This window comes from Setaria viridis, chromosome 1 (genome assembly GCF_005286985.2).
Source record: "Setaria viridis chromosome 1, Setaria_viridis_v4.0, whole genome shotgun sequence".
Lineage (NCBI taxonomy): Eukaryota > Viridiplantae > Streptophyta > Magnoliopsida > Poales > Poaceae > Setaria > Setaria viridis.
The window spans coordinates 12320628-12392716 of record NC_048263.2 but is presented as its reverse complement, the minus strand read 5'-3'; the positions used below and the strand labels follow the sequence as shown (position 1 = coordinate 12392716).

Below are 72089 nucleotides of genomic sequence, written 5' to 3'. Positions count from 1 at the left end.
TTCCGGAAATTTCCAAAGTTCCAGAATTTTCCAAAGGTTTTTCCAGAAATTTTCGAAAGTCCGGAATTTTTCGATGGTTTTTCCGGAATTTTCCGAGCTTAGGTGTTGGTTTTCAAAGTTCTTCTTCCGACACTTGGTTGGACTCTTTCTTGCTTCTGCTAGTCTCAAATTGGGTTCCTAGCATCATTCCTAGGTCCATTAGCTCGTGCATAGCTATGTGGATTTGATTTTGCTAGAAAAGAGATTTGTAGATTAGTTTGGGATTTTAGCCTAGGTTCGTTGAGAAAATTTGAATCAGCTCCGATTCAGCCCTCCTCTGGTCGTCTTTTCGGTCCTTCAATTGGTATCAGAGCTTGGTTGAGGATCACACAACCTTAATCGGCTTTGTGATCCACGGGATGATAAGGTAAAGGGCATTTCTTCTTGCGGATTTGGTTTTTAAGAATTGAGCTTGCTTTCAGCTAATCCTAACCGGTGCTTTGAGCTGTGGCATCAAGCTCTTCTTCTTGTGTTTCATTGTCCTCAGGTAGGAGGAGTTCAGAGATTGAGTTGGAACCAGAAGTGGAGGCGGTGATGGATCTCCTCGAGAACTACCAGGATGGTGATCTCATGAAGGGTGAGTTCTACTGCGAGCTAAGAGACATCAGCCAAGGCACCCTTGCAAAATGCATCATAGTTCTATGTAATCGTGTTGATGATTGTGAAGATGAGAATGAGAGAAACATAGAGCTTTCCGATGCTTTGCGTAGGAAGAATGAGAAGATGAAATGTTCTCTTGCTAGGTTGAAATGTGGAATTGCTCATTGGAAGTCATGTGCTTTAAATCCTTGCAATTCTTGTGATGCATTGCTTAGAAAGAATGATGAATTCAACTCTTCTCTTGATTGCTTGAAATCTGAGAAAGACATGTTGAAATCCAATACCTCTATGCCATGTAATTCATGTGTTGTTTTGAATAATGATTTTGATAAGGCTAGAGATAAAATCACTTTGTTGAAGTTAAATGCTTCTTTGCCCTGTGTTTCATGTGAGTCTTTACTTGCTGAAGTTAATGAATTAAAATTGACTCACACCACATGTGTAGATCAACTTGAGCCTGCTAGGGCTGAAATTTGTGAAATGAAGTCTATGCCTTGTAGCATGTGCTCTTTGGTTCTTGATGATGATGCTTGCCTTACTTCTTGTGATAATCATGATATCGTGCTTGATGTGAATGATGATGTTTGTTCATGTGGTATTATTTGCACATCAGGCATTAAATTAAAAAAATGAAGTTTTGGCTTTGAAGCAAATGCGCGATGATATGAATGCCAAGTTTGTTGAGTACAAGGAGATGAGTGCCAACCTTGAAAAAGAAAATGAACTCTTGCGTACCACATATGCTAAGTGCATTGAAAAGGAAATGGATAATTTGAGAAATGCTTCATGTGGTACTTGTGATCGCCTCAAATATGAAAATGAGGTTTTGGTCACAAGATGCAAGAGTATTTGTGCTAAGTCTTTTGATTCTCGCAATTCTTGTCACTCCGATGTTGGTGTTTCCAAAATTGCTTCTTCTCAATCGGAGTTGGATTCTTTTGTTGAGCGTGAGTCTTTGGATGGTAGTACTTTTGCTAGTGCTTTGGATAGCTCTTTTATAGCTACTCCTAAGCTTGTTGCTTCTTCCGGTATTGCCCAAGACAATTCAAGTGGCAAAGGGTGCTTCTCATATTTTTGGAACCCATACTCCCAAACCGAAGTTCCATTGCACCTTTTGTAAGAAAGATGGGCATACTGTTGAGTTTTGCTTTCGTCGTGTCAAGCACGAGCGACATGTGCATGCCAAAGCTTTTAGGAAGCCACGTAGCCTTTCCTACGGCACATGTGAACCTAATGTGGGCACCAGAGGCGTACAATGAAGATGCTAATAAGCTCGCCCAGCATGCTTCTTGTTATCGGCCGATTATCGGCGTTATGGCCTAGGAACTGGCAACCGATGACTAGAGAAAGGAAATCGCCGGTTACCTAAAGGACCCATCCAAAAGGGTTGATCGGCAGATACATTCTCAGGCAACAAAATACATATTGCTTGAGGACAATTTGTACTATTAGATGATTGATGGGATCTTGCTCAAGTGCCTTGGCGTTAAAGAGGCGAAAAATCTAACGGGGGAGATCTATGAAGGAGTATGTGGAGCTCATCAATCGGCCTTCGAGATGAAATGGATGATCAGAAACAATGGCTACTACTGGCTGACGATACTTGAAGACTTCTTTAAGTATTATAAAGGTTGTCAAGATTGTCAAAAATTCGGCAACATGCAACAAGCCCCAGCATCGACTATGAACCCAATAATAAAGCCGTGGCCATTCAGGGGTCAGGGAATTGATCTCATCGACAAGATTTATCCGCCGTCAAGCAAAGGCCATAAGTTTATACTTGTGACCATTGATTATTTCACCAAGTGGGTTGAAGCGATTCCCTTGAAGACTATGACGTCGGCCAACATGATCGAATTCATGAAGGAACACATCATCTATCAGTTCGGCATCCCTCAGACTATTACGACCGATCAGGGAACGATGTTTACCTCAGGAGAGTTTGAAGAATTCACCACTAGCATGGGGATTAAATTGTTAAATTCTTCTCCATATTAAGCTCAGGCCAATGGTCAGGCCGAGTCATCCAACAAGGGGATCATCAAACTGATTAAAAGGAAGATTGAGGAACAACCAAAACGGTGGCATACGACACTAAATGAGTCCTTGTGGGCTTATCGGATGGCTTGTCATGGTGCCACCAAGGTGTCCCCTTACCAGTTGGTGTACGGTCATGAAGTTGTCTTACCTTGGGAGTTGAAGACTGGATCTAGACGCATGTCGCTCCAAGACCAGCTATCGGCCGATGATTATTCTACCCTGATAGGGGAGTCGGATGACTTGGCGGGTCATCGGCTAAGGGCTTTGATCAGTATTGAGGAGAATAAGAAGAGAGACGCTAGATGGTATGACAAAAAGGTCAAGGTCAAAGAGTTCTCCCAGGGAGATCTGGTCTGGAAGCTAGTCTTGCCGATCGGGTCTAGAGATCCCAAGTTTGGTAAATAGTCGCCTACTTGGGAGGGATCGTATCGGATCAGTCAATGTGCTCCAGGAAACACATACATATTGGAAACTCTTGAGAGAGAGGAATTTACAAGGGCCCTGAATGGAAAATACTTAAAGAGATACTACCCCAGTATATGGGTAGGCGCCTAGCCGATGACATGACACTTCGGACCCATATGGCTGATGTGTACAGATTCGTGCTCACACAGCCGATAGCAATAAAAGGAATCGGCTTGGAGGGTATAAAGATAACTACTCGTTTCCAAAGGATTTCTTCTGCTTGGGTTGGCACAGGCACCGTTTTCATCGGGAGGTCTTGTGGGAGCAATTTATCAGATGAAGTCTTGATGACGATTGGCTCTCCAGGGATGGCCGATTACGCGTTGGGACTAGCTACCTAAGAAGCAGAAGCGTCAAGTGAATACGGGGTATATTAAATCAAGATGGCATCCATCTCTTTACCTCGGGAGCCTATACAGCCGATGACGGCTCGAAGGGGATGGTCGATGTGTCCAGGGTGACCAGTATAAAGATCGGCCAATATTAGTAAAGTCTAAAAAGGAGGAGAAGTGCGCTCGGAAGAGGAAAAGGTGCACTAGAGAGCCGGGTGAAAAGGTGGAAGAAGATGGTGAAAAAGGGTGAATACTTATAGGATCGCTCGAAGGAAGGGTAAAAATGGGATTTTGTCTACACCGTCTGCGCGGATTTCGAATAGGGTCGTTGCCTGCAAGCGCTCTGTTCGGAGAAGGTAATCATCAGGGAGGAGATTTCGGAGGCAGAGGATATTTTGTTGCATATTCTGTTGCATCTCTTCCGGAAGAAGGAATCGGAGTTGAGGTAATTTCGGAGCAAAAGATATGTTTCACTCTGAAACTGGGGGGTATGTGTTGATGCCAATTTTTGACACGTGACGGGTCGGCGTCAAAAGGAAAGGCAAGTGGCCAATGCGATTGATAAAAGTAGCGGCTAGTGCATCGGCCGATGAGGTTGTAGTGGTGCGTCCGATCGGCTGATGAAGATAACAGGGTTCAGCCGATGGGAAGCCAAGGTGGCTTGGCCGATGTGGTAAAGTGGGCCTAAATGGGCCAAGGTGGTGGCCAGAAAGGTGGATATAGGGTTAGCCCGTAGAGGCTTGGATGGTGTCCGACTCCAGTGCGACTCGTATCTGTATGTAGATTTTTGTTTCTTTAAATTAGAGATAGAGTTGAGTCGTAATCGACTAGGAACTGTCTTGTAACAGGGTATAAAATGACGCCTCACGAGGTTTGTAAGATGGACACATCAAAATCAATACAAATCTATTTTTTCATGCAACTTTACTTTCAAGTCGGCGACTTCGCCAAGCTCTTTTCTTTTTCACGAGTTCATGCGAGTTGGCAGGACTGCCTCAACTTGATCTCCGGCCAATTTGTAAGTTTTGCATTTCGAGTAACATCTAAGCTTTGACTTCGGGCGCATCGCTATCGTCTCGCTTAGATTTATTCACCAGTTATCGAATTATTTGCTAGAATTATAGGTTTTGCCTGTTATTTTAGCTTTTATCACAAGTTATCCAGCTTGGAGCACGTCCGATCGGCTTTTACTTTGTTTTTTCATCAATTTACTGTACTATAGCCGGTTAGATCTATTTCAAGTGTTGTCCTTGTAGCATTGTTAGGTTGCTCCTGTAGTTTCCTTTATAATTCGCTACGTGATTATCGGCTGATCTTAGTCGATCGTCCTCATACTCTATCGGCCACCCCGCCGGTACATCTTTAGAGCAGATCGGAACACCAGCCGATCGACTCTCGATATCTGACACGTGTTCTTCCTTGTCAATCAAGAGGTTAGATTGACTGGCACGCCGTGTGAACTGCACCAGGGCGATAACCCGAGCAGGAGTTGAGCAGATTCACCAACTGCAAACTCCAGATACCTCCATCTGACATCTGCATAGCTCTTCTATCGGCTCTAAGCAGCCAACAAGTTCTGACGGATCTCACATACCTTATCATGAGTCTGTTGTACCCAATCCGGACCAACAAAAGATCTCTCACCAACGGCGTCCCAACACAGTGGAGAGATACACCTGCAGTTGTACAATGCTTCATATGGATCCATCTTGATGCTAGCCTAATAACTATTATTATAAGCAAACTCTACAAATGGCAAGTGATTCTCCTAACTTCCCTTCCAAGAGAGCACACAGGAACGCAATAAGTCCTCCAAGGTCTAAATGGTACGCTCTGACTGGCCGTTTGCCTGAGGGTGAAAAGCGGTGCTAAGATCCAATCCAGTATCCAAATCACTATGCAAACTCGTCCAAAAAGTAGATACAAATTTGGAATCATGATAAGAAACAATGGACTTAGGCACACCATGCAACCTCACGACTTCCTTGTTATACAATGGAATCAAATCCGAAGCAGAATTAATGGTCTTCATGGAAAGAAAATGCACAACCTTTGTGAGTCTATCAATCACAACCCAAATAGCTTCTTTACCTCTAGGGGAATGAGGTAATCCAACCACAAAATCCATGGTAATGTTCTCCCATTTCCACGTAGGGGTCTCCAATGGCTTTAGTAACCCTGCACGCATTTGATGCTCAACCTTTACTTTCTAACAAATACCACAAGAAGCCACATACTTAGCAATATCAACCTTCATCCGCTTCCACCAAAAACTCTGCTTCAAATCTTGATACATCTTTGTCTCACCTAGATGCACTATATATGGAGTACAATGAGCTTCCCATAAATCTCCATCCTTACTACAACTTTCTGTGGCACACAAAGATGACCTCTGAAATAAATAGTACCATCCTCCTCTACACTAAACTTACAAGGTTTCCCTGCCTCAGTATGCTTACGAACATCATGAAGCAAGCAATCCTGCAATTGTGCCACACGTACTCGCTCATACAATGCAACTAAATCAACAACTGAGTCTCCTCACGGCAACACTAGCATAGCACAGAGAAATACCAATGTTGTCCAATTCAACAATCAAAGGCATACAAATCTTAGGAACACCAGTTCTCCTGCTAAGCGCATCTGCAACAACATTCACCTTGCCAGGGTGATACTTAGTCAAATTATAATCCTTAATCAACTCAAGCCATCTTCTCTATCTCAAGTCAACTAATTCTGAATGAGAATACACTTCGGTTCGATTACCCACAAAGATGTCACATGATTTTTCATAGAGATAATGCCTCTAAATCTCCAATGCCAAAATCCACTACAGCGGACTCTAGATCTTGGGTAGGACAAATTTCTTTCCTATTTCTTCAAATATCATAAGGCATGGGCCATTGCTTTCCCAACTTGGATGAGCTCACAATTAAGACCAAATGAGAGGTATCTACATATGCAACAAAAGCACTTGCTACTTTGAGGAAAAACAAAAATATAGGCACTAATCACATTCAACTTTAGAGTGTGAAAATTGGACTCATGATCATCTACTTAAGAGGAACCTCCTTATTAGACTAATCTATCTATGGCTGGCATGAGCTGAAAATGTCATGCCCAGTACTATTGAAAAAGGTGGAGAACTCGATGCTATAGTTTCTAATGTAATTCTTGGTCACAAAGAACCTCCACTTGTAACTAGTTCGGTAGGCCTTGAGCACATTATTGCCAAACTTTGGTAACATCTTCTATAAGACAATTCACCACTTATAACTTTGATCACAAAAGACCAACCACCCCCAAAGAGATCAAAACTACACTGTAATAAAGCATGAGTGCAAAACATCTCCAAAACACACCAATCACTACATGCACCAAGCTCTGGGGAGATTTTCTTCAAAACCCAAGTCTTGACTTCTTGAAAAACATGGCTGAATGATCAGACTTCCTTCACACTTTTCCAAAACCGAATTCAACTACAAATCTCAAAGTACTCCACAAGATAGTATCAGAGAGATGCCAAAAGCTCATCATCAGGTTTGTAATAAGAACTAGGAATATATTCACGAGGAGAGGGAGGAGACTCTGGAGGTGTATTTGCTTGTTCAGATTTGAAAGAAGAGCTGCTTGCTTGGTTGGTTGACCGGTGGAGAAGAAGAGAGCAAGTTGCTGGCTTGCATAAGATTGGAAAGCAGCGAGAGGTATTTTGCTACAGCTGCTAGTTTGCTTGTTGTCCTCCATGGATGCTGTTCGGTGTGAATCGAAGAGGGAGGTAGCTGCAGCCACGCTGCTTTGCTCGAGTAAGGAAGGGGAGAGGGAAATCAAGTGGGAGAGAGAGGGACTTGCTTGTGCTTGGAGCGGAAGAAGCAAAAGGAGATGGATCCATGTGTTGTTGCTAGTTTCTTGTGGTGGATTCGGCCGGGGAGGAGGCAGGGACGGGGCGTGACCACACAGTACGGGTAGAGGCCAGGTGTCATTTTGCAGTGCCACAGGTGGGTTAGAGCTTGGCCGCCGCCGCAGCTCGCCACGGTGGGGCGGAGCTCAGCCTCCAACAGATTTCACCGGCAGCTGGCAATTAGCTGAGCCCGCACGTTGATTCCGTCATGGTTCGTGGAGTACAGCGAGGGGGTGCCTGACACGAATGCGCCCGGAGCGGGGAAACGCCGGAACACAGGGCTTCGCTCCCTCTCGTTATCGGCTAGGTCACGTGGATGGAGTGGTGGCTGACGTGGACGCCAACGTGGATCAAAACCACCCTGGAGTGGGATGGGGGTCGCGTATCTGGTTTGCTTACTTGCTTAGTTTAGGAGCGTTAGTTAGATGGTTTCGTAGTTTGGGGTTGAATTCTAGACTCGTTGCAGAGATGAGGAAGGTAATATGGATTTCTTCCAAACAGAAACTTAGTCCTCCTTGAACACAGAAACAAAAACTTCCATGTCTTGCACAAACCTAAATAGAACCAAACACAAGAAAGAATTTACACAGGAATGAAATCCAGCATGGTAACTCAAAGGTCAACACAACTATAGTAGATAACAAGCCGACCCCCTCCTATGGCACGAAATCGCGCTGGCACATAAGCATGGTTTAGGAACCGGATATCCCTGGTTTCGGCAAATGGACTCCGTCGAGGTAAAAAAAAACTTTAGGTTGTTCTAGCACCGGCAGGCCAGCAAGACACTTCCTTACACTTAGTTTAAGAGGTTGTCTTTAAAAATGGTTTGCAATACATATACTCGAGGGACTTCCTCATGCTGTTAGTACTGAAATCTCTTATTTGCTAATCATATTGTGATGCACAGCCCCAATGGGCGCTGACCCTAGCCCTGAGTTGCAAAGCAGACATTGGTGAAGAACTGATCTCCGATCCTTGGACAAAAGTTTCCGACGATTTTTGACCCAGAACTAAAAAGGCATTAGCCCCGGGTCCAACAGCCACAGCCAACAGGAGCTCTTTAGTCCCGATTGGTAACAACAACCGAGATAACAACCGGGACTAAAGGGCGATGGGACTAAAGAACCCCCTTTAGTCCCGATTGTAACGGTCATCATCAACCGAGGGAATCTGATGGGCATTTAGTCCTGGTTGGTACCACCGACCGAGACTAAAGATTTAGTCCCGATTGGTTGGTGTGCATTAGTCCCGGTTGGTGTTACCAACCGAGACTAAATGCCCACCCTACAAAATGCAACGTCTTCCTCCCCGAGCCCGAGCCACTCATTGATCGAGAGCTCGGGCTCTTTCTTCTTCATGGCGACCAGGCAAGCTTAGGGGAGGTGTTGCCCGATTTTTTTGCGATTTCGTGGGGGTTTCACTCATCCAAAGTTTTGTAAAGGTTAGCTACTTCATCCTCCCTTCTTTCATTGTTAATATACTTTGTTTTATGCTTTAGAGATAGAGAAATTTCAGATTTTTAGAATGAGGGAGAATGGAGAGATGTTTTATTTATATATGCATTTGAGCTACAATTTTTTTATAGTTTGCATGTTATGCTTCGTATTAGTTAAATAACTTGATCAATATTACTTAGGAAAGAAATAGAGTAAATATGTTTATAATATTTGATCCTTGCAAACATGAGATAAATAAATTATAGATCAAAGAAAAAGAATTTTGTCCTTCATAAGTTACTAATATATTATGTCAGATTTTAAAAACAAAGTGTTGTCGAATTAATATGGATACTACTGCTAGAGGGAGTGGTGATGGTGGGGTAATCCTAGTTTCTCTCGCGGCAAGGGAAAACTCCAATTGACCCTCATGACAAGCCGAAGAAGAAAGGAGCGTTGGAGAGAGCAATGTTTCGATATTTACAAAGATGTCATGAAGATGCATTGGGAAAAAAATCAGGATTAAAGATAGGAACTTTTAGTCACAGTTGAAAATTGAGCTCTTTGCGGACTAAAGTCAGGTTTTCCGGCAATGAGATGAGCGATCATTGGATGTGGATATGAAGATTGGACCGAATGTAGAGCAAGTGTGAGTGTGACAAAGATCCAAAGGTCTGTTTTTAAAAAAAAACTCGAAACCAGACTTAAGTGCTCTCGATTACGATTCACATTAGTTTAGGTTTTGTACTGTGTATAGAAAAATGACCCACTTTCTAACTTTAGATGTCATACAACTACTCGGACTAATGTGCAGCTGTGTTCTCTCTGCTACTACTGACTAGAAACGTAGAGGCTGACAACATGTTATTGCTACTGTTAGAGTATATTAGGCAACTCCGGATATAGTTATAGTTAGTTTAGGATTGATTGTAATCCTGGAATAACCTTCCTTATCTCTAGGAGAGGCTACTTTCCCAACGAGCCATGTACTCCTATATAATCATCCTAAAGGTCTCAAGCAATATATCCCACATATTATACATAATCTTTCATGGTATCACGAGTCTAGGTTACAAACCCTATGTCTCCAGTTTCCGCTGCCATCGCGCCGCCCCCGGGGAGATCAATCTCCGCCGGGGGCAGCGCCCTCGTAGGATGCGTGGCCGATTCCTCTGATCCGCCGTGCCGATCGTGGTCAAGAAGCAAGCAGATCTAGGCCACGACAGCCCCCGGCGGCAACCGGTGCGCCTTCAGTCTGCGCCCCCGCGGCAGCCCTCGTGGCGACGGGCGCTCCTCCAGGCCGCAGCGGGCGCCCCACTAGGCGCATCCTGGCGCCACCCCCGACCGCTCCGACCGGCGACCACCCCTGACCGCCCCGGTGGCGGTGGGCGCCCCTCCAGGCCGCAGCAGCACCCGGCGGCGGCGGGCACCCCTCCAAGCGCAACCTGGCGCCGTCCCCAGCCGCCCCGGCGGCGGCGGGCGCCTCTCCAGGCTGCAGCGTCACCTGGCGGCGGCGAGCGCCCTCCGACGAGCACCCGACCGCGCAAGCGAGCGCTCCGACTGTGACAGCGAGCACCCGACCGCAACGACGAGCGCCCGACGGCGCGGTCGAACGCCCCAACCGCGCGGGCCAGCGCCCTGACTAGTGTATCCAGCTACCCCGACCGCTCCGTCGGCACCTCCGACCAGCGCATCCAACCGCTCTGACCAGCAAGGTCCCCGACTGCCCCGGCGGCGGCGGGCGCCCCTCCAGGTCGCAGCGGCACCCGGTGGCGGCACACCCTCCGACGAGCGCCCGACCGTGACGGTGAGCGCCCGACCGCGCGGGCAAGTGCCCCGATTGGTGCATCCAGCTGCCCCGACCGCTCCCGACCGCTCCGTTGGCACCTCCGACCGGCGCATCCGACCGCTCCGACCAGCGCGGTCGGAGGTCAGACCGGTTCTCCGTGGGCCTCTTCCTGCTGCTGCTGTTTTTCTTTTTCCCGATCAGAGATCGAGTTGCGTCGCCCTGCCGTCCCGTCGCTGATTCATCGTTGATACTCCCGACGACGAGGTTGTCATTGCACCCTTCAGGCTGCAGCGGCACCGCTCGTGATCAAGCCATCCTCATCGGCGACGCCACCTTTTTTTTAAGCTGGTGGCGCCACCCATGCTGCTAGTCCTCGTCATACTGGCTCTCGGTTCAAGTCGCACCTATTGCCGCACACTCGCGGACACCGCCGCCGATGCTGCTGAAGGAAGGTGCAATTGCGCTCTTGAGCTGCATCATCTACCATCACGCTCAGCTCATCGTTCTACTGACCCTGTCGACAAGAAGCTGCTACTTTTGTGTATTCGAGCACCTTCATTGACGTTTCGGACCCGTGCCCTCTTCCATGGCTTCGATCACGTCCACCTCAACCTCGGCTACTTCGGCACTAAGGGGCTACCATCTGCTTAACAAGCATTTTCGGCTCCCATTCCGGCCACAACATCTGCGACGCATCAACGGTTGCAACTGCAGGGGGAAGTCATCTCTTCGGCTTATTCTCCAGTCTTATCATCTGCGTGCTCCCGTTGTGACTAGGGGGGGTGTTAGAGTATATTAGGCAACTCCGAATATGGTTAGTTTAGGATTGATTGTAATCCCGGGATAACTCTAGGAGAGGCTACTTGCTCTCCAAACCATGTACTCCTATATAATCAGCCCAAAAGACTCCAGCAATATATCCCACACATCATGCATAATGTTTCAGTTACATGTACACTACTCCCGGTGTTCCGGGCGCGCCAACAAGTCATCAGGCACCGCCGGGCCATGAACTGCGCGCGCGCCACATCCTTGATCTCCTTGAGGTACTGTAACGCCCGTAAAAATACACCCAGTTAAATCACTCGTTAAAAATGCTTTCCAAAATTTTTCCGACCGCCGAGCTCCGTCAAATATTTTCCCTTCCGTCGGACCCGCCGTCCTGGCCCCGGCTCATCAACTCTCTTTTTCCGCTCCCCGTAATTTTCGCCGCGTGCCCGTCAAGTCCATCACCGCGCGCAGTCGAATCCCGCAATTTTCGCCATCTTTTTCCCCTCCCTTTTCTCCCTTCTCTTCCTTCTTTCTTTTTCCTCCTCTTTCTTTCCCTTCTCCTTTTTCCTTCCCTTTCTTCCTCCTCTCCCTTCCTCTTTCTTCTCTCTCTCCTTTATTTCTCCCTGCCACTCCTCCACTTGCGCCTGGCACCTGGCGCCCCACCCACGCCGGCACGCGCGCCGAGGCGCGCACGCGCACTGGGCCGCGCCGCGTCGGGCCGCGCGCCCGCGCCGCGCCACGTCGCCCGTGCCACGCCCACTCGCGCCTTGGCATCTAGCGCTTGGCCCGGTGCATCGCGTCGTGTCGCCGGTCGCCACTCCTGTGCCCTCGTCGACCACGCCGCCACGCCGTCCACGAGCTTCACCACCCCGGCACGCCACCGGCCAAAGGTCCGGCCGCCATCATTACCTCGGCTTTCGCCCGGCCGTGCGCCGCCTATAAAAAGGGGGGAGCCAAGCCTTGCACCTCCACACCTTCACCACGAGCACCTTGCCTTCCTCCACCTCCACCACCAGAACGCTGACGGCCATCCCTTCCTCCACCTCCTGTTGTCTCCAGGAAGAAGAAAGGGGTAAATCCCTCTCCTCGCGATCCAACCCACCAGTTTCCCTGATTCGCGAACAAGTCCTCCCACCATTCCAAAAATAATTACAGACAGGCCCCTGCTCTCGCGGTTCAATCCTAAACCTCTTTTTAAAGCCCCTAATACTCCTTTAACCCGTCATTTCATGCGCCAAATTTCCTCCAATCAATCCCAAATTCGACCACGGCCTCCTCTCATATATTTCCGCCGAGGCATATCAAAATTTCATGAAAATACCCTTCCTACCTATTTTCCGTTCATATTTCCTGTTCGGAGCTCAACGGGTAAAATCTTTTTCCTTTTTATTTATTGTGTGCTCGTTTGTGTGTGCCGTAGATCGCGGAGTACCCGAGGAGGAGCGCGAGGAGGAGTTCGACCGCGAGCCCGAGCCCGAGGACCAGTACCGCGAGCAGGAGCTCCTGGAAGGCTTTGAGAACGGCAAGTCCAATCTCACCCTTTGATGCATATTTAATACCCAGTTTTTCAGACACAACCTATTGGCCTGTTTTAGAAAATGCATATTGTTTTATCGCAAGACATGGTTGGATAGCCACCCCTTGATTGTTATGATTATTCCTTGTTGTCCCATATTTATCTCTAAATATGAGTTGCTCTGTTTAGATGATAAATACTGCTAGAATGCTTAGGAACTCATTATCCAAATGCAATCATGACTACACCTGTTTATTCGGAAAATGAATGTGTGAGTATGTTTAACTGAGGAGTTGGGTTTTCGGGTGTAAAGAGAGGTGGTGGATGAGATGGATGGGTGTTTTTTGTGTGGAATGCTGGGTTGTTGGGCTCGTACCTTAGTGGTTGAGCAGAGTGGGAGGTATCCATCTTGAAATGGCTAAGGACCGAGTTGATGTGTCATCCTGCCTAATTCCATCATCGTGCAACCACTCGACCGTTGTATGGGCAACGGCTTAGCATAAACCCCACTAGCTAAACTGCTAGGCTTCAGGTGTGCTGGTGAGCAGCGGGAGCCCTTGGAAAAGGACTAAGCTCTTGGTGACTTAGGTCCCGGTTTCGGCCCCGTGGATGGGTTGCTAACCCCTTGGGTGCTTCCGTTTGACTAGTCAGTGTTGGCTAAGGTGGGTAATGGCTTTGTTAGGATCCGTACCGTCACTAAGGTGATCGCGATACGGTACCCTACTTGTGGGAAAAGTGTACAACCTCTGCAGAGTTAAAACCTATCCGGGTAGCCGTGTCCACGGCATTGGACGAGTTACGGCTCGGTCACACAACTAGTTTTTGGGGATGACTGGTATTTTACTGTGTGCGTAGGTGTGTAGAATTTTGGAAGTGTCCGGCAGTCGTGCCATGCGCTACGGCGGACGGGGAGTCCGGTAGCGATAAAACTTGGATCCTTTGTGTAGGATCAACCCCACTTGATATATCGTTTACTAAAATGTTTCCATGAAACTTCTTTGAAATGAAACCCTGCATGTGTCTAAAATTCAGCTTTACTGCAAATAAACCATAGCTTTATCCTTGATTATTCATATGCATATTCTTGTTGTATCCCCCTCCGTGGATGGGGTTGGGCTTGCTGAGTACTTTTGTACTCACCCTTGTGTTGTTACTTCAGAGGAGGATCCGGACTTCGTCGCCGAGGACTTCAAGTAGGAGGTTGCGTCTGCACCCAACGCTGCCTGCGATGTTGGCCCTTTTGCAGGATGCTTCCGCTGACGCTTAGTTCCGATTGCAGCCCGGAGTCCGACTGGACTGCAACTTGGATTTGTATTGTTATCGCTTTAGTCTTGCTTTGGGTATGGCTTGCCCACCCGCTCCTTCGGGAGTTGTACGGTTTCTGAACTATCTGTTGAATAAATGTGTTATCAGCCTCCTGGGACTGACAAATTGGATCACATTTAGTCTCTGCTTATGTGGGGATGCTTCAGGTGGTATCAGAGCCATCGTTGGCTGTAGGACGTAACCATTAGGACCGGAAAAGCCTTTTTGACCAAATTAAATGATTTACAAAATTTCTTGCTACCCCTGCTCATTTGCAAAACTCACCCCGATTCTTTCCAGATGGCTGAAGAAGGATGGACCAACAGCCACTGCCTGGAGGAGCCCGGTTTTCCCAAGTTGCTGTTCGACTACATGGACCGCCTCGGGATTTACGAGCGTCCGGAGTACTCCAGCCGGGAGTATGAAGACCGTGGGACTCTCCGGTGCGAGATGACCATCTTTGTGGGCAGGAGCAGCCGCTTCCCCGACATTCAACCTTGGAATGTGTCTGCCACTGGTTTCCGGTGGAAAGACACTTACCAGGTGGCAGCTCAGAAAGCCCTGCGTTACCTGTGCCAAATTTACGAGAGGCACATCGGACGCACACCGATGAGGTTCTACCCGCCTGTCAAGAAGAACCGCCCGGTTTGGCTGGCCCGGGTGAGGACTTTGGAAGGACGTGGACAGCACGAGGATGACCCCACCGTGCTCCATATGGCTGCCTATCTCCTCACTTTGGATGAACTCTGCGATGAGCAGGCCGCCCATCTGAAGCAGCAGATCCGCAGAGCCGAGGATGCTGAGGTTATGGTGAGGAGGCTCCAGGTGAGATTGGCAGCAGCTGAAGCCCAAGCCGCGGCCGCCCAAAGCAATGAGGCCCTCGCCATCGAGGCCCTCAAAGAGGCCGAGGACCGGCACGCACGGGCACTAAAGGAAGTCCACCACTCGAACCGCACGAGGAGGAAAATGCGGGTCGTGGAGCACGACGAGGCCCCAGTATTGGATGGAGTCCCTGTTGCCCAGGGGTCTGGAAAGCGGAAGAGCCCCGATGCCCCACCAGCACCACCGCCTTCGGAAAGGGACTCTGAGGTGGCCAATGGTGAAGCCTCGGAACCCCCTCCCGCAGGTGGGACCCTAAGAGACGAGGTGCTGGCCCTCCTTATTCCGCCAGAAGACCACTCCGCGCAGTGTGCAGATTCATCCCGCGAGTAGAGTGCCCCACCCAGAGTTGTACTCCAGAAGCTGTCCCGAATCTAGAATTGTACCCCCCCAGTGTGTTGTTGTACCGGTCGTGTAGCACGTGTTTTGGCCCTACCCCAAGTGTTGTAACCGCCCCGGCAAACTAATAAAATCATTTGTGCTTGTTGTTTGTTAGTCTGTGTGCTTGTCGACAGGAGGTGGATTTTGTCTCTTCGAAAATTCGAATTAATTAACTAAACATCACCTTAATATCCAAATCCAAGTCTCATGAAAGTTCACTCAATCTGCAGATGCCTCCCAAGCGTGCCACCAGGACCTCCCCGAGTCAGGCACGTGCCACTCCTAGTGCAGAAAGGCAGCAGGAAAGGCAGGGACCCCCACCAGTAGTGCACCATGAGGAGCAAGAGGTGAATCAGCCCGAGGGCAGGGGGAGAGTCAAGTGGGAGCATAGGAGCCACCGCCCCCACCGATCATTGATTTGGTACAAGTCATGAACAACCAGACCCTTCTGCTGGAAGCCTTGGCCAATGCCATCACTCGCCAAAGGCCCCGCGGACAGGGTATGAATGAGAAACTGACAAACTTCCTCCGCACCAAGCCACCCACTTTTGGCGGGTCCATCAACCCCCTGGACGCAGATGACTGGTTGCGGGTCATTCAGAGGAAGCTGGAGCCATTCGGCTATGAGAGCAGGGACAAGGTTCTCCTGGCTGCACATCAGCTCACTGGGACTGCTTTAGCTTGGTGGGAGAACTACTGCATAGCTGCCCAGGATGCCTCCACTATCACCTGGGATAAGTTTGTGACAGAGTTCCGCCGCTATCACATTCCTGCGGCTACCATGAAGCGCAAGGCGGATGAATTCCGTGAACTGCGCCAAGGCAACAAGTCCGTGGAAGAGTACACCTATCAGTTCATGGAGTTGGCCCGCTATGCTCCAGAAGAAGTAGACAAGGATGAGAAGAAGCAAGACATGTTCAAGAAGGGCTTGAGCGTAGAACTGAGGACCCTGCTTCCTCCTCAGATCTACCCTGACTTCAACACCCTGATGAACATGGCCATTCTGACTGAGAGAGCCAAGGCAGATGAAAGGAGGGACAACAAGCACCGGTTCCTGGACAGCAAGGCCCACCAGCAGGACAGGTTCCAGAAACCAAGGAGCTTTGGTCACCCCATGCCCAGGTCCCAAGCTCCCATGCAGTACCGGACCCAGTCTCAAGCCTCCGATTCCCATCAGACTAATGCCCCATTCAGAAGCCAGAACCCTGTCAAGGCCTCACAGAACAGCGCCAGTCAAGTCACCAACAACGGCAGGGCATGCTTCAACTGCCGTGAGCCAGGGCACTTCATTGCCAACTGCCCCTACGCCAACAAGCCAGCTGCATCAGCCTTCTCCAACGCAGTGACTGGGCCAAGGGCAGCAGTGTCAGGAGCCAATCGTGTTCCCGTCCGCAGCAACAACCCCGGCAACAACAACAACAGCCAGTAGATGAGGCAGCCCCAGCAGTCGTTTGGACGAGCCCGCGTCAACCACATCAGCGCGCAAGAGGCTCAGGAAGCTCAGGGCGTTGTACTCGGTGAGTTTCTAGTCAGCTCAGTTTTGGCAACAGTACTCTTCGATTCTGGAGCATCACATTCATTTATATCATCAAGCTTTGTGGATAAGCACCACATACCTACAGTACTACTAAAGGTACCCCTAATAACCCGGACGCCTGGAGCCAACATCCAGTGTCGACTAGGTTGTTCTCGGGTAAGGATCAATTTAAGTGGGGTAGAATTCCTAGCAGATTTGGTAGTACTTAAGTCTAAGGGAATAGATGTGATCCTTGGAATGGATTGGCTAAGCCTACATGATGGACACATAGGATGTGCTGATAAGGTAGTGCGCCTAATTAACCAGGATGGCGTGCAAGTGACCTGCCACACCCGGGGAAGTGGGCCCGACCCAATGGTTTTTAGCATGGAAGCCAAGGCCATAGAAGGAGTCCCGGTAGTGAGTGAATACCCGGATGTTTTTCCTGAAGAACTACCTGGAATGCCCCCGGACAGGGATATAGAGTTTGTGATCGACCTTATCCCTGGAACCTCCCCTATAGCCAAGAGGCCCTATAGAATGGCAGCATCTGAGTTAGCAGAGCTGAAGAAACAGTTAGGTGAACTGCAGCAGAGTGGCTTTATCATACCTAGCTCATCCCCGTGGGGAGCCCCAGTGCTCTTTGTCAAGAAGAAAGACGGAAGCATGAGGATGTGCGTGGATTATCGCGCACTAAATGAGGTCACCATCAAGAATAAATAGCCCCTTCCCAGAATAGATGGCCTATTTGACCAGTTAAAAGGAGCCAAGTATTTCTCCAAAATAGATTTGAGATCAGGGTATCACCAGCTTAAGATTAAGGAAAGTGATATCCCGAAGACAGCTTTTGTTACCCGATATGGCCAGTTTGAATTCACAGTGATGTCCTTTGGACTGACCAATGCCCCTGCTTATTTCATGAATCTCATGAACAAGGTGTTTATGGAGGAGTTAGACAAGTTTGTCGTGGTCTTTATCGACGACATACTTATTTACTCCAAGAGTGTCCAAGAGCATGAGCAACATCTGCGAGTAGTACTGGAGAAATTGAGAGCCCACCGACTTTATGCTAAATTCAGTAAATGTGAATTTTGGCTAGAGAAGGTGGCATTTCTTGGTCACATTTTGACCGCAGAAGGAGTAGCAGTTGACCCCGAGAAGGTGGAAGCCGTCTCCAACTGGCAGCAGCCCACCAATGTTAGTGAAATCAGGAGTTTTCTTGGTTTAGCTGGGTATTATCGGAGGTTTATTGAAGGATTCTCTAAGATAGCCCGACCTATGACAGAGCTACTCAGGAAGGACAAGAAATTCAATTGGACTAAATCATGTGAGAGGAGTTTTCAGGAACTGAAAAGAAGATTAACGACCGCCCCAGTGTTAACCCTACCGGATATCCAGCGGGACTTCGTCATTTATTGTGATGCTTCCCGACAAGGGTTAGGGTGTGTCCTGATGCAGGATGGGAAGGTAGTAGCATATGCCTCCCGTCAACTTAAGCCCCATGAACAAAATTACCCCACCCATGATTTGGAATTTGCAGCCGTAGTGCATGCCCTCAAGATCTGGAGGCACTACTTGATCGGGAACAAGTGTGAGATTTACACTGACCACAAGAGCCTAAAATATATCTTCACCCAACCCGATCTGAATTTAAGGCAAAGAAGATGGTTAGAGTTGGTCAAGGATTATAACCTAGAAATTCACTACCACCCCGGTAAGGCCAATGTGGTAGTGGATGCATTAAGCAGGAAATCCTATGGGCAGATCGGACCTAAGGACCCCCACCTACAAGAGGAAATGGCCCGATTAAATGTGCACACCGTTCCTCAGAATACCAGCCGCAAGCTAAGTGTTCAGCCCACCCTGGAAGAAAGAATCCGAGAGGCCCAAGGCTCGGACCCGGAACTAGTGAAGATTCGCAGGCAAACCGGAGACAATAAAGCCCCAGACTTCAGAGTGGATGAAAAGGGAACCCTGTGGTACAAGGATAGGATTTGTGTGCCCAAGGAAGGTGAATTCCGACAGATCATCATGGATGAGGCCCATAACTCAGCCTATTCCATCCACCCGGGATCCACCAAGATGTACATGGACTTAAAGCAGAAGTACTGGTGGAATGGGATGAAAGCGGACATAGCCCAGTTCGTCGCTCATTGCGATATTTGCCAAAGAATTAAGGCCGAACATCAGAAGCCGGCAGGTTTACTGCAACCACTACCCATTCCAGTCTGGAAATGGGACGAGATTGGCATGGATTTTGTAGTGGGATTGCCCAAGACCCAAAAAGGGAATGACTCCATATGGGTGATAGTGGACCGACTCACTAAAGTTGCCCACTACTTACCCGTACGGACCACCTATGGCGGAGAAAAGCTAGCTCGGCTCTATGTGGACAACATAGTGAAGTTGCATGGTGTACCTAGCAGAATTGTTTCGGATAGAGGGACCCAATTCACCTCTAGATTCTGGACGAGTCTTCATGAGGCTATGGGCACCAAACTGGACTTTAGTTCTGCTTATCACCCCCAGACCGATGGCCAAATAGAGAGAGTAAATCAGATCATGGAAGACATGTTGAGGGCATGTGTCCTTACTTATGGCAAGGACTGGGAGCAGAGTCTACCATATGCAGAGTTCTCATATAACAACAGTTACCAAGCCAGCTTAGGCATGTCACCGTTTGAGGCTCTCTATGGGAGAAAGTGCAGGACCCCGTTGATGTCGTCGGAAGTGGGAGAGCGCACCCTGGTAGGACCTGCCTTTATTAAGGAAGCAGAAGAGCGAGTAGCTGAAATACGAGAGAAGTTGAAAGCAGCACAGTCTAGGCAGAAGAGCTACTCAGATAAAAGGAGACGAGAGTTGATTTTCAGTGAGGGGGACTTCGTGTACCTTAAGGTCTCTCCGATTCGAGGTACCCGAAGGTTCCAAGTGCAAGGAAAGCTGGCCCCTCGGTATATCGGACCATACAAGGTGCTAAAAAGAGTTGGAGCGGTAGCCTACCGTATTCAGTTGCCCGAAGAAATGTCGGACATCCACCCGGTATTTCATGTGTCCCAGCTAAGAAAATGCCTGAGAGTACCAGAAGAGCAAGTACCGGTGGAAACCATAGATTTGCAGAAGGATCTGCGATATCAGGAGGTACCCGTCAAGATTCTGGACACCGTCACCAGAAGGACAAGGAATTCAGTAGTGCGGATTTGCAGAGTCCAATGGAGTAGGCATGGTGAAGAAGAAGCCACTTGGGAACGCGAGGATGCGTTAAAGAAGGAATTTCCCCATCTATTCAGGATTCAGCAGAATCTCGAGGACGAGATTCAATTTAAGTGGGGTAGGTTTGTAACGCCCGTAAAAATACACCCAGTTAAATCACTCGTTAAAAATGCTTTCCAAAATTTTTCTGACCGCCGAGCTCCGTCAAATCTTTTCCCTTCCGTCGGACCCGCCGTCCTGGCCCCGGCTCGTCAACTCTCTTTTTCCGCTCCCCGTAATTTTCGCCGCGTGCCCGTCAAGTCCATCACTGCGCGCAGTCGAATCCCGCAATTTTTGCCATCTTTTTCCCCTCCCTTTTCTCCCTTCTCTTCCTTCTTTCTTTTTCCTCCTCTTTCTTTCCCTTCTCCTTTTTCCTTCCCTTTCTTCCTCCTCTCCCTTCCTCTTTCTTCTCTCTCTCCTTTATTTCTCCCTGCCACTCCTCCACTTGCGCCTGGCGCCTGGCGCCCCACCCACGCCGGCACGCGCGCCGAGGCGCGCACGCGCGCTGGGCCGCGCGCCCGCCGCGCTCGCCGCGCCGCGCCCGCTCGTGCCTTGGCGTCTAGCGCTTGGCCCGGTGCGTCGCGTCGTGTCGCCGGTCGCCGCTCCTGTGCCCTCATCGACCACGCCGCCACGCCGTCCACGAGCTTCACCACCCCGGCACGCCACCGGCCAAAGGTCCGGCCGCCATCATTACCTCGGCTTTCGCCCGCCCGTGCGCCGCCTATAAAACGGGGGGAGTCGAGCCTTGCACCTCCACACCTTCACCACGAGCACCTTGCCTTCCTCCACCTCCACCACCAGAACGCCGACGACCATCCCTTCCTCCACCTCCTGTTGTCTCCAGGAAGAAGAAAGGGGTAAATCCCTCTCCTCGCGATCCAACCCACCAGTTTCCCTGATTCGCGAACAAGTCCTCCCACCATTCCAAAAATAATTACAGACAGGCCCCTGCTCTCGCGGTTCAATCCTAAACCTCTTTTTAAAGCCCCTAATACTCCTTTAACCCGTCATTTCATGCGCCAAATTTCCTCCAATCAATCCCAACTTCGACCACGGCCTCCTCTCATATATTTCTGCCGAGGCATATCAAAATTTCATGAAAATACCCTTCCTACCTATTTTCCGTTCATATTTCCTGTTCGGAGCTCAACGGGTAAAATCTTTTTCCTTTTTATTTATTGTGTGCTCGTTTGTGTGTGCCGTAGATCGCGGAGTACCCGAGGAGGAGCGCGAGGAGGAGTTCGACCGCGAGCCCGAGCCCGAGGACCAGTACCGCGAGCAGGAGCTCCTGGAAGGCTTTGAGAACGGCAAGTCCAATCTCACCCTTTGATGCATATTTAATACCCAGTTTTTCAGACACAACCTATTGGCCTGTTTTAGAAAATGCATATTGTTTTATCGCAAGACATGGTTGGATAGCCACCCCTTGATTGTTATGATTATTCCTTGTTATCCCATATTTATCTCTAAATATGAGTTGCTCTGTTTAGATGATAAATACTGCTAGAATGCTTAGGAACTCATTATCCAAATGCAATCATGACTACACCTGTTTATTCGGAAAATGAATGTGTGAGTATGTTTAACTGAGGAGTTGGGTTTTTGGGTGTAAAGAGAGGTGGTGGATGAGATGGATGGGTGTTTTTTGTGTGGAATGCTGGGTTGTTGGGCTCGTACCTTAGTGGTTGAGCAGAGTGGGAGGTATCCATCTTGAAATGGCTAAGGACCGAGTTGATGTGTCATCCTGCCTAATTCCATCATCGTGCAACCACTCGACCGTTGTATGGGCAACGGCTTAGCATAAACCCCACTAGCTAAACTGCTAGGCTTCAGGTGTGCTGGTGAGCAGCGGGAGCCCTTGGAAAAGGACTAAGCTCTTGGTGACTTAGGTCCCGGTTTCGGCCCCGTGGATGGGTTGCTAACCCCTTGGGTGCTTCCGTGTTGACTAGTCAGTGTTGGCTAAGGTGGGTAATGACTTTGTTAGGATCCGTACCGTCACTAAGGTGATCGCGATACGGTACCCTACTTTTGGGAAAAGTGTACAACCTCTGCAAAGTTAAAACCTATCCGGGTAGCCGTGTCCACGGCATTGGACGAGTTACGGCTTGGTCACACAACTAGTTTTTGGGGATGACTGGTATTTTACTGTGTGCGTAGGTGTGTAGAATTTTGGAAGTGTCCGGCAGTAGTGCCGTGCGCTACGGCGGACGGGGAGTCCGGTAGCGATAAAACTTGGATCCTTTGTGTAGGATCAACCCCACTTGATATATCGTTTACTAAAATGTTTTCATGAAACTTCTTTGAAATGAAACCCTGCATGTGTCTAAAATTCAGCTTTACTGCAAATAAACCATAGCTTTATCCTTGATTATTCATATGCATATTCTTGTTGTATCCCCCTCCGTGGATGGGGTTGGGCTTGCTGAGTACTTTTGTACTCACCCTTGTGTTGTTACTTCAGAGGAGGATCCGGACTTCGTCACCGAGGACTTCGAGTAGGAGGTTGCGTCTGCACCCAACGCTGCCTGCGGTGTTGGCCCTTTTGCAGGATGCTTCCGCTGACGCTTAGTTCCGATTGCAACCCGGAGTCCGACTGGACTGCAACTTGGATTTGTATTGTTATCGCTTTAGTCTTGCTTTGGGTGTGGCTTGCCCGCCCGCTCCTTCGGGAGTTGTACGGTTTCTGAACTATCTGTTGAATAAATGTGTTATCAGCCTCCTGGGACTGATAAATTGGATCACATTTAGTCTCTGCTTATGTGGGGACGCTTCAGGTACCGCCACAGCGGCAGGCGGCCCTCCTGCAGCTCCCAGTCCAGAGCCTCCTCGGCCGCCTCGCTCTCCGCCGCCCCGCTGCTCGGCTGCGACGGCGTCCATCAGCTCCCCCTCTCTGATCGAGAACCTCTGTAGCTCCAGCTCCAGGTGATCCCTATCGTCCTGCACCGCCCGAAGCACCCTCTGCGTGTCCGTGTCGCCGTCGAGGCGCCTGACGTCCCGGATGGCGCACGCCGAGTCTATGGCGACCTCTTCCACGGCGTCCTGTCTCAGCTCCTCCGGCGCCGGTGGCTGATCGTCGTGAAGCCTGACGAGGACGTCCAAAGACTGCACGAGGCCGACGAGGTCCGAGTCCGGCCACCGCCAGTGCCGGAGGTAGGGCGCCGTCATGGCGCCGGAACCGTCGACGTAGGATGGGCGTTTCATCATCCCAGCGCTAGCAGAAGGCGGCACGAAGAAGACGAGCGGGGAGACGTGCGGGTAGGCCTTGACGAGCCACACGGACACCTCCGCGCCGGTGGCTGAGAGCGCGGCGGCGGCGTTGACGAGGATGACGTCGCGGCCTTCGTCATGGGTGAAGGGCGACAGCGTGGCCTCGAAGGCGGACGGGAACACCGCGGCGAGGGAGAGGAGGTGGTGCTCGATCTCGCGGCAGGCCGCCTGCGGGTACGGCAGGTAGGTGTGCCCGTCGAGGCCGAGCGAGATCGCCACCATGGACGGTTTTTTGTACGTACAAGCCCTGCGCGATGGATCACGGGCTCACGGCTCGACGACGCTCCGTGCATTAATTACGATCGATGCATGTCATTGGATTCTTGTACTGCTCGTTCTGTTGTTGTGCCCTTATCTATGATTCCGTCTCGGATTGTGTGAAAAATCTGAAAAGAGGCCGTCAAGCCTGCCGAGAAGTGTCAGGTTTGTTTCTGCCGCCACATCAGGAATTCTGGATATCCCGGGATCTCAAGCAGCCGCAATATATCTCATTCTTCCAAGATCACGAATTGGCCACTTCCATTCGAGCCGAGACCACGTCCAATCCACTTGGATTCGACGTCTCGGTCATTGCCGGCGGCCGCCTCAAAGGTTCTGGGTGACGACGATCTCCTCGGAGAGATCCTCATCCACCTCATCTTCCCCAGCAGCCTCGTTCGCGCCGCCCTAGTCTACCGGCGCTGGCTCCGAGTCACCTCCGAGCCGGCCTTCCTCCGCCGCTCCTCACCCTCCACCCGCCACACCTCCTGGGTTTCTATGCCGAGCACGCAAGCCCCAGTTCCCCAAGTTCGTGCCAATGCCTCACTAGTAGAGAATTGGCTTTCGATGCGCCCCCTTTTATCCCGGTTTAAAGTTGGCCCAGGATAAAAGGGGGTGCGCCACGGTAGGCAACAATGGAGGGGAGAGTTAGTCCCGATTGGTAATTGCAACCGGGACTAAAGGGGCGGTTGCAACGGCTAGTGGAGGGCTGTCGGTGGCGGCACCCTTTTATCCCGGTTGGAGCTTCCAACCGGGACTAAACTTTCAACCGGGACAAAAAGGAACACCTTTTGTACCGGTTGGAGTTTTTAACCGGGATAAAAACTCATCCCCATTAAATACGGCCAAGACAGAGGACTTTCTTCCTCCTCCAGCCCGAGCCAGTCCAGCACATTGACAGAGAGAGCTGAGCTTCACCTACTCTCCGGTGGTGCCGAAGCAAGGGAGGTGCTGCCCGAAGTTTTTTCCCTCATTTTCGTGGGAATTTCACTCGGCCAACACAAGTGTTGTGAAGGTTTGCTACTTCATCCTCGTGTTATGCTTTGATTTATACTTTGGAGATGGAAAGATTATTTGCTAGAATGTGATGATGAAGTAGAAAAATGGAGAGGTATTTTGAGCTAGAATGTGAGGGAGATTGATGTGTCATATATATAGTATGCATTATTGCAGTGGTTTAAGAATGATGCTACCTTGTCTAGACGGTTTATCTTATCAAATTCAATATGGTTTTTCAAATCCATACTTGTTGAACTTGCATACCGTGTTCATCTCTGCGATTATGTTCTCCGCCGAGCAGCAACGTATGTCAAGAAGGAGGTTCGATTCTACAAGAAAGAGTGGATACGGACATCGTGACCGTGTCCCCTTTTCCGTAGCATCTAACCTCTTTCATGACGAAGTGCCGTGCCGCCCAGTTGAGGACATGCTCGCGAGATGATCACGGTCTTCAAGTTTAACAACTTCTGCAGTGGTAAGGAAAGAATTTTTGTACATAGATGACTTCTGCTACTTGTTGAACTTATAAAATTCAATAAGGTTTTCAAATCCATACTTATTGAACTTGCATACCGTGTTCATCTCTCCGAGGATGTTCTCCGCCGAGCAGCAACGTATGTCAAGAAGGACGTTCGATTCTACGAGAAAGAGTGGATACGGACATCGTGACCGTGTCCCCTTTTCTGTAGCATCTAACCTCTTTCATGAAGAAGTGCGGTGCCGCCCAGTTGAGGACATGCTCGCGAGATGATCACGGTCTTCAAGTTCAACAACTTATGCAGTGTTAAGGTAATAATTTTTGTACATAGATGGCTTCTGCTACTGGAGGAAGTGGCGATGGTGGGGGCGATCGTGGTTCCTATTTCGGCAAGGGGAAAATCATAGTTGGCCCTCAGCATAAGCCGAAGAAAAAGAGCGCGCTGGAAAAAGCAATGCTTCGTTATTTGCAGCAACGTCATGAAGAAGTTGTTACCGCGGGTCAGGAACCTCCTTTTGGTGGCTGTTATGCTCCACCCTCAGTCCCGGGTGTTTCACGTCCACTTAGTACTACCGTTTCAGGCGGCACAAATAAACCTAAGGATGAGGTTGGGTCAGCGGAACCTTCGTCTTCACCGTCCAAGGATGCTTAAAGTCCTCCTAGATAATAACCAATGGATGGTTTGTTGTATTGTATCATGTTGTTTGGGACTTTAATTTAAATATGTGTATTTGGATCTTCATGTTGTTGTATTGTACCATGTTGTTTGGATCTTTAATCAATTTTCACGCGTAATCCACTGTCAAGTGTAATCCATTTTTATGCGTAATACGATGCAGATGGACCGGCAATGGATGTATAATGCAGACAGGCGGAGCAAGGCGTTTATTGATGGCTTGCATTATTTTCTCGAAGTGGCCAAAGCGAACAAGCCAGAGAATGGGTTCGTATGTTGTCCATGCTTCCAATGCAATAACAAGAAGGAGTATTCAAAGAATTCCTAGGGGACTATTCACAGTCACTTGTTTAAATACGGTTTCATGCCTAACTATTTGGTTTGGACCAAGCACGGTGAACTAGGGGTCATAATGCAAGATGGCGAGGAGGAGGAGGAAGATGACACCATTCCGGACTGGGTTGCAGGCCAAGCTTTTGCAGGTACTACAATGGACGAGGCTGATGAAGATGAGTTTGCAGAAAATGACCCTACTGATGACCTTGGTCAGGTGATACGAGATGCATACAGAGATTGCGAAACTGAGAAGGAAGCAGCAAAGTTGCAGCACATGATAGATGATCACCAAAAATTGTTGTACCCAGGTTGCCAGCAAGGCCATAAAAAACTAGGTACGACACTAGAATTTGTGCAATGGAAGGCAAAAAATGGTGTGTCCGATAAGGCATTTTAGGAGATGTTGAACATTGTCAAGAAGATTCTCCCCGAGAATAATGAATTACCGTCCACAACATATGAAGCTAAACAGATTATTTGCCCTCTCGGATTGGATGTTCAGAAGATACACGCATGCCGTAATGGTTGTATCCTCTATCGTGGTGATGAATACGAGAAATTGGATGCTTGTCCCGTCTGCGAAGCCCTGCGGTATAAGATCAGGCGAGATGATCCTGGTGATGTCGAGGGGCAGTCTCCCAAGAAGAGAGTTCCCACGAAGATGATGTGGTATTTCCCTATAATACCACGCTTGAAACACTTGTTCAGGAACAAGGCGAATGCTAAGTTGATGCGATGGCACAAAGAAGACCGTAAGGAAGATGAGATGCTGAGACACCCTGCAGATGGGGCACAGTGGAGATCAATTGATAGAACATTCCCGGACTTTGAAAGTGAAGCAAGGAACATAAGGTTTGGTTTAAGTACTGATGGATTCAATCCATTCGGTGAGTTGAGTAGTGGCCATAATACTTGGCCTGTGACCCTTTGTATGTTCAACCTTCCTCCATGGTTGTGCATGAAGCAGAAGTTCATTATGATGCCGGCGTTTATCCAAGGCCCAAAACAACCCAGCAACGACATTGATGTGTACCTAAGGCTATTGGTTCATGACCTTTTACAGCTCTGGAAGGAAGAAGGTGTACGTGTGTGGGATGAGGATAGACAAGAGATCTTTAATCTACGAGCATTGTTGTTCGTAACCATCAATGATTGGCCTGCATTGAGTAACCTTTCATGAAAGACAAATAAGGGATATCGGGCATGCACCCACTGTTTAGACAACACAGACAGCATGTACTTGAAGCATTGTAAGAAGGTCGTCTATATGGGTCATCGTCGATTTCTCCCTGTTCACCACCAGCTTAGAAAGAGCGGGATGCATTTCAAAGGGGCGCCAGACCATCGTAAAAAACCTGCACACCGTAATGGAAAGCGTGTCTTCGAGATGATGAAGGATGTAAATGTAGTCTTTGGAAAGGGACTTGGTAGCCAACCTATTCCGAACGACGATAACGAACATGCACCCATGTGGAAGAAAAAGTCAATATTTTGGGAGCTACCTTATTGGGAAATCCTAGAGGTTCGCAATGCAATAGACGTGATGCACCTGACAAAGAATCTTTGCGTGAACGTGCTAGGCTTCATGGGTGTTTATGGAACCTAAAAAGATACATTGGAAGCACGACAGGACCTGAAAGCCATAGGGCAACGAGATGACCTACATCTGGAAAAGAGAGATAATGGACAGCACTACTTATGTCCTGCCAGTTACACTCTCAGCAAGGAAGAGAAGGATAGCATGTTTGAATGCTTGAATAGTATGAAGGTACCATCTGGGTACTCCTCGAATATAAAGGGAATAATAAATATGAAACAAAAGAAGTTTACAAATCTCAAGGCTCATGACTGCCACATGTTGATGACCCAGTTGCTTCCGGTTGCACTAAGGGGTGTTCTACCAGAAAATGTTCGGTTGCCGCTCGTAAAGTTATTCACGTTTCTCAATGCGATTTCGCAGAAGGCAATCGATCCATCCAAGCTATCAAAGCTACAGAACGATGTGGTGCAATGTCTTGTCAGTTTTGAGTTGTTATTTCCACCATCCTTCAATATTATGACGCACTTACTAGTTCACCTAGTAAAAGAGATTGGTATTCTCGGACCTGTATACCTGCACAATATGTGGCCTTTCAAGAGGTTCATGGCAGTCCTAAAAAACTATGTTCTTAATTGTGCCCGTCCAGAAGGAAGCATCGCCAAGGGATATGGAACAGAGGAGGTGATCGAGTTTTGTGTTGATTTTATTGATTCAATTGACTCGATTGGGGTTCCAACTTCACGCCACGAGGGGAGGCTCCGAGGAATAGGCACCCTTGGAACGAAATCAAGTTTGAGCAATGATACTGATTTGTTCGACAAGGCACACTACACTGTTCTACAACAGTCATCCTTTGTGTCTCCGTATATCGAGCAGCACAGGCAGATGGTAGCTTCCAAAAACCCGACCAAATCCGATGCTTGGCTTACCCATCATCACATGGAAACTTTTCCCTCCTGGTTGCGCCAACAACTTATGGGTAACTCTAAGATTCACCCACAGCTTGCCTGGTTAGCCAGGGGACCTGCTAGCACAATCGTCAAATTCCAAGGCTATGAGATAAATGGTTACACATTTTACACGAGAGCCCAGGACCAGAAAAGCACGAACCAGAATAGTGGTGTCCGCATAGATGCCATGGACAGAAATAATAGCAAAGAGTCGTATTATGGTTTCATACAGGAGATATGGGAACTCGAATACGGACCGCTGTACATCCCTCTATTTCTTTGCAATTGGGTGAAGCTAACTGCCGTAACCAAAGATCAGTACGGAATGACAATAGTAGATCTGAGCAAGACTGGATACAGTGATGACCCATTCGTACTTGCCAATGATGTGCATCAGGTGTTCTATGTGAAGGACATGTGTAGCAAACCCAAGAGGAATCCAGAAGAGACATGGGAGCCAAAGTGCCACATAGTTCTTCCAGGTAAAAGAAAAATCGTGGGAGTCGAGGATAAAACAGACCAATCAGATGATTATGATCAGTTTGATGGCATGCCTCCATTCGCCGTTGAAGTTGATCCAAGCATCCTGCTATCCAAAGAAGAGGCTCCGTACTTACGCTACGATCATGATCAAGGAACTTTCGTGAAGAAGAAATTTTACAACGTTGTATTGTAATGCGCTAAATTTACATGACCTTTGTGTATTAATTGATACAATTTTTAATTTACCCTATGTATGATTTCATGTGTTCTTAAATTTGTTAGGTGAAGATTTTTTAGATAAACATGAACAATGTTAACCACATACATACATGGATTTTTCTGCGCATTGAAATTATTTAATTGAATAATTTCTTGATCACAGCGATGCAGTAAAATAAATATTTCAGAGGCTAAATGAACTGGTATAGAATTAATGACTAAATCATACTTATTGTCAATTTACTCGTTATTTAAATATATTTTTGCATGTACAAAATATGTGAAGGTTTTGTTTTTCATCCTGAAATGCAGTGAAAAGATAAAATAAAATCCATTTCAAAAAAACAGGCGGGAGAAGAAAACTAGGAAAAAGACCTTTTGTCTCGGGTGCCAACAGCAACCGGGACAAAAGGCCCCCCTTTTATCCCGGCTGCAAACGGCAACTAGGATAAAAGGGTACTTTTCGTCTCCCGCCTGGACGTACCCTTTTATCCCGGTTGCCAACTGCAACCGGGATAAAAGGCCCCCCTTTTATCCCGGTTGGTGGTGGAACCCGGGATAAAAGGGTAGGCTCCCAACCCCACCTGGCGGATGCACCCTTTTGTCCCGGGTCCCGTCACAAACCGGGATAAAAGGGGGGCCTTTTATCCCGGTTCGTAATGGCACCCGGGACAAAAGGCCCTTTAGTCCCGGGTGCCATTACGAACCGGGATAAAAGGGGGGTTAAAAGGCACTGTACTCCCTTCTACCCCCACGCCAGTTACACTTAGCAAAATTTTTGCCAAGTCCCGCGCGTTCTGCTCCGTCGCCGCCCGTCCGCCTCCCTCGCCGGCCGCCGCCTCGTCATCCCCCATTACCCCGGTTGTCGTCGTCCCGCCGCCGACCGCGCCCAGACATCCTCCTCCTCCAACGCCCCGGCCGGCCCGCCTCGATCCTCCTCGTCCGTCGCGCCCGGCCCCTAACTCGTCGCCGCTGGCCACCAGAGCTCCATCGCGGGCCTCGTCGCCGCCTCCATCCTCGTCACCGCCTCGTCGTCCTGCCATCCCGCGCGCCTTGGCTCCGTCGTCATCGCCTCGGCCGCCGTCCTCGCCGCACCGGCCGCCGCCGTCCCGCCGACCCGGCCACCTCGTCGCCCCGGCCACCGTCGACGACCGCGCGCGAGAGGTCCGCCGCGCCGGCCGGCACTGGCGCCGGGAGGGCCCTTTTTTAAGTTAGAAAATTAAGTTAGATTTTTGTATATGTGTTTAAGTTAGATTTTTAAGTTAGATTTTTTTTAAGTTAGATTTTTGTATATGTGTCCCCTCCGCCGTCCCGCCGCCGTGACCGCCGCCGTCACAACCTAGTAGGCACCGCCCGTGGTTCCGGGGAATCGTCCCTGCCTCCGCCGTACCACCGCCCTGACCGCCGTCGTCACAACCTAGGCACCGCCCGTGGTTCCGGGGAACCGTCCCCGCCTCCGCCGTACCGCCACCCTAACCGCCGCCCTGACCGCCGCCATCACAACCTAGGCACCGCATGTGGTTATTGCTAGAAATTCGTAAAAATTCATGTTATTGCTAGAAATTCGTAAAAATTCATGTTATTGCTAGAAATTCGTAAAAATTCATGTTATTGCTAGAAATTCGTCACAAAGTACTACTAATTTGTAGAAATTTGTATAAATATTCTGGACTTTGTAGGATTCATGTTATTTTATGCTTTCATTATATAAATATAAGTAAGGCGATTTCTATGACTGTCATGTATGATTCCATGTATGTTTCAATCAATAGTTGAAATGGCAGACGATGAGACCGCAAGATATATCATGGAGCAGATAATCGCTGGTGATGGTAGTGGCGACAACGTTCCACTATCGTACACGGATGAAGAGGGCACCCAGGTGGACATGTTCCTCAACATGTCCGCCGATGGGAATGAAGAGCAACAGCCGTAGCAACACCTTGATGTGGCGGAAGGTTCCGGTGAGGTATATATAACGATTCTTGTATTGTTTCACGCCACCATTACTACTACGTACTAATTGACGAATCTTGAACTGTTAGCCCTCCGGATCGACGCAAGGGCAGAAGACCCGAGGTCGTACAAAGGTGATGGAAGGGAGGCTTGTCATCACGGAAGTGACAGAAGAGGGCAGGCCGGTTGCTCCCGAAAAAGTAGCAAAGAAGTACGTGAGTCAGATGGGGGCAATAGTCCGGGACAACATGCCTATCAGCATCAGAAAATGGAAGGGCAGAAGCACTAATCCGTACGCCCTCCCGGAGATAGAAAAGAATATGTTGTGGGAAGACGTGAAGAGACATTTCACATTCCCCGAAGGATATATTGAGAAGGATGTCAAAGCGTGGACGCTTAAGAAGATGGCTACACAATTCCATACATTCAAGAAGATGCTGGATACCCACTACTTTAAGAAGGGCCGAACTCCAGACTTCAACGCGTGGCCAAAGTTGAGGGACCACTGGGATGCATTTGTTGAATATAAGAGGAGTGAAGATGGTGTGAAAAAGATCATGACCAACACAATAAATGCTAGTCAGAAGGGCTACCACCATCATCTGGGGCGAGATGGGTATGGCTCAACAATTCCCAAGTGGAGGAAGATGGAACAAGATCTGATCGAACGGGGAATCGTACCTGCAACTATTGAATGGCCTGAACGATCAAAAAATTGGTACTACGCTCATGGAGGCTCCCTGAGTCAAGAGGATAGGACGTTGATTTTTAATGACACAATACGTGAGAAGGCCGAACATCTTGTGAAGAACATTGAAGATTCTAAGGCTGGGAGGTTGAAGGTGGATCGAGAAAATGATGAGCTCACATTGGCCCTCGGTAATCCGGAGCACCCAGGACGTTGCCGAGGGTTCGGGGTGGTTCCGTGGAAGTTTGCTTTCCGAGGCGACAGCGCCTCGTATAGAAGCCGGAAGCGAAGAAAGGAACAGATCGAGGAGAGCTGGTGGCAGATGCTAGAATCTAAAGGCGGGCACAAGAACAAAGAATGATGGATGAAATCAATCGTCGGGTGGCCCACGCAGTTGCGGAGTTGGCCCAATCACGCCTCTTGAGCAGTTGTGCTTCTACAGGGGTCCCCGATGCGTAGACGCCCAGGTTACCCGTGGAGGAGCAACGGTTCCACATGGATGCCATCACACAACGGACCTCATGTGAGCTGCATGCACCGGTCGGCAACCTCACTATTAAGGTATACTTATACATAATATTTATGCAATCTTGTCAATTGATCCAGGCCTCGAGATCGGAGTTCAACTTGTTTACTTCTGCTATATGTACAGGTAGCGTACGGGAGTGCGTTAGCAACCCTGGCGGGGCAGAGCAGTCATGGCATGAAGATTCCACCTGGCTACGCCAGCGTCCGCGTAGAGCAAATAGTTGATAGCCAGTATGAAGGTCTAGAGCTCGACCTCCCGGGAGGCGACGGGAAAAAGACATTGGCAGATGCGCTTCATGGGATCATTCTATGGCGAAAATGCTACATCATTATTCCCGGCACGGAGCCATCTCCTCAGAGCTCAAGACCGCTCCCCGTAGATCCCCAGCAGCGACCTTCTCCTCATACCTCGAGACCGTCATCTCCTGCTCCAGGACCGTTCCTTCCATCTATATCAAGGTCTCCATCTCCACCACATCCTGGTGCTGGGAGCGATGACGACAATAACAACACCCCTCCCCGATCACCGTCGCTGGCACCAAGAGTGGCCCCCTTGAAGGAACCTGCACCACCACTAAAGAAGTCACGAGCACCGCCTCCCAAGCAAAGACAGAGAAAGAAGAAAACAAAGGAGCCTGAAGTGACTCGAGGGAGATGCTCGGCCTGAAGGTAAAACCGATAGATTTTCACGGCGAAGGGGAGAAAGTGCTGTGGCTAGACTTCAAGAATATATACGAAGTGTACCATCATGATGCCCTGGACGTCTCTCTGATCAGCGCTTGAGTTCTGTAAGTGTCCGTTTATCTCTACATGTAAATTTTGGCGTGCGTCACCGTACTAACTTCGTCTTCCATTTCATGTAGGATGATAATTCAGACATGCCGCCGAGAGGCGTACCTACATATAGGCTTCATGGATCCATCTGTAGTTAACCAACAACAGATACAATTAGCGCCGGAAAAAACCTTGGTGGAAGTATACAATTTCCTAGACAAACAAACATTTAAGGATTTCATACTACTTCCATACAACTTCAAGTAAGTGTGTGTATACCGTCTACTTTCGATGTCTTTTTCCTTATCTCTACATGTTAGTTAGCTCTAATATGCATGAACATTTTACGCACGCAGCTTCCACTGGATCCTTATTATAATTGAGCCTGAAAGAAGCCATGTCACTGTCTTCGATTCGTTGAGGAAAGATCCGATGGAGTACCAAGAAGTGCAAGACATGCTAGGCTTGTAATAATTCTGAACCTTTATCTCTATGCAAAAGTTTATTTCCTAAATTTTATCCCTGTTACACTATATCATTCATTATTCTAATCCGCAGCGTATGGAAACAATTCATAAGGACACACAAAGGTCCATTCAAAGAAAAACTTACATGGAACACAGACTTCCCGGTACGTATGAAGTCTGCACATTTATTACATTGTATAACACGAATATTTCATAACTTATTTTTTCCGCACTGAAGTGCTTAAGACAGGAACCCGGGAATAATCTATGTGGCTACTACATCTGTGAGCACATGCACAGTTTTATGGGACCCAATGGACTGAAGATGACGCCGCACAACTTTAAAGTACGTAAAATAAAACTATTACTAGTTAATTATTTTCTAGCTCCTTATATGTATTTGTTCGTGTAACATTCACAAATTTCCAAATTATAGATGTTAAATATTCAACAAGAACTCTTGAAGGAAGAAAGAGTAGCGGCAATATGTGAAGGTCTCATTGAATTCCTAATAGGATTCCTAATGGACGAGGTGGTAGATCCAAAAGGAGAATTTTATTACGATGGACGACAATTAGACACTCCGATCAGCAACACCACGACGGGAAGATTGTAGATAGATACTTTGATTTATTTGTATATATAATACGCGCTAATTATGATCGATTTGTACTAAGCTAGTTGAATTGTGTATATGAATTGTGTATAAGAATTGTGTATATATATAGTAATTGTATAATTACAAATCCCATTCGTTTAAATACTAGTTGATTTCGTTCTAAAAAAATCTCAACTACTAAAGGTTAACAAAAGGGCCGCGGTACTACGTACGTGATGCATGCATGAAAAATTCAGGCGCCATGCAGTGCCATGCAGACGCCATTTAGTCTCGGTTGGAATCCAGTCGGGACTAAAGGGTAACCCTTTACTCCCGGTTGGGAAATCCAACCGGGACTAAAGGGGCACCCTTTAGTCCCGGTCGCTTTTACCAACCGGGACTAAAGGGCCTGTCCCGCGCCTGGCGTGGCAGGCCCTTTAGTCCCGGTTGGTGACACCTTCCGGGACTAAAGGGGACCTTTACTCCCGGTTAAAAGACCCGGGACTAAAGACCCCCTTTTATCCCGGTTGGTTTATCCTGAATGGATTTTCGAGAGATATGCACCCTACCAACCGGGACTAAAGGTCAATTCTCTACTAGTGCCTGACACACCGTCAGAGCTCGCCAGCGCGGCCTTTGACGAGGCCTGCGTATCGGGCACATCGGTGATGTCCATCTTAAATTGCGTGGACGGCCGCCTCCTCGTCAGACTCTACAGCCCAGGCCGCAGAGACGCCGTGCTCAGCCCACTGCACCAGGCAGAGCCGCCGTCATCCTCCCGCCGCCGCCGTCCACGAATACCTTCGACGGCACGACATGGCTCAACAGGTGCCTGCCTGATGGTGGCGTAGCCGCCTGCGCCGTCTGGTGTTACTGGGAGCAGAATAAGTGGATCATGCAGATACACGAGCTACAAGATGATGGTGCTTGGCACAACCTCGCCTCGCCACCGGTACAGCTCCCGGCGGCCTGTCACACTCACCTTATTCACATTCTTCCCATGGACGGCAAGATCTTTTTGGTTTCCTCGGCGAGTAACGTCGCCGCATTGCGCTCGGCCTCCTCAGCGCCATCATATATGCAAACCATTGCATTCCCGGATGTGCTGGAGTTAACTGGAGCTGGAATAAACTACACGCTGACACCAATGGTAAACCGTTCCAATGCCACGTTTTGTATGATCCACGTAAAAGATCTTCAGATTCACATTTGGCTCCACAATCTGGATGGCGGCAAATGGATGCTAGAGGAAACCATCTGCTTGCGCACGATTTGTGCTAATTCTGGGGTGACGATTTCAGTTGCTCAGGATGGGCTTACTACCACCGGTGGTGCTGTTAAACTTCATGGAATTGAACACGGTGCCAAGTCCGCGTTCATACAGGTGGGTGATGATGTCCTCTACGTCCACACGAAGAGCAGAGTCGTGGAGAAAGTGTATAGCATAATACCAGGTGATGGATACTTGACTAACCTTGTTCCCTTTATGATGATCCAGTCTCCTGTCTTCCCCGCGAGTAAGGAAATCAGTGATTGAATGGAATGATCCTGTAAGGATTGCCTGGATGTAGAATAACCTCTGGTTTATTTAAACTTTCAAATGTTTTGCAAGGCGCCTTATGCTAGACTCTAGTTTCACGTATCATGATTCTGCATAATGATTCCTCTTTTTTCCTGAAATTGCATTGTGATTCTTTGTTTCTGGTTATGAATGTAGTTTTTCCATGATTGTTTGATTGATACGCGAACAAACACAATATATATTTCTTCATGTGCTTTAGTAGCTGCTTCATAACTTCTGATTAATGTGTTTGTTGACATAACTGAAGTAGTAAGGCTATTCTCAATGGGAGTTTCATTCTCATTTAATAATTCGACACATGAGCAATTCTGATGACATGGCATGTTAAATATGAAGAGAGAGAGGGAAGGAGTTTCATCAGGATGAAATTCTGTATATATTGTTTCCAAGACTACGAAACCTGATGAAACTAGAATTGAGGATTAGAGAGTTTCATCTCATCTCATCCACATCCAATCACATGCCTCGCAATTACATGGTATGTCTAGCCTATGAAACCGCGAAATGAAACTCTGCATTGAGAGACCTCTTGTTTTTTTCATCTACTCAAATCTCTTTTGATGGCATATCACTTTTGGAAACCGTGATATAAAACTCCACATCGGGAATAGCCTAATAAGTTGGTGAATGGTTTGCCTTTTTCATTTTTATTGCCAGTAGTGAACTGTAATTTGCTAGGATTAGCCGACGTGGTCGTATAGCTGGAGATAGGCCAGGATGAATTTTGGCGGGTGGAAGAGGAACGTTCAGTTTTGTAGACTAGACGAGCAAGAAGCTGATCATGTTGGCGAAATTGATTCCACACTGATCATTGTATCCCCAAGATGAGAAAAAGCTTCATTACCTTAGTCCGATCACGTACGGCGTTGTCCAAACATTCACTACCACCGTCTCTTTAATTGTTACTAGAGTTATCTGATTGCAGCTGTTTTATGGGTCCATCATTAGATGAAAACTTTCCTTTTGTAAACATGAGATCCTTTACTGTAACTTTGATGTACAATTTTACACTAACAAACTTGAGAGGCTTAAACCTTACATATACATAGATAGACAATAAGGTTATATATGTATGAGCACGTGCCAAAGCTGGTTACAAAAGCTTGGTTCTAACTTTTCACCAAAAAAACAAAGAACAATGGTATCAACTGTTCCATTCACATCATGCAGTGTGCAAGCTGCTTACATCCAACACGGAACGAAAACACTACCGGAATGTCCAAGTTTGCCGTGTGTCCACGGCGAAGCCAAAAAACACTCGGCAAAGTCTTTGCCGAGTGTTACACTCGGCAAACAGTGTACACAGTGTTGACAAAAGTTTCTTTACCGAGTGTTTTTTATCGGACACTCGGCAAAGACTTTGCCGAGTGCTAAAACCAATGCCGAGAGAGAAGATGGTCATGGCGCGTTTGCCGAGTGTCTAACGGCATAGGAACTTGGCAAACATGCCTTGTTTGCAGAGTGTCTGGGTCAGGACACTCGGCAAACATGACTCGTTTGCCTAGTGTTTTTCCGTAGATAGTGGGCAAACAAGGCCTCTTTGCCGAGTGTCGCAGCCCAGACACTCGGCAAACGCTACAGTTCTTGCCCAGAAAGTAGTAGTTGTCAGTCAATCTCCTAGTAGAACTGGACGCCTCCCCAATTAACGAAGGCCGGTTGCGCTCCGGCGTCCATGTCGCCGAAGCCTGACGCGCCACCGAATCCATCGAGAGTAATCCCCATCGGTGCCACGAACTCCTGTTGGCCCTCGTCTCCTCCACACAGATACTGGTGCTCTAACTCTGCCATGCCGGCGCTTTCCTGAACCATCGGCATCATGACGTGCTCGGGCACTAGCTGCTCTGTTGCTGCATCGGCGGCCGACGCTGCCAAAGGAATTCCCTGCAAGTCATCGCGGCAAAGTTCAGGAACCCACTCCGAGATGCCTTCGCCGGTAAAAGCAGCCTGCGGCGCGGGTCCTGAAGTGCACCCGACGCCGGAGTCTTGATCGGCCGTCGTCGTCGTCGATCCAGCAGAACCAGAACTCGACGAACCACCGGCGGTGGCGGTGGCGGCGACGCGCGCACGCTTCATCATCGGCGCGGATTCGCTCTGGCCGTCGACGGCGCTGCCCGGCATGCGCTTGCGGTTCTTGCCGTGCCCGGTGAAGGACACGTGGCAGATCTTGACGGACGGGAAGGACGAGTCGGTGAGGACGTACTCGTGCATCACCCACCCCACGCTGCCGCCGCGGCCCATGTGCAGGTTGAGGTTATGCATACTCCAGTGTACCTTCTCGCCGGCGGTGACGCGCTTGTCGTCGGGGACATGGCGCTTCTGCGACACCCACTTCCCGCCGCCGCCGCAGCCGCGCTCCTGGCGCGCACCGGGCTTCCTCGCCTCGCCGTCAGCGCTGCCGCGCACGAAGAAGTAGGCCTCATCGTCACCGCCGCGGCCGTGGCGCTCGAGGAGGTCCCAGGGCAGCGTGATGCCCGCCGCGTCGTCGTCGATGATGGTGACGCCGGGGAACGGGGCCGGCTCGCCGCGGGCGCGTGGGAGGAGGTAGAACTCGACGAGCTCGTCGTCGTCGGGGCGGAATTGGACGCCCGGCGGGAGCCCAAGGATCTCCGGCACCGACGATGACATGGATGACATGGTGCGGTGGTTTCTGCTTGTTCTTGGAGCGAGAGAACGATCGGAGGGGACAGGAATAATCTAGCGAGTGCTAGTGGCTGCGCTTTGATCACGATGGGAAGATGGAGGGAAGAGAAGGCACTGTGTGGTTTTTTTATCTTGCCGATGCCCTGCCATGCGGTCGGTTTGACTCGTCTCCGGGTTTTCGAATTCCGAGCCGGTCGATGAAACATAGCCGGAAACGGAAACTAGACACCGTTCCGTTTGTGTCCGATCGTCAGCGGCTTCGCGCTCGGAAAAAGCGCAACGGACTCCGAAACCTCCCGATCGGATTGCCGCCCTCACCAGAACCCGAGCGGCCAGCAAAATCATCCAACCGCATCTGCCTGCGGATCCGCCACCCGGCGGCAGCGTGTTGGCCGGCGGATAGGGTCGATGACAGGCGGCTGACTGGCTGAGAGATTCCTCACAGTCACGGCGAGGACGATGACATGGAAAGGAATGAACGAGCGCCGTGGTGGCACGGTGCGGTGCGGCCATGCCGCCTTAGAAGCAACGCCATAGCGTGCAGGTGACCGCCGGCACATTAACCATCGCCTGCCGCGGCCGTAGCTCACAAGGTAGGCGTTCGTTTAGGATCCGGTGAGGGGCAGAGCCGCTGAGGCGTGCAGCGCGTATGGAGCATAAGATACCGGGGAGCTGGTTGCGTTTGCTTGATTGCTGTGTTTGTGGCTGCAGAACTTATGAACCTTGAAGATCAAGCAGATGTGTGGAAAACAAGAAAGGTACCTGGCTAATCTATCAGTTCTTGACTTCTGGTGTGCTCTGTACAAAGTACAAACACGTACAATTTCCACCGATCGATTGCTATATGTTTTCCTTTCGAGTGCTGTGTACAATCAGTTCGGCAGATTATGGTTACCCACCTCTTAAATTTTGTAGGTTGGTTAGGTATGGAATAATTTGGTTCAGATCCCTACCTATGCTGCGCCTCCAGTTTTGTGTTCTTCCTGGTATGTCGGTATCGCACTTTGTACCAAGCTACATGCTACCCAAGCATCCTGATTTGCACAAATTCCTAAATTTGTGGATATGAAAACATGTAGTTCAGCTATGACTATGAGAATCAGATCATGTGCAACTGTACTGCAATGGTACGTGAAACTTTGCTGCCATCAAATGGACTTCAAACCATGATTTGCGCATATGCCAATCTAAGCCATGCTGCTGCTGCTTCTAATGCTCTTGGATTATCTCCACTTTTAAGATAACCATTCTTAATCAAGTTCTGTCACTTTTTTCTGTACGTAGAAAAATAGACGAAATAAAAAAAAATCCATGTCAAGGAGAAGGATAGAAGCAACGCAAAAGTAGCTCACTAGAAGCATCATTCACATTGGTTCAACTAGGTAGTGCTCTTCTGCTTATACAAATTCCCTTGTGATTCATTTATCCTGTTAGAAGAATGGTGAAATGGTGAAGAAGCTAGCAACAACTGATAAAACTGGAGCTGAAACGAATCAAAATCGACAGAAGGGGTCCGACACAACGGTAATTCAGTTGTTGACTTTTCGTGCATTGCAAACATTACTTGGACAGCAAAAGTGAAAAAAGGCATTACCAACATAAGCAACATAAAGCGTAGTTTTGTCAGATTCCAAAGCATCACTGTAAGGGATGCTGATACATCATGACACGGCAGTTCCTCAAAAAGGTTCACTTTGAATGGAACAACGATACGAGAGTGCACAGTCAAAACTTAACATTAGAAGAAATGTACAAGGAACTTATTTGGTCAACTGTACAAGAACTGAATATCGGAAAATGAACCCACAGTTTTTGCTGATCTAGGTAGCTACACATTTCGTATTATTTGCTGACAATTGTACACTAATACCCAACATTGATTTCATTCATATCATTTTTATCCGTCTATACAAGAACAACTCAGCTGCTTCTGTTACCACTGGTTTGGAAATGCTTCCCTGTAGCTCATATCTTCATTATGAGAAGCCTCTCTTATTGTCGCATCTGTGGCTCGAGTGTTCAGAAGCCTCTCTGCAATTCTATCCTTGCTGGTAACTTTCTTCTTCAGCATTGATGCCAGCGTTGGTGCTTTTGCCTTACCTCGGCGACCCCGTCGACCCCATGATTCTGGAGGCTGCTCATAGGCTGCTGCAGAGTAGGAAGTTGAAGCAATAGCTGCCTCCCGCAGAACGTCTTCATTGTGCTGACGGATTCTCTGGCGTTGTGCTCTTTCCCGGGCCTTATGATCCATATCTCTTTTCCGGACATTTTTAATTGCCTGTCTTGCCAGCTCTACAGTAACGTTACCTAGATCATGAGTTCCAGCAATATTTCCATAGTCATTACTTATGTCTGTCATTCTTGAAGAAGAGGCCTCCTCCATATAATCACCATCTCTGTTTCCATTCAGCTCATTTGAGTTTCCTCTTATATCACAGTGCTCAACAGGATCTACTTCAGCACCAAAACTACCGCTGTGCTGCTCAAATGGATTTCCTTCAGCATCACGTGGGACAATTGATCCATGAAAAGGACAGACCTTAAGATCCCTTCTCTGGCAAAGCCCTCCTTTCTTTAGTGGGGCATGACATGGTAGGATCTCAACTGGGGCTTCTCTATAAACTGAGCTATGAACATTCAACTCTGCAATTTTTGCTGCAGGTATAACGGCATCATTATCCACCCTTCCCCAATGACTCTCGAGCTCAAGCCCTCTCTGGTTTACATGTGCATCCCCGCTGGAGCCCCAACGATCCAAGACAGAGCTCCATTGCACCACAGGGGCTTCAGCAAAGAGCTTTGATTTCTCTGGGTCAAGATTCCTAGTTCCATTACCAGCAACTGGCGCCTTGCCAATATCAGATTTCACTCCACCCACCACCTTCTTTCCCTTTCCGGTGTCCCGGCTGGTGCTTGCAACATCTACACTGCTCTGGACTTTGGCAGGACTAGGGGCCTCTATGTTTCCCTCCACCCAAAACTCATCATCCTCTTCCTCTTGGTCACCCTTCCTCCTACGAACATTGTCAAGGTCGAGTCCAAGCTCACTGCACTGATCTCTCACTGCCCGTATCTCATTCTTAACATCAATGAACTCCTTCAGTGCAGAATCTCTGAACCGGTTATCTTGAAGATTGACCCTTACAAGAACAGATATCCACTCCTGGACAGTTACCAGATGCTTTGACACAAGCAGCCGGTACGCTTCCCTCAGGGCATCAAAAACTGCTTCGTTCTCCTGAGTCTCAGGCAACCACTCCCCAGCCATCAATGAAGCCATTCTAATACTCCGCATTGACAGGGATGCAATCTCCTGCTCTGCATCATCATCATCATTCACATAGCCCTCAAATTTTTCATATTCAGCACGGATGATCTCCAACCCATTGCGAATCTCATCCATCGTGGACCGGATTTCAGCCTTGATTGAAGCGAGGCTTTGACGCAATTGCTCAACCTTGGCGGTCAGGATCTCCTGCGTGCGTGCCTCGCGGGCTGCTCGAGCCTCAACGGTGGCCCGTAGGCCCGGGAACTGGACGCGGGCGGACACCTTGAGGTACTCGACGGCCAGGCGGAGCTGGCGGTAGTGCGCGCCGAAGAGGTGGTGCCAGCGCTCGAGTGCTTGGACGGCGGCCTTCCGGAGGAGCCCCGCCGAGGCGGCCGGCGGCGGGAGCGGGTGCGCCCGACGGAACCCTACGGCGAGCGGGAGGAAGCCGTCGAGCGCGTCGGTCAGGAGGGAGCGGAAGAGCTTGGAGCGCATGAAGAGCTCGTCGGCGACGCTGAAGGCAAGAAGCCGCACCTGCGCGGGATGGGGAATCAGCGCGTTAGGGTTGGGGAGAATTGGGGGCAGATTGGTACGGGGGGAGAGATTAGAGAGAGAGATGGGGGAGAAGGCTTACGCACGTGGGAGTGGGGCTTGGACATGAGGGAGAGGAGGAGGTGGAAGGCGTCGCGGATGGCGCCGTCGGAGGCGCGGGCCGAGGACTTGATGGCGCGGAGGAGGACCGGGTCGACGGCGGGCGCGGTGGTGGAGGTGGCGCGCTCGATGAGGGACGCCATGGAGGACTCCGCCGCCGCGGCAGCGGAGGAGGAGGGGTTCGAGCCCATCTCTGCTTCGGCCGCCGGAGTGCGGTGGCCGGCGAAGGAGGAGGAGACTGTCGATCGCGGCATGGCGGCGATTCGCGGGGACAGGAGGGATCGTGCGGTGGATGCGACTCGTGGGCGGCGGTGGAGCCGTGATGTTGGACCGGGTTTTCATCTCGCTGGAGTGTGGGCCCGAACCAGCCTTTTGTCGGTTCAGTCGAAGAAGTTAGCTACTCTGTTCCAACAACCCGAATAAGGAACCGTTTGGTTCCTTCGCTTATTTTTAAGCAAGTATCACATCAATGTTTAAATACTAATTAGGAGTATTAAACGTAGCCTATTTACAAAATCCATTACATAAGTGGAGGCTAAACAGCGAGATGAACCTATTAAGCCTAATCAATCCATCATTAGCAAATGTTTACTGTAGCAACGCATTGGCAAATCATGGACTAATTAGGCTTAATAGATTCGTCTCGCCGTTTAGCCTCCACTTATGTAATCGGTTTTGTAAATAGTCTACGTTTAATACTCCTAATTAGTATCTAAACATTCGATGTGACGGGTGCTTAAAAATAAGCAAACGAACCAAATCAGGCCTAAGGGGGCGATTGGTTACAGCTAGTTATTTTTAGCACATGTTACCTCAAATATTTTGATACTAATTATGAGTATTAAATGTACGATATTTATAAAATCCATTATACAGATGGAGGCTAAACGGCGAGATGAATCTATTAAGTCTAATTAGTCCATGATTTGACAATATGCTGCTACAGTAAACATTTGCTAATTATGGATTAATTAGGCTTAATAGATTTGTCTTGCCGTTTAGCCTGTGCAATTAGTTATAATTAACTCATATTTAGTCCTCCTAATTAGCCTCCGAATATTTGATGTGACAGGAATTAAACTTTAGCTCGAGGAACCAAACGCCTCCTAAGGCTACGTTTGTTTCACATTATAATCCATGTAGATTATATATTCTAGATTATGGGTTACGAGTACTATAATAAAAAGAATATTTAAGGACTACCACGGGATCACAAATAATCTCAAATAAATTATTATTGGGTAGCTTGCTTCAGATTATTTGTGGTCTTCAAGTGGTCTCTATTATCCTTGATCATAATCCAGCTTATATAATCTTGGGACAAACAAATAGGGCCTAAGAAAATGTAAGGACCAATTCAACCGTAAATAAACATCTCACCTTAAATTAACTACTCCCTCCATTTTAAAATGTAGGTTGTTTTGATTTTTCTAGTATATAGATTCGGCTATGTATCTAGACATAATCCTATATTTAGGAGCATAGAAAAATCTTTGTATCTAAAAAAGTTAAAACGATCTATATTTTAGAATAAAGTGAGTATAAATAAATATATGTAGCCTATTCAAAATGTTGTATCAGAGTCGTCGAATCGGTTATAAGAAAATATTGAAGCGTATATCACATGTGGAAAAGTTCCAAGTGAGGTGGGAGGAGCACGTCAAAAATAAATATCTATTACCGTACAATGTTGAGTTAGCATATTTAGAACGTTGACATAGGATTTACGAATTGTTGAATCAAGTGTAAGATATTCGTGGAGAAAGATTGATGGGTTGCAATGGTTATACTAGATGGGCTTAACGGGTTTTAAAGTCATGTTTAACTAGCTTCCGCAAGCAACATAGGAGCCTTGAGCATTTCCCAACCAGGCCCGCGGGTCCAATCCAAGCTGGCTAGATTTTAGTCTACCCATGCTTCTATGTGAAAACAATGTCTGAAATATCAGGCCGATTCAAATCCAGATAATTTATTTTATTTACTTTTTAAAAATGTAAAGCTCGAGCCAATTCAACAACGTCCATGGAAGTCCATGGAATAATCGTAGGCAACTAGACATAACATTTAGCTAAAATGAATTGAGCTTTTCCTTCGACCCAACCTAGCCCGCAAAATACTTAGGTCTACTTCTAAGAAACCTACTGAGTAGAGAACAAAAGGGAAGGGAGTCTCAGTTTACTTGCCCGCGCTCCAACTCAATCATGTATTTGTTCTTTATCTATTTTTGTTTTGGGTCCTTTTGTCAAAAACATATAGTATATGCATTTTTCCTTAGTTAATATCTTTTATGAAGGGAAATAGTTGTATCAAATGAGCTATAAGATGCCAAGTTTATCATTCAATATGGTTATATGTGTGGGATCTTATTCCGACACGATGTATAACATGCCCCAATGTTAAAATTGGTAACGTAATTGCAACGTCGAGGCTATGTAATGTACTTTACTATCACGGAAGTGTATGAACGTTGAGGGCTCAGAGCTTTTGTTAACGTTCTAATGGTACAGAACAGACATCCGAAATCTTAAAAAAAAATTGGACGCTCCGACATATGTTGGAATAGTTAAGTATCGTTGTTGCAATTATTATTTCTACATGTTTCACAATGAATGTTGCACGAAACATAGTGTTTATGTTGCGACGGGAATTTTCTATCCCAGAGTTGAACGACGTAGTCATTTTTACATATTATTTTTCATATTGCAAACAGTGACAACTGATATTACACTAGGTAATTTTTAATATTTCATCGGAGCGTTCGATGGGAAATTTTCCATCGGACGTCCGGTTGCCGTTTAATCTTTGGTCCAAGGGCGAGCTATTGAGAAATGGTCTCTTAGACTTTATGCAACATGGATTTAAACCTACCTTATCAGCAAATCTGCCGATGTTCAGAAATGACAGACCGTATTTGAAAGGGGGAAATGTCTTTCAGAGTAGATTTTTATTCTCAATTTCTCTTGAAATATAATATCAATTGCTAAATACTCAATATCATCTTAAAATGACTTTGAGTATAAATATATTGATGCAAATTGTACGCACTGAATGTGCTTATAATTTAACTAATTATTGATGAAACTTTGTAATGTTTACTTTTTCCTTATCAAAATATGACTATCATTTCTGAACAGAGGAAGTAGTAACATGTGGGCCTCTGACCTTGTGTAATGTAACTATCCTTTTTATTTATAAATGAAAAAAATAGTAAGGGCATCTCCTGCTTTTCACCTCAAAAAAGATGGTAATGAGAGAGGAAATAAAGAAAATGCGATAGCTAGACACCACATATCATACTAGTTGCCTTCTGTGTAAAGTTTAGATAATTTGGTATAGGCCCCCTTGGCTGAGTTTTTAGCAGCTTCGGCTTCTCCCAGCAAGTACTGCCACTGTAGCGATCACTGTGAACGGGGATCCGGTGAATCCACTATTTTGGTTCCCACCGGCTCCTGGGAGCCGTTTGCTACAGTTCTCCGACATGATACGGTGATAGGAGGGAGCGGGAGCTGTTGAGAGCTATGCCAAAGGGGCTCATAGTTTAAAGATCATGAGAGGTTTCTAGCCAACTGATTTTGCGATGGTTTGAGTGAAAAACGATTTTGCGATGGTTTGAGTGAAAAACGATTTTGCTAAGGATGAGCCTTCTCTGCAGTCCTGTAGAGGACCACTTTCCCTAAGTAAGTCCCATTCTGTAGGGATTTTAGATTGTGTATCTCATTATGAACAAGTGAATTCCTACTAAAACGATGTTTTGGCAAGTGATTCAAATTAGAAACCAAATAAACGTTTATATTTTTCACACTACGAGGGAGGCAAAATGTGGTCTAACTGATTATGATGGGCATCCTTCACATTTCGATCATCATCCTCTCTTCAGAATAAGAAACTAGCCAAGTAACTTTATCACAAAAGGTGATTCTGCTTCATTCATAAAAAAATATTTTCACGTCTAGAAAAATCTGAAACTACCAAATAGGACTGCAACAACACAAAATGATGCGAGTTTACTAATAACAAAAAAAAAGTATTGAAAATTTTCGTGTGGTTTTTTCAAGCATGTGGAACTATCAAGAATGTATAAATATTTGTTTTCCTATAATAACAAAAGGGCATGTTCCTTCGCAAAGTTAGGATATTGTACACAATGTAAATATTCTGTTGAAAAGTTTGATTCTAATGCAAAATGGTTAATATGTAGAATCCGAATAAGTAATTGCGGAGATTCGTGCTGGAACGTCCACTTTGCTTTTTTTCTTTTGAAAGAGATCACTCTGCTTATATTGAAAGCAATAAAGTTTCGAGTACAAATGTAACTGGGGACACCAGTTTTAGAAAAAAACTTAACAAAAAGAAACCGAAGCGCTAGACAGTTGCAGTTCAAATAAATATATATGCCTACAGAACGGGGCTTGGAGCGTAGGATTTCAGCCAATTTTTCATCTTCTCCACTAGCTCGAAATTCTTGCTTGGTCATCAGATTTCAACAGCACTCGCTATTTCTACACAAAAGAGATGCAAGAGTATATGATATCCAGGGGATTAGTAGGAAATTAGTAGGAAAACTCGTCTGTGGCCATCTTGGCCACGCAAGACCTGCATACGAGAATAAACTAAAGGGGTGTTTGGGAACACGCTAAACTTTAGCACCAGTCATATTGGATGTTTGAATGCTAATTAGGAGTATTAAATATAGGCTAATTATAAAACTAATTGCACAGATGGAGTCTAATTCGCGAGATGAATCTATTAAGCCTAATTAGCCTTTGTTTACTTCCCTCCAAACTCCCAACTTTGACACTATGCAAAAAGAAGATTCCCCATCACATCAAACTTGCGGTACATGCATGGAGTACTAAATGTAGACGAAATCAAAAATTAATTGCACAGTTTTGTTGTACTTTGCGAGACGAATCTTTTGAGCCTAATTAGTCAATTTTTGGACAATAATTCACAAATACAAACGAAACGCTATAGTGTCGCATTTATGGCAAAATGCCAATTTTGCAACTCCCAACTTGGAAAGTAAACAAGGCCTTAGTACATGATTTGACAATGTGGTGCTACAGTAACCATTTGCTAATGATGGATTAATTAGGCTTAATAGATTCGTCTCGCGAATTAGCACAGGGGTTCTACAATTAGTTTTATAATTAGCTCATGTTTAGTCCTCCTAATTAGCATTTGAACATCCGATGTGACATTGCTAAAGTTTAGCACCAGGTATCCAAACACCCCCTAAGGCGCTTAGGGACACCATAGCTTCCCATTTTTTAATTAAGGAAAATATCCGATTTTAAACATTCATATGTGAATGTCTACTATCATAAAGAAACAAATCTGGCCACATAGCCGAAGATACACGGTACTTAGACTCGAAGTCTCAAACTGAGAAGGACATAAAACAAGAAAGAAAGAAAAGCTAGAAAGACTAAGGTTCAAACTTCTTCTATGCCCTTACTTCAACCTTGCTTTGGTCATTGTGCAGTAACAAACACCTTACATCCGATGTCTTCTTAGAAACTTTTGATGTACATGATAAACCATGATCCCAAAATGCCTGTAGCAGCAACCAGCAGCAACCAACAGAGCTTTCAAGATGACGCTTCCATAGGAAGGTACCGGCATCACTAGGGCCACCGTCGTCCAACCAACAGGGTCAAAATTTTTACTTGGAAAGCTTGTCGGAGAGGAGGAAGAGGGGCAATAAATGACGGTTCCCTCACCAGCTCAAGAAATCGGAAACTCATCCCAACTGAACATATCACCATGCAAACCTCGCCAAGGGACATTTAAAGAAAATGTGATCCACGTTCTCCTGATTACCACAAAGACAACAACACAAACTGCTCTTCCAACCTTGTTTTTTAAGAAATACAAGTACGTGTCCCTTAATTAATTAAGCGTACCTACCATTCATCCATGGCTCTGAGCCTCTGACAGACAACTAACCCATCATCAGTTCCTATCTTTATCTTCTCGCGCTAATAATCTGATGACCCCAGTTTAATATTTTTTTGAGACGGACCCAAGCTTAAAATACTAGCACCACTCCTACCCGTCAATCGTCAGGCACTCATGCTAGCCCCGAAGCCGCCCCCACGGAAAGGGATAGGAACTACCAGCCCCACAAGCAAGAAACACCGGCGCCCCACTCGTCGAAGGTGGGCGAGACCCTCCCTGGCTTTGCGTCCCAAAAATCCACAGATATTTCCCCTCCGGTGGGGTGCTTCCATTCGCGATTCATCCCATCCCATTCCATTCCGGAGACCCTTACCTCCCTCCCCCGCACGAAACCCCCACTCCATGTCAGCCGCCGTCCGCTCCCGCGCCGCGGCGGCCGCACTCTCCGCCGCGCGCCGCATCCACGCGGGCCGCGCTGCGGAGCAGAAGCAGCAGGGCAGCGGCGTCCCGGGCGCGCTCCGCCGGCCGTGGACCCTCTTCCGGCGCCAGCAGCAGCAGAGCCATCTCCCCCGCGCCGCCGCCGCCGCTCCTCCCGCCCTGGACGCCGTCGCCGACCGCGGGGCCGGTGGCTCGGACGGCGGGGAGCCGCCGGAGATCTGGCGCCAGCCCGGGGAGGCCCCCGGCGAGCGCGCGGGCGCTGCGGCAGCCGTGGGGAGGATCGATTTGGTTAGGGTTGCGGGCCCCGGTGGGGAAGGGTTTGATGGCAAGGACGGGGCCGGGGAAACCGGGGGCTGGGGCGGCTCCAACCTGGGCCGACGGTTCCCCACGCCCAAGGAGATTTGCCGTGGCCTCGATAAGTTTGTCATCGGCCAGCAGCGGGCCAAGAAGGTGAAGCTTTCTCATACAAACTATTAGGAAATTTCGCGCCTGTTTTTTTTATCCAATTTGAGCCATCTACTACCTAGTACGTCCGATGCATGTGCTTGACCATTAATCTCTCGGAAATTCGTTTTGTATAATTTGCTACAAACATAGTCATTTGAAAGTATTTGGCATGACTAATCCACCAAAAACATTTCCATGTAAAAAATGGTAAATACTTCTGTGTGTATTAATGGTCAAAGTTTCTAAAGTTTGACTTGCATGTATCTGTTTGAGAACAGAGGGAGTATTATGCAATATGGATCACCAAATAGGCAAATAGGCAGTGAGTTGTTAATAAACTGTTTGTTCTTATGACATTTAGTGATAGTGAAACTCGGGTAATTTTCAGACTGTTTTATGAGTTCGTTTTCCTCTCTCTAAACGCAGGTGTTGTCTGTAGCAGTTTATAATCACTATAAAAGGATATATTGCGAGTCACTCTCCAGCAGGTAGGTATTGTACAAGCGTCAGGTTTCCAAGAGTTGGTGTGTAGCATGAGGTGGTTAATTGGACAGAACATGTGGGCTGCAGATCTGCTGGGAATTGTAGCGAAAGCGATTCTTGCATGAGCGACACTGACATGGTAGAGCTTGAGAAAAGCAACATCCTTGTCATGGGTCCGACGGGCTCGGGTACATGCTCTGACCCTTGAGTATCTTAATGTTGTATTTTGCCATCGTCTTGTACTGTTCATAAATGGAGACTGCATTGAAATTGGTCTCTACTTAAAAGTTAAAATTTAACTATACTGTTCAAGTGTTCATGCAGCCATGCTAACACTGTTTACTGGATAGTCAGTTGTAGATTTGTACAAACATCCATGTCTAAAACAAGCAACTATTGGGTGGTTATTATAACACTGCCTATTAGCCATGCAATCATGTATGTAATGTAAAGTGATATGCTATGTGTGGTAGAATTCCCAAGCATATCAAGTAATACATTTGATATTTTCTGAACATGATGTCTCATTTATTTGAATGTGAAACTGAGATTTCATCTTCTTAATCTCTTTTTTCTTGCAACTGGTACATTCTGTTTGGCTGAAACAAATATTCAGAGTATCCCTATTGAGCTTGAGCTTATCTCTATGTTTCATGTTAAGTACTGTATGCAATCATAATCTTGTGGTCCTTCTGTTACGAATGTTTTACTTATTATTCTAAAATCTTTCCCAAAGTCAGGGAAAACATTGCTGGCAAAAACACTAGCAAGATTTGTGAACGTGCCCTTTGTTATAGCTGATGCAACAACTCTCACTCAGGTATGCTGAATTATGTTTATCAGTTCATTCACTTTGATCTTGCAATTACTCTAGTACAAGTATTTTGATCCTGCTACAATTTAAATAGCACATTATTAGAATTTTACTATTCTTAAGTTTCAGCTTGTTATCCTGTTTTGGCTGAAGCGACTAATATCCTGATATTCCAAACCATTGTGTATGCTCTTGTGAAGGTTTTTCTGTTCAGTTCATATTTTTATGATTTGTGGTCTAGTCTAGTTCCTTTTCCCACTGCAGTGTTGGAGTAAATTGTTTGTTCTACTGTTGATACTATTATTGCTATCTTTAAAAAAACCTATTATTGCTGTTTTTTTCCCTTCAACTGCTGATATTTTCATGGAGTAGATATTATGGCACAACATAGATTTTTTTAACTCCCTTTTCTTGCTTAAAATTCTTGAGTGCAGTCTGTAATGACTAATAAGTGTAATGCTTTACTTTGAGAATGTTGGTCTTGCCCCAGCTTGATACAACTGCTTGGGTTGCTGCTCTGAAGTTCAGCTTAGTTTGACTGTATTTTTTTTTTCATTTTTGTAGGCTGGATATGTTGGTGAGGATGTTGAATCTATTTTATATAAGCTCCTAGCGGTACAACTCAACTCTCTGTTTATATGGTCCTTTCATTTTATTTTATCTGCATTGTGGTTGTTAACATGGAAAACAATCTGTTCTTCCTGTTTTGGTCTTGAAAGCTTTTTTGTATGCTAATAATAATTGAGTTCTAGAAGATTTAAGTACCTATCAGAACTAGAAGATGTGTTCTCAAGGGGAAATTAGCGAAGGCATTTATTTTAGGTAGCTTATAGCCAGCATAAGTCATTGCAAAGCTGAGCTCATATGCTGTTATGGGTGTTGGACCAGCCCTCCATGGGGATTAAGATGGTCAATTCCCTCCCTCATGTGAAGATATGATTAGACGAAGTTAGAGATTGTTCTCTTCTAGTTATGGTTTGTTGGGAGTAGATTAGATACCTTAGGAGTCAAGTAAACCTTTCTATGTATCAGTCAAAGGCAAGCATGAACCAATGATCTAGTTATTCCTTCAATGTTCGTCCCTCTCAGCTGTGATCTAGTCTTTCAGCCCTAGTACTAGCAGCCAATGCCACATGGCCATCCTCTTGTGTGCAATATGTGAGGATCCTAAAATATATGAACTTTACATTTGTTTCCAAGCTAGGAAGACTTTAGGATACAAACAAAAATAGAAGTGAAGTCTGACTTATTTTTGTCGACCTAAGCTTGCCTAACTATCCTCTAATAGCTTAATTAACGTTATCAATAGTAGCTGAATGAAGTTATAAGAAGTATTTTGACTTATCATTCTTTCTTGGGCATGACCTGAATAGTTTACTAATTATGTTAGGAAAATAGGACAAAAGTTCATATTTTGTTTTCCAGTGCTGCTGCTAGACTTTTTACCTTTCTCTTTTGCACCTTAGGCTGCTGATTTTGACGTAGCTGCTGCTCAGCAAGGGATTGTATATATTGACGAAGTTGATAAAATAACAAAGAAGGTTTGCTCTTTGAATTATAAGTTCATTTATGCATTCGTCATATATCTTACCTTTTTTTATCTTTTTTACATTTCGGATTGTAATGCTTCGCAGGCTGAAAGCATCAATCTTAGCAGAGATGTTTCCGGTGAAGGTGTGCAACAAGCACTGTTAAAAATGCTTGAGGGAACGGTACATTTGTCAACCTTTGATATAAGTTCTTTGATTATTTATTATTTTGCGCTTCTCTTTTCGGAGAGATATTTTTTCGCAGTTTCTCAATATAGAGTCAACATCCAATGGATTGCCAGCCACATTAACATTGTTCTGTGCATAAATTGTGATATCTGGTCCATTGCAAAAACATTTGTCTGCTTTTAATCCTATATTGAGCATCAAGCTATATAGTATTTATACCATCTAGAACTCATTAACTTCCCATTTCCAGCATGTAAGGGTTCCGGTATATGAATTTGTGACTTTTACAAAACACCGTGTTTCCAGCAAGTAAATCATTTGTTTATGAGCAGTGCAAAACGAACTGCAAATGTTGGATCATTATTAATATTAACTGATTAAAGAATAATTAACAGTAGTGCATTTAAGGAATTTGAGAGGGCATCCTTTTTAGCAGACGACAGATTTGTTAAGTTCCATGTTTCACTGCTGAAATTAGCTGTTCAAAACTTCAAATTCCTTTTTATTCTTTTTCCAAAGTTGTTAGGTTTGTAAGATTTTCCAGGTCCAATTTGTGATAGCGTCTTTTATTTTCAGAATGATATATATATATATATATATATATATATATATATATATATATGGCAAAATAATTTCTTACTTGCCTTCTTACAATTTATGTTTGTGCTGTCAAGATAGGTTGTTAGTGTTCCTGAGAAAGGCGCCAGAAGGCATCCAAGGGGTGACAATATCCAGGTATCCTTTTATATGATTTCGTTGTTGTTGGTATTTATCAGAAGTCAGGGTAATACTAGTATACTTCTTTATGGTTCCCTGCATCTGCTATGAGGATGAATATTCTCTGGCTCAGAATAATAGTGATCATTTCTGTGGTGCAAAAACATTTGGATGGTCTTATATTGTTGTTCTTATCACATGTGTAACCTGGGATCCAAAGCAGGGCATGCCTGATTTTTAGGATTACCTTTCCCCCTGAAAGCTAAAATAGGTATTTAGTGTTTTTATAAAAAAAATTATGACAGTGAAGATGATGGAACATATGAGAACAATAGAGCATTAGAATTTGACATTTAATAATATTGCTGTTATGTCTTCTGATATTGATAATAGCATATCCGTTCGAGGTTTTGTTTAGTATTTTTCATGTCCTTTTCATCTACAACATTACTTATGATCTCTGGTCAACTTTAAAAAAGATTAGAAGACTTGAAGACTGAATTTTTTCCATGCCCCTTCTACTTTTATTAACATATTAAACAGAACCATTTTTTTAATCCTAATGTACCTGTGATCTGTGAGCCAAAAGGCATATTTATTACTTGTTTTCATCAGTGTTCATTCAATAGCTAAACCAGCAAAAGTAAAACATTCAGACTGCTGTTCATTTGTCTTGCACTGCAGATTGATACAAAAAACATTCTCTTCATTTGTGGTGGTGCTTTTGTGGGCTTGGAGAAAACTATTTCGGAAAGGTTGTAGACATGGTCTTTTATGTTTTACAGTTGTGATATCACAAGGTTTGAATTTTCATGTTTCCCCTATAATTTTTTCTAGGAGACACGATTCTTCAATTGGTTTCCGGGCACAGGTTCGTTCAAATATGCGAACTGGTGGTGTCATAAATGCTGAAATCACATCTTCTCTACTCGAATCAGTGAGTAAAATTAAGGAACTAGTTCCATTTAGTATGCTCTACTGGCCGTTGGCCCCTTTCCAAGTAGTACAAATATAATTTTCTGTTCTGCTTTCACTCTAGACTCTGTAGTCTTTTAAACTATTCGGATGGCATTTCTGCAGGTTGAAAGTGGTGATCTCATTGCATATGGATTAATTCCAGAGTTTGTTGGTAGATTTCCAATTCTTGTTAGTCTATCCTCCCTCAGCGAAGATCAACTTGTTGAGGTAATTTTGTCATTCCTTTCTCACTTGCATGTAACAGGCCCATCTTCATTTTAGTATGGTTCTTTAGACAAGCCCCTATGTTTTGTTTGTTGCCCCGATTTCAATGCATCTGCGTTCTGTTTTGCCTTTATCACTGAGCATTTTTAATGAAGTAATTTATGCAGAGTTGATCAGTTGCATGGCTGAATTTATTCTTAGATTTGTGCCAGATGTGTCATAATCTGGAACATAAATCAGAATTGGCATGCATGCCACTTTTATTTTCCGGGTACTATGCAGAGGCCTTCTGTGATTACAGGCTAGTTTTAGCTATTATACATTGACTGTTACTTGTTACTTTGTTAGTTAGAGCCTGGTTGTCTTGTGACCACTGACCAGGAAGCATATGGATTTCCTTTTTTAAAAAATAACCATTTTGTACGACCATTATCCATTACACACTATCATCTTAAAGGCATGCTTCTGCATATCATGAAGTTTTGCAAAATGCAAATGTTATCTTCACATATTTGCTAAACACCCTTTGTTCCAAGGTAGAACTGTAGAAGGCTTATATTTAATTTCATAGCTAATACAGCTGTGCTTCTCTCTGTAGGTTCTCACAGAGCCAAAGAATGCCCTTGGCAGGCAGTATACAAAGTTGTTTGAAATGAATGATGTGAGGATTTGTTTGAGACCCTGCTGCCTAACTTCTGTAATATTACCCCTTAATGCCTGTGTATTTATCTTGTGTTGTTACTTTAGGTCAAATTGCATTTTACGGAGAAGGCTTTGCGTCTTATTGCCAAAAGAGCAATAGTGAAGAATACTGGTGCTCGAGGTTTAAGGTCCATATTAGAAAGTATATTGACCGAAGCAATGTATGAGGTATATACTCTTTCGCTTCCCACCACAGCAATACTGACGTCCATTAATTGGGTTGGTACAACCTTTTTAGAATATTTGACGCAGCACCTTTCCAGACAGGCAATGCTTTGAGTACATATGACTTTGTAATTTTGTTCTAGCTTTTGTGGAACTGTCTCTTGAGGACTGCACCATAAAAACGGTGAAAAACTAAGAGCCTCTAACAATGCTGGTGGGTCATACAGAGCTATTACCAACAATGAACCTAAGGCTCTTTTCGAGAAAACAAACCTAAGGACCGACATGCGTAACCATACATATTACTATGGCGTAAAATCAGTTCTTGTCATTTTTCTTGATGCTAAATTGCCGCTATCCAATTAGGTACAGGGCTTAGTGGTAAACTATCAAATTAGACACCACATATTCACTGTGTATAGGGAAATTGGTGTATCCTTGCATTGAATTATATTCTTGGTGGTTGGATTGTAACATCGTGATGTTCAATTAGCTGAGAATATGTTGTTCCGTTGTACCATGAGTCCTGTTTTCCACTGCTCTAAAAAAATAATTTTCTAACAGATCCCAGAGACACGAACTGGACAAGACAAAATAGATGCTGTGGTTGTTGAAGAGTCTGTTGGATCTGCAAATCAACATGGAATCGGAGCAAAGATTCTTTGTGGTGAAGGAGCATTGGAGCTCTATCTGGCCAAGCATGATAATAAAGAATCAATGGTATTTGTTGTTTTCGTTAATTTCACAGCAATTGACTGCATCGTATGGTTGAAAGAAACTGAAAAGCCTGGCCATCTTACCAATTGGTTGTTAGGCATTTGGTGTTTTACAGCTGACTTCAGAGATTTTGACATAAGTTCATGTCTTACTATTTTCAATGATAGTCTAGAGGCATGTTGGACATTTTGGAGGCAGAGCATCTCCATAATCACTTCAAATATTAAGGAATGCCCATATCTGTGTTTCATTGGTCATGAAATACCTTTATGCATAGGGGTAGGAATGTGCATTGATACATGCAAAGAACAAAGTGGTTACTGTGCATGACAATTAGTGAAGTGACCAGGCATTGGGTGAAGGATGATTAACATGAATTTGTTTGTGTTGATCAAAACTACTCAGGTTTTAGCACTCCACGACCAATTGTTGCTTGATTGGTTTGCTATTCTTATGCTGCTTGTTATTTTTGCAGCATCAACAGCTGGAGAAATCGAATGGGGAATCTGAGATCGATGCAGAAGCCCCCTCTAGAGTGGCCAGCATGTAGGGTTCCTGACAACAGTAATTATGTATATAAATAACGGCCTTGTAATTGTAGCCAATTCAAATGTAAAGCCATGCTCATGAATTCATCATGTATAAGGTCGGCTCTGGGGTTGTAGTTTGTTATGTCGAATTGGTAACTGGAGCTTGATCCTTGAGACTTTACGTTCAAGAAAAGTAATGGGGATAGCTTAGCTTCTTTTGCCTGGCCCAGGCGCCCAGCATATGCATATCATGTTGCAGGTCTTCTAGGTTGGACAAACCTGGCTGCCCCTACCCAGTGCCCACCTGGGTTTCTCAATTCCTCCTACACGCAATGGACGATAGCAATGCCCTTTTCCGATTTTTATGTTGTGCCTCGTGCGACACCAGTTTGTACTGTGAGTGTTTCCGTGTTTCTGTATGGTTCATGTATTTTGTGTGTTTTTACGTCCACCGTATTTGTATATAGTTCGCGTAACTGTGCTCTTTGAATTATACTGTGCCGCACGGTCCTGACGAGGGATCCTGAGTAAGGCCGGCGTTGCTCCGGCTCCTCCTAAACGTGAAGTCGTTGGAGGAGTCAATTTTTTTCTTCTCCAGCTTCTCAGTAGAAAAAGGGCTCGACTCCTCTAGTGCTCTATGTGTGGAGTTGTTTTTGGCTTTTCTGGACAAATCGGAGCACTACCAAAGGGCTCTAGGTTTCTGCAGCACGAGTTTGTTCCAGAGTGTTATTGTAAGCGTGTTATAGTGTTAGTGCAGGACAAAAAGATTAAGCAAACATCCCAGTAGCTTAATTACGTATTTCTGCACCATTGTAAGTACACAAATCTTGATAGTTACTCCAAGAAAATGTTTTCCTTGAAGCACAGCTGCACATGTCATCGAAAATTGAGAACACGTTACTTTATTTCATGAGATATAGTCCAATCTACTAGCATTTAAAGGACATAATTCGTCAAGTCCCAAGAATAGTGTGAACCTCACATGGCCCCCGTGGCAAAAACGAATCTTTAAATGGTATACAGCGACGACCTTGAATCCTCGATCCATCGAAATGATCCACATCTAGCAATACAAGGCTTACTTTTTTACATTTTATTACATTAGCTCCCTTCAAATATAACCGAAGTTTGGATAACCTCCTAAAGTATTTATTGGTTCAGTTTACCCCACAAACTATGCCATTAGATTCAATTTACTCTTAATATAATTTATCTTTTTGTGTTTCTCCATGCACAAGTGGAGTCTTAAATTCAAAATTTACAAGATGATAGCAGACATAATAAGATATGTTAGAAAAATATATCATGAATCTTTTATCATTATTTTGATAAGTATGATATTTAATAATAAAATTTATTCTTGAGATAAAAAATATATAAAAATAATGATAAAAATTCATAAAGTAATTTTTAATATAGATTATGATGTCCACCACCACCATGCAAATTCTCAAATTAAAATTCAACTTGTGTATGGAGAAACAAAAAGGAGGGGTAAGTTAATAACATAGTTTAGGGGTAAATTGAACCAAAATATAGTTTAGGGGTTACCTAGACTTTCACTGTACTTGAAGGAGTAATTTGAACTTTTTTTCTTACATTAATAAAGGAGCGTAGGAAGTAATATGTTGGAAGCTCTTGAGCTTGCTGTAAATTAAAAAATTTATACCGCCACCCTATAGTAAGTCGTGCTCGCTCGCTAGAGTTCTTGACATTGCCCTCGTCAGAAGCTGCTCTGTCCTACTAGGGAGCTGTACCGCCACCAACGGTACACAAACTCGCGGAAGCGGACCCGATTGGATAGTTTACACATAACTCGATCTCACTCATCACCACTCACGAACGTCGATTGACAGAAATGATTGAAGATGAGTAATGAAACCAACCAGATTTCCGTGTGAGAAATCCAACTTCATGTATCCTCCTAGATCAGTAGCTATTATACAGTTCACATTCATACTACGATAACAGTACAATTTTATTTATTAGATCTCAGAATGTGAGAGTACAATTTGGTACATACCCCTTGCGTTAAACCACATGAATAAAACCAACGCAACGGTAGCTAGCTTCTGGAAGCATCTCATCTTCATGATCATCTCCATAGGCAATCTTGAGCATAGCACTTCAACCCTCAGTCGTACCAACCGTCGTGGTTGTTGTCGAAATCAGACTCGTAACCTGCAACGAGCTGTCCCCAAGGATTGGGACATGTTCACATCATCATCCGTATGCAAGCTTTAAGTAGCTTAATACTACTGGTCAAAAATGTAGTCAAGGAATAGGCTCGGGTTTCCTATGCAGCAGCAAGCATAAATAATAAAATTCCATATCCATCATCCCAATCTCTCGACACATCGGGTACCACCTGCCTCGATAAGGTCCCTATCACCATCAACCTATCTTCGTACTAGGGTCGAGGCGAAGACTCTCTCGCTTCGCCTCACAACAACTACAACCGGATCCTAAAGGGAAAGTGAGCAACTTCCCCTCTTCCTGACTGCAGTTGCGGCTCACAACACAAAAGTAGCTATAAGGGGAAGGTAGAGATATCCCAAAACAATGGAGAGTCGTCGCGACATAGGGTTGTCCATGACCGAGGATGCGGCTATACGTATAGTTTTAACTTTATAGCGTGTGTACACCTGTACCCATCTCGGAGTGAGACAACCGGGGATTAGCCGATTGAACATCACTTTGAGCGAAGAACCTGGGAGTTACGGTACCATCCTGCATCCGGGCTCGGATACGATCCCCCGCAGTGGACCACCCCGGAACCGTAAAGCACTCTCACCGGGGCCAATCGCGGGCAAAAGCAAATAAGGGGGCAAAAGGTCAGCACCACTCCCCCTACACTGATACTCTATCATATGATAGGTATGGTACAGCACTTGCCAGTCTCGAATCGGGCCTAGACCCACAATTCGGTGAGTGGCATGCACGTTTAACATATTGCCGTGAAGCATGACGACCCACTCGGTTTCAGACCGAGGCGAGCTCCTAACTCCCAAAAGCGTATCCACAACGTGGTCCGCAACGACACCCATAATAGGTATCAACACCAACTCCTATGCTCCTCAGCTGTGTACTCGCAACAAGTACCAAACAGGGAACGTCCAAGAACGGACCCTAAGCCCCCGATCCGAAGATTGGGTTGTGTAAAGCTCACCCCTGCCAAGTATCTAAAAACACCTTCTCCTGCCGGTTTTAACCCCACACACACCAAGAATCCTAATCACAATATCCCATACACATGCAAGCATCGCACATCACGTATATATGTAGCATAGTAGTAGGTCCAACAAGGATATAAGGTATAAAGAAGGTTATGCAGGGTTTATCATCATCATGCGAGGAAATAAAGCGCTAGCATACTAATTCAGCAATGCCTAATGGATATTCAAATCGAATAGGCGTGAACCTAAGTAGTCTTCCTCCTCGTACTAGTCCTTGAATGGCTCTGGCTCCGGATTCAGCTCCGAGTCTCCGGCAGCTCCTAATTATGCAATTACCATAATTACCGGATATCTAGTTGCAAAGTAAATCCAAAATAGACCTAAGAAGAACCAAACAAGAACAAAGCCTAGTCTAACGCGTGCTGCATGATTTTAGAGAAATTATAAAACTAGTTTCATAATTTTTGGAATTAGAATGACTCAGTTATGACTTTTTGAATTTGAAAATATTTTTCGGTATTTTGATATGATAGGCGAAAATAGGAAACAAAGAAGTTAGCTGTTATCTGGCCGTAGGTCAACTGCAATCTGGATGCAAACTGCCACTAAGGTTCACAGGTAGCTTTGGAAGGTTTTTAGGTCGGTGGCTTATACTGTCGTGGGGTGTTTCTGGTGTCTGTGGTAAAAACCGAAAGTTCCGACTTTGGAAAATCGAAAGTTGCGATTTGGGGTAACCGGATGTTTCGATTTTTAGCTCACTTAGGGAGGTCTCCCGAGAAGAACTTTGGATGCTCTGGACAGATCAAAACCGGATGTTCCGGTTTGGGAACTGGAAGCTCCAATTTTCTACGGGTAGATCTCTCCCCTTGGGGGGATCTCCTGGGAAAGACCTTGGGATGGTCTTGGGAAGTTAGGGTTCACTATTCATGGGTTTGGAGTTTGCTTGGTTGGGTTCAACCGTGACGGGCTTTTCGTACAGTAATCAAGGAGTATATACTCAATCGAGGATGTTTAGGCTACCCTAAGCTAACGTCCATGTCTAGGGCCACATGCTACGGTCAAGTATGGCTCTGATACTAATTGTAATGAATCGGATTTCCGTAAGGAGAAATCCGACTTCCTGTATCTTCGTGGTAATCCCCAGATCAGTAGCTATCACATATAGAACTCATTTCAGTATAAATATCACATCCATACCATGATAATAGTACAATTTAATTTATTAGATCCCAGAATGTGAGAGTACAATTTGGTACATGCCCCTTGGGCTAAACCACATGAATAAAACCAACGCAGCGGTAGCTAGCTTCTGGAAGCATCTCCATCTTCACGATCATCTCCACAAGCATTCTTGAGCATAGCACTTCAACCCTCAGTCATACCAACAATCGTGGTTGTTGTCGAAATTGGTGTGGCAGAACTGCCTAAATTAGACTAGCTTAAGTGTGCTAACGATCATCTTAATGGTTAATCTGGTCACACGCACTTAAAACGGTGTAATCCGACAGTCTGTCGGGTCAAGCCCGATTCAACCACTGAATACCTCGATCGAAACAACATGCAACAAGTCTCACATAAAGATGAGCGCAAATGATACAACATGGTATTTTAGTTTACAAATATAGAGTTCCCATCTTAATTCACAAACCGAGTTCAAAATTCATAACAGATTACAAGCCAGAGTTCTTAAATAAAATACAGTGGAAGTCTAAATGATAGAGCGCGAATAAAGATAAATGACGACATGAGTAGCCTGCCAACATGTCATCCAATACGAGACCACCTCAAGGCAAGGTCGGAGACCACTCAACTGACCACCCTTCAGGTAAAGGACGGCCATTCCAAGGTTGACCAGCAACCAACTCTATCATTTCTTCACTAAGACCTGAAAGTAAACAACAAAACAAGATTGAGTATATTAATACTCAACAAGACTTACTAATTATAGTATATACTTAGCAGACTCCTAATATGAAAAGCTTTTGGCTGAGGGGTTTGTTTTGCCAAAAAGTAACTAAGAGTGCATCATTACTTTCAAGTTTTAGCATCCAATTTAAAGTTGAGCTAACCATTCTTCATGAGCAACATTTTCAAAACTTTTCAGTGTGGAAAAGCAATTCATTAGATAACAACATCAACATCATTTTGCATTTCCTTTCATTCTACTTCTTACTACATGTGACACGATGATCAAGGTTCTCTTAACTAAGAGCGGTGGCGAATCAATTCGATTTATTAACCTTGCAAGGTGGACTTATACACACGGCATATGCATGCCCTGTCGAACTGCATAGGGCAAATGGTTCCCTTAAAGAGTAATGGTAGTTGCGAACTCCTGCGACCCTTGAGTGCTAATCCCCACCGGTACCTCCCCAGACCAGCCGTGAGTTACTAACTAGCACACGAATAGGAAACAAGACCAACTCAATCTACAATCGCGCCATAAGGTACTAGGTTTTACCAGTTTCAACTACCTCTTACTTCCAGCATGTGTATAGTACAGTTCAAACTCGATCAACAGGGCCACAACGAACGGAACTTAATCGACACAGACGGAGCGCAACCAACAACACTAACTTCAACTTCATTTCTATCTCCGCCTGGTCTCCAACTTTTTTTCATCAGTGATTCATTCTCAAGTAACTTGCCATAGATATCGAAAGGTCCTATGTCTCGCAAGCGACGGGCAATCACTCGACTTTTACTATTCTTAATTAAGCATGGCACTTCTATCAACCTACACATACTAGTATTTGAACTTGGGAGTCCTAGGGATCATGCAACTAAGGTTCCATTCAACTCCTAGGAACTTAATGCATAAAGTAAACACTTATTTAAGGTAATTGGATAGTTTTGAAATTAGGGGTCATGCTCCAGGGCTTCCTCCCAAGTGGTAGAGTTAGAGTCAACTAAGCCTTGGGCCCTTCCACCTTGGGTCGGGTCTTTGGACTTCTGTTGTTGATCCTTTCTCCTTGTTCACCCACGATATGGTACACCACATCCTCAGCTACGGAATCTACATGTATGCCATGATGCAATGCAAGTGAGTGAATAAATTGTAAACACAACAATGCAACTTCAAGTTTTTTGCAACAACTCAATTATACATCAAGTTAAATTTGCAGCAACTCAATCATACAACATTTAAAGACCAAAGAAGAGCATACAAGTATATCATTATCTACACAAGGAAACACTAGAGTTTTCATGTGAGACATACCATTATCAAACTAAGCTAATAACATTTCAGTAACTTTGGTTGCAGCATGGCATGAATACCAGGATCTAAATAAGTGATTTGGCATGTCATGATGGCAACAAGATCTATGTAAAACATGCTTATGAGTGAAACTATAGCAATAACATACTAGAGGTCAAATAAATGACATATACAAGTAACCATATAGATTCTGCTAGCAAATTTTTTAGGGATGAACATGCTATTGATAAATAGCGTAAAAATAATTTATTAGCTCCCAATTTCAATATCAATAATTTAAAGTATTTTTTCAATAATTTAAACTAGTTTACAACAAGAATAATTATTCAGGAAGCATTCTGTGTTATACGAACATGAACCATTTAAAGGAGCTCACTAATCACATAAACTCATAAGTGTAAAAAAAATTTCAGCATGATTGGACTACCACAAAATTTATTAAAAATTAAATATTGTAAAACTGCAGATCTGAAGAATGAATTATAACTAGAGTTCTATAAGTAATTTGGTGCTACAAACTTCCCAGAATAGCTATAAATACTAAAGTACATTACTGAGAATTTATGAGGAGTTTCAGAGCACTAGAGCTATTTATTCCAATTTAAGGAGGTTAAACAACATGCATTTTATTGAGCAACAAAAAGATAGACTTCCCATGAACAAGTATTTTTTCTAAGTAGAACTGAGAATCAGGAAATTGACCAAAATTAGTTTGCATTTTTACCATTTTTATACAATTTTATACACCTTTCTAAAGTTACCACGAATTTAAAAGAGAAAACAACCAAAACAACCTTACACCGAGGTCCCTACAAAGTTTCTCTTCGAACAAAACTACCCTTCCTTTTACGAATTGGCCCTTAACTCTAAACCTTACCCCCTGAAACGAATTCCACCTAACACTTAACTCCAGCATATTTCCAGAACAACCCCTAATCTTCTATTCTTCTCTCACCCACACCCTTCGCCCCTTCTTCCACCTCTGGCTCACGCCCGAGCGCACGGTGAGCGCCAACGGCGTGCCGGCGCCGACGTGGGGGCTCCGCCTCCCTCACCAAAAACTACCCCTAGGGCTTGCCCAAACCCTAGCACATCTTCTCCCCCCTATTTTCTCCTCAAAACCTAATCCTACTCTTGCCCGCGACTAGGGCCGGCGCACACATGGTGGCGCCCTCAGGAACACGCGTGGAAACTTGATGGTGATGACTAACTGGTGAGGGCTTGAGGATCAGGAGCTCACCGGAGTTCTATTTGTATGGTTGGTTCGGCAGGAGGAGGCCGGGAAGGTGGAGCTCGGCGGTGGGGTGGAGCTTAAGCGGGTGGCAGCAATGGTGGGTACGGGGACTTCAATCCTCGATGCTAGAGGCCATGGCACACGGCAAAGAGAGGTGGAGGAGGTACCTGGGAGGGTGAGGTAGCTGTGGGCGGTGGTGATTTGAAAATGGCAGAGGGGAGTGGGTAGATTTGGTTGGCGGACAGGAGTGGTTGCTCGGCTCAGTTTGCTATGTCCAGAGGAAAAAGAAAGGAAGAAAAGGAGGGAGATGAGGGAGGAGACTGGTGGTCAAGGGAGGATAAGGCCGGGGCTAGGCGTCCATCTATGCCAAGCAGTGGGCAAGGACGTCGAGGATGAGCTCAAGCAGTGGCGAGCACCAAGCAAGGAGGGACGGGTATGCGCTCGCGCGACCGGAGTTTAGCAGCGCCTTGACCGGCATGCGCGGTCGCGGCATGGGCGGAGCGTGGGTGCGGTACGACGAGGGATGGACAGTGGCATGGCGAGGTGGAGGAGACGGTGCTTGGAGGGGGTGGTCGTTGATGTGATGCTAGCGGACTGTGGCCGACGCCAATGACGAGGACAACCAGACGGTGGCGACACGGCGTACACGAACTGAACCATTCAGTTCATGAAGAAGCCAAGGGAGTCACGAGTTTGGATACAAGTTTCTTGCGGTTTCAAATAGAATCGTTCAAATCGTCTAAACTAAAAGTGCTAGCTGAAACATAGAGCTACAACATTTGTAAAAGCTCATAGGAGGTTTAGTGCATAGATTAGGAGATCGCTGAGCCAAGAGCAGTGGATTTCATGCAATGCTGAAATTCATAGATGTGTCACTCTATTGCATTTACACGAGTTTGACCTATTTAAAAAAATACTTTGCTCTTTGAAACCTGCGTGCTGATCATGACACAAGTGTAGGCTGACGATAGGGATACAAAGTGTAGTATGAATTTTTGACATGTTCGTGAGTCAAGAATGATGTATTTGAGATTTTAACTATATTTGAGCAAAATTTTAGACTCCTCATATTTATACTTTTAATTCATATTTAGCTATAAACAATAACATAAACACCGTAACAAGCACATTTTAAAAGATAAAACATAGCCACATGTGCTTGCATGCTAACAAAATGATTAGATGCATTTATTTGTTTAATTTTATTGTTAGTGACTGCAATTAACACCAGGGGTGTCACAGTTAGACTCGTAACATGCAAACTCACGAGCTGTCCCCAAGTATTGGGACAGTTTCACGTCACCATCCGTATGCAATCTTTAAGTGGGCTAATGCTAGTGGTCAAAAATGTAGTCAAGGAATAGGCTCAAGTTTCCTATGCAGCATCAAGCATAAAGAATAAAACTCCATATCCATCATCCCAATCTCTCAACACATCGGGTACCACCTACCTTGATAGGGTCCCTATCACCATCATCCTATCTCCATACTAGGGTCGAGACGAAGACTCCCTCTCTTCGCCTCTCAACAACTACAGCCGGATCCTAAAGGGAAAAGGAGCAACTTCCCTCTTCCCGACTGCAGTTGCGGCTCACAACACACAAGTAGCTATAAGGGGAAGTTAGAGATATCCTAAAATAATGGAGAGTCGTCATGACACAGGGTTGTCCATGACCGAGGATGTGGCTATACATATAGTTTTAACTCTGCAGAGTGTGTACACCTGGATCCATCTCGGAGTGAGACAACTGGGGATCAACCGATTGAACATCACCCTACCGAGCGAAGAACCTGGGAGTTATGATACCATCCTGCATCCGGGCTTGGATGCGATCCCCCGTAGTGGACCACCCTGGAACTGTGAAGCACTCCTACCAGGGCCAATTAGGGGCAAAAGCAAATCAAGGGGCAAAAGGTCAGCACCACTCCCTCCTACACTGATACTCTATCCTACGGCAGGTATGGTACCGCACTTGCCAGTCTCGACCCGGGCGTAGACCCATAATTCGATGAGTGGCATGCACATTTAACATATTCCCGTGAAGCACGGCGACCCACTCGGTTTCAGAACAGGGCGAGCTCCTAACTCCCAAAAGCGTATCCACAACGTGGTCCGCAATGACACCCATAATAGGTATCATCACCAACTCCTATGCTCCTCAGCTGTGTACTCACAACAAATACCAAACAGGGAACGTCTGAGAATGGACCCCAAGCCCCCAATCCGAAGATTGGGTTGTGTAAGGCTCACCCCCGTCAAGTATCCCAAAAACACCTTCTCCTGCCATTTTTAACCCCACACACACCAAGAATCTTAATCACAATATCCCATACACATGCAAGCATCACACATCGCGTATATATGTAGCATAGTAGTAGGTCAAACAAGGATATAAGGCATAAAGAAGGCTATGAAAGTTTTATCATCATCGTGCGAGAAAATAAAACACTAGCATACTATTTCAGCAATGCCTAATGGGTATTCAAATTGAATGGGCATGAACCTGAGTAGTCTTTCTCCTCGTAGTAGTCCTCGAATGGATCCGGCTCCGGGTTCAACTCTAAGTCTCCGGCAGCTCCTAATTACGCAATTACCATAATTACCGGATGTCTAGTTGCAAAGTAAATCCAAAAGAGACCCAAGAAGAACCAAACAAGAACAAAGCCTAGTCTAACGTATGATTTTAGAGAAATTATGAAACTGGTTTTATAATTTTTGGAATTAGAATGTCTCAGTTATGACTTTTTGAAGTTGAAAACATTTTTTGGTATTTTGATATGATAGGCGAAAATAGGAAACAAAGAAGTTAGCTGTTATCGGGCCGTAGGTCAGCTACAATCTGGATGCAAACTGCTACTAAGGTTCACAGGTAGCTTTGGAAGGTTTTTAGGTCGGTGGCTAGGGTGTCGTGGGGTGTTTCTGGTTTCTGGGGTAAAAACTGGAAGTTCTGACTTTAGAAAACCGGAAGTTGCGATTTGGGGTAACCGGATGTTCCAGTTTTTAGCTCACTTAGAGAGGTCTCACGGGAAGAACTCTGGACACTCTGGACAGATCAATAGCGGATGTTCCGGTTTAGGAACTGAAAGTTCCGGTTTTCTATGGGTAGATCTCTCCCCTTGGGGAGATCTCCTCGGAAAGACCTTGGGATGGTCCTGGGAAGTTAGGGTTCACCATTGATGGGTTTGGGGTTTGCTTGGTTGGGTTCCTCTCATGTTTCTAGAGCTACTGCTGGTTGACAGATCAGAACCGGAAGTTCCAGTTTTGCTACAGGTTCGCCCGTGATGGGCTTTGCGTCCGCGAGCTCGAGATTCAAGTCTCAGTTGCGATGGAGGTTCGTCTAGGCAAGCGGAAATCGTGGTGCTCACCTGGTGGGCCTGCTGGTGAGGGGAAGGTGGCGCGGTGATGAGGTGAGGCGGTGACGGTGGTCCGACGGGCAGCGGCGGTCTCGGTGGTCCGACGGGTAGCAGGGGTCTCCTTCTTCTCCGATGTCCTCTCCCCGCCCCCCTACGTCCCCTCCTTCCTCCCCTTCTTCTCCAAACGATGGCAGGTGAAGGGGAAAAATCCAATTTCGGTGGTGACCAAGAGTGGTTGGTGTGGGGCTATAACAAGCGGCAGCCAGGGTTTTAGGCTGCTATGGACGGTGGAGGATGTGGTCAGGCGGCGTGGCATGCATCTGCAGGGGCCAGTGCAAAAAGGGGCGGGCGCGGCCGGTGTCCTGCGTGGCGTGCACGTCACTGTCACGCTCATGCCGCGCGCGTGACTACCGTGGGAAGGAAGATGTACAGTGGCGCAAGTGGCTGACATGTGGGCCCCAGCGGTCAGCGGCTACGGTGTGGAGGCGGTCTAGGTAAAAAACCGGAGGTTTTGATTTTGGAAAACCGGAAGTTCCGGATTTTGCACCGGCCTTAGGTTGGGTTGTTAGTTAGGTGGGGTGGTGGGGTTAGCTAGGTTGGTTTGGGTCTAGGTTAGGTTTAGTTAGCTATTCAAATACAAATCCCACCCAAACAAATCCAAATAAATTTCAAATGAACTCCAAATATTCACACTAGCACATAATGCACCTTAGCGATTCAATTTAGTTTATAATTTAATTCTAAAAATTTTGGGAAAGGTTCAATGAAGACAATCTTATAGTTCGGAACAAATTCACACCACATCACAAGATTTTTGAAACCCACATTTTTGCAAATTCAAAAATCTCATAAAAATACGGGATGTTACAAGTATGTACGTAGAAAATAAGGTTGTAGATCAAGTACTTTTGTTAGGTTTTATGGGTGGAGCTGTTAATGGCAATGATGCCATGTGGGTTTTGCTATGAGCGGCGGACTTAAGGAGGGTCTAGGAGGGCACATGCTCGCACTAGCTTCTGGGTTTCTCGACCCTGTTTCGAGAAGATATGAAAGCTCATGCATTAGGAAAAAAACCACACTTAACTATTAGATCAGATCCATTGGTATAACCATTTTGAACCGAGTCCACTACTATTCGATGGTGCTAATATCTATGGCTAAGTCTCTAGTTATATATGTCTCTGATCCCCTTCGTCCACATAAAAAACGATTTTGTCATTTTGAATCGCTGTCTTTGGTCCCTTTGGTCCGCATAAAAAGTGACTGTCTTTTCAGGTGCCGACTATGGCATGTTCGAATGTTCGTCAATAGAGTGCTAGAGTTGTTGTGGCTAGTCTGTTCTTTTTGGTTTCCAATGTAGTGTGTTTACCTACTAGTTTAAATTTAAATTCCCATATTTTACCAAGAAATAAAAGACACTTGACGTCATATCCCTCGAGGGTCTTGTTAATCTATTATTGCAAATTTTTCTTCATTCTTCATCGTATATCCGGCATATAGACTTTACACGTATCATTTAAAAATACATGACATTTATGACAAACTAAACACCTTCACCAAAATAGTATATCCACACGACTTGGCAAATGCAGAAACATGTTTTTTCATAAATAAAGCATCATGAGGATGAACTCACCCAATTTGGCATGAAGCATGATATCCATGTGATGGATTTTCTCTGATCAAATACTGTCGATTTAATGAGGATGGCTGATTGTTGGAGTTCATATGTAATAGAGTCGGAGGAAATTTCATCAATCCCTAATATATGGTGTTGGATTGGCCCATATAATCAACACGCAAAATTAAACATAAGCGGCGAAGGAGAGAGGTTGGACTTGAGTGACAAAACAAGAGAAACAAAAAAGAAATCGCAGATAACCAATATTCGCTAGACATGCCCATACTGCACTAGAAATTCCTGGCCTTGTCCCCGAGCCCAACCCACGACGGCAGCGCAAATTCCTGAGACCACATGTGTGCCCCCCCGCCGGTTGTCTGTCCCCGGCGGCGGCCAGCCCACGCCCGCTGTCCTCCTCCGTCCGCCGGGCGACAAGTTCAAATTTGAACGTGCACCGCACCCACCTGCTCCGCTCTCTCTGTCAGCAATAAAACCACCCCCCCAAAAAAACGCAGCAAAAGCGTGTACCCCACCCGCAGCATAATAGCGCCATCAAGTGCCCCCACCATCACGCCACCCGCCGCAACCCCCGACCCCACACACATTCCTCTCCCCCTTCCCTTCCCCTCCCATTTCTTCCCAATTCCCTTCGCCGTCAGGACTCATCGCCTCCCCTGCTCCTCTCCTCCCCTCCCTCGCAGCCCGCGCCGCGCCCGGTGGAGTTCCGAGTCCTCGGAGGGCGGAGCAGCTTGTTCTCGAACTTGCCGAGCCCACCCGAGGAGGGGGAGAGAGAGGGAGGGAGGGAGGGGGACGGACCCAGACCCAGGGCCCGGCAAGATTCGGCTCGATCTGCGGCGGGCCATGGAGCTGGACAGCATCGAGTGCGTGTCCTACTCCGACGGCATGGAGGACGACGACGACGCCGCGGCCGTCACGTCCGCCCAGCTCCCACGCCCCTTCCTCAAGTCCGCCTCCTCCGCTGGCAGCGCCGCCGCCGCGGCCGTCAACGTGGTCGTCGTCTCCGACCGGGCCGGGGGCCCGGTGCCGGGCGGGACGGGAGCGGGGCCGCTCGTCATTTCGCCGGCCACGGGCGTGCACGAGCTGCTCGAGTGCCCCGTCTGCACCAACTCCATGTACCCGCCCATCCACCAGGTCCGCCCCGATTCGTTTCTTGCCTTCCTTTTCGGATCTTGGCTTGTTGGTCTACCGGGTTTGCAATTGCGTGATCTGGTGGTGCTTGCCGCAATATAGGATCTTGGTTGCTTGTGAGCTTAATCCCCCGCAATCTTTCTTCCATAAGGCATAGCGTAATCGGTACATTTGACTCGTGGGAATAACTTTTGCTTCACCAACTAGTGCAAATGCTTGGCCATGCGCCCTGCTGATGCTGTGCTTCCTGCAGACAGTGTAGATTACTTTGAAATTGCAGTTTTGATGCAGCTTACATATATGAATGTTGGCATACACAAGTTTAGTTTCCTTCCCTATTTGCTCATGGACTGTGTTTAGTTGTTACTCCGAAGTCTAGTCTGGAATCAAATCAGGCACTGCATTGAGCAGTATCTCATTGCAGTGAATTTATGCTTGTGTCTGCAATCAGAATGTGCGGTAGAGCATTAACAGATAAGGACTTCTTTAGCATTCTCCTGCTACATCTCTCTCTGATTCTCTTAACTTTTTGGACCTGATTCATTGTATTAGATGCTTGGTAGTGGAATCTAACACCAGGGAGCGAGAATGAGGGTTAGGCCAGATGTTTATGGGGTGTTGTGTTGTTTTGAACACGACGTTTATGCCCTTCTACATCAAATAACAAAGGCCACATGGCCTGTTCTTCTAATTCATTTCGGCTTTTAAGGATGTGCTTGCATGCTTTCATGCCGATGTACAAGGGTAAGGTAAGGATTGGGGACTAGAACTGACCTTTAGTTTAATTTGAGCAATTGTTCTTTGTTTACTGTTAGGTATTTTGATTTTCTCTAAGCTTAAAAATTCCATGCTGGAGTACAGCTAGTTCTCAACCCTCCAACACATCCAATCTTCTCTTTTCCTGAACTGAACATTTTGTAACCAACTATTCTTCAAAATAATCGCTTCTTCCACATCTACATAGTTTTTAAGAACTAATCTTGATATATCGATCAGGTTCTATGGATGTGCATACTTTTCTGAATAGCACACCACGGACCAATCAAGTTTTTGTTTTTTCATCGACACAAATAAGATGGCATCAATTCAACCATGGATGCTCCAATGCTGCTATGTTTGTGTCTGAATTGACCAGTCAAAATGTTGATAATAGGTTTCTGTTGCTTGATGAGTTATGGCATTTTCTTCTATAGTACAGTTTGTTGTCTATGCATCTGTTTACACAGTGCAGATATTGTTCCTGAGCTCTATATATGTTAATTTCATCCATTTGAGAGTGACTAACAACAACAACAACAACATAGCCTTTCAGTCCCAAGCAAGTTGGGGTAGGCTAGAGTTGAAACCCAACAAGAGCCACAAATCAGGGTTCGGACACATGAATAGCTGTTTTCCAAGCACTTCTATCCAGGGCTAAATCTTTGGGTATATTCCATCCCTTCAAATTTCCTTTTATTGCCTCTTCCCATGTCAATTTTGGTCTTCCTCTGTCTCTCTTCACATTACTGTTACGCCTTAGGGTTCCACTACGCACCGGTGCCTTCGGAGGCCTTTGTTGGACATGTCCAAACCATCTCAACCGAAGTTGGATAAGCTTTTCTTCAATTGGTGCTACCCCTAGCCTATTACGTATATCCTTATTCCGGACTCGATCCCTTCTCGTATGACCTCAAATCCAACGCAACATACGCATTTCCGTAACACTTATCTGCTGGACATGTCGTCTTTTTGTAGGCCAACATTCTGCACCATACAACATTGCAGGTCTAATTGCCGTCCTATAAAACTTGCTTTTTAGCTTCAATGGTACCCTCTTGTCATATAAAATTCCTTATGCTTGGCACCACTTCATCCACCCCGCTTTGATTCTATGACTAACATCATCATCAATATCCCCATCTCGTTGTAGCATTGATCCCAAATATCGAAATGTATCCTTCAGTAGTGCCA

General features: G+C 46.0%; 3 protein-coding genes across 3 annotated transcripts in view; 2 read left to right on the top strand and 1 right to left on the bottom strand.

Annotated features, from left to right (window-relative positions):
* Window positions 1–40373: 40373 nt before the first annotated feature.
* Window positions 40374–42887, bottom strand: LOC117845401 (UV-stimulated scaffold protein A homolog). The gene is made up of 2 exons (XM_034726433.2): window positions 42559–42887; window positions 40374–42454 (listed from the first exon to the last, which is right to left on the bottom strand). Exons 1-2 carry the CDS (start codon window positions 42823–42825, stop codon window positions 40589–40591), a joined length of 2133 nt encoding a protein of 710 aa, XP_034582324.1. The 5' UTR covers window positions 42826–42887; the 3' UTR covers window positions 40374–40588.
* Window positions 42888–48710: 5823 nt separating this feature from the next.
* On the top strand, window positions 48711–56600 carry LOC117845407 (CLP protease regulatory subunit CLPX1, mitochondrial). The gene is made up of 15 exons (XM_034726447.2): window positions 48711–49360; window positions 49784–49845; window positions 49928–50028; window positions 50581–50660; window positions 51219–51269; window positions 52121–52195; window positions 52289–52366; window positions 53051–53107; window positions 53774–53844; window positions 53927–54026; window positions 54170–54274; window positions 54870–54932; window positions 55019–55141; window positions 55703–55858; window positions 56331–56600. The coding sequence occupies exons 1-15, from the start codon at window positions 48875–48877 to the stop codon at window positions 56403–56405; spliced, it is 1683 nt and encodes a 560-aa protein (XP_034582338.1). The 5' UTR covers window positions 48711–48874; the 3' UTR covers window positions 56406–56600.
* Window positions 56601–69561: 12961 nt separating this feature from the next.
* Window positions 69562–72089, top strand: part of LOC117861586 (E3 ubiquitin-protein ligase SINAT5) — a 4455-nt gene continuing 1927 nt past the window's right edge. Inside the window, exon 1 of the mRNA XM_034745164.2 lies at window positions 69562–70142. Coding sequence (XP_034601055.1) covers window positions 69852–70142 — 291 coding nt within the window. The 5' untranslated portion in view covers window positions 69562–69851. The remainder of the gene's footprint in view (window positions 70143–72089) is intronic.

Coding starts and splice junctions, on each gene's coding strand:
- LOC117845401 (XM_034726433.2), bottom strand. CDS start 42,825: ATGCCGCGATCGACAGTCTCCTCCTCCTTCGCCGGCCACCGCACTCCG. Junction 42,455..42,558: donor TGTCCAAGCCCCACTCCCAC/GTGCGTAAGCCT, acceptor CATCCCGCGCAG/GTGCGGCTTCTTGCCTTCAG.
- LOC117845407 (XM_034726447.2), top strand. CDS start 48,875: ATGTCAGCCGCCGTCCGCTCCCGCGCCGCGGCGGCCGCACTCTCCGCC. Junction 49,361..49,783: donor GCCAGCAGCGGGCCAAGAAG/GTGAAGCTTTCT, acceptor CTCTAAACGCAG/GTGTTGTCTGTAGCAGTTTA. Junction 52,367..53,050: donor TAAAAATGCTTGAGGGAACG/GTACATTTGTCA, acceptor CTGTCAAGATAG/GTTGTTAGTGTTCCTGAGAA.